The sequence below is a fragment of the Rhinolophus sinicus genome, chromosome 9 (assembly GCF_057876585.1).
Source record: "Rhinolophus sinicus isolate RSI-liver-muscle chromosome 9, RSI-T2T, whole genome shotgun sequence".
In the NCBI taxonomy this organism is placed as follows: domain Eukaryota; kingdom Metazoa; phylum Chordata; class Mammalia; order Chiroptera; family Rhinolophidae; genus Rhinolophus; species Rhinolophus sinicus.
This window is the reverse complement of record NC_142509.1, coordinates 34,519,818-34,580,765: the sequence shown is the minus strand read 5'-3', so window position 1 is coordinate 34,580,765 and position 60,948 is coordinate 34,519,818. Positions and strand designations below refer to the sequence as shown.

The window sequence follows — 60,948 nt, the reverse complement described above, 5'->3', positions numbered from 1 at the left end:
GTGAATGTGTGTCTTTATAGAAGCATGTCTGAGCATGTGTGTACTATTGTATGAATGTGTGTAGGGGAGTCTGTGAGGCTGCAAACCTTTCTTCTGAACTTCTGCAAGGAGAATGTCAAATGTGGACTTGCCTACACTGGGCGTGTTTCCAACACCTGTGTATATGAGTATGTCAGCTATTGCTGCCATAATGCTATGTAACAAACAGGGAAATGGGGAAAGACTGCTAACGCAATGGACATGTGTTTTCCTTTTGGGGTGATGAAAGTGTTCTAAAGCTGATTGTAGAGATTGTTGCACAACGGTGAATATGCTAAAAAACACACAAACCATTGACGTACTATTTAAATGGGTGAATTTTATGGTATGTGAATTATGTCTCAATTCAGCTATGACACAACAACAACACTTATTTTTTTGCTCATTAGTTTCCTGGTGAACTGTGGCTCTTGTGGAATCACCTGGGCTTGGCTCCGGGCTGCAGTTGAGTTCAGGTATGTTCTATATGTTTGTTCAACAGGTCTTTCATACTCTTTGGATCAGCAATTGCTCAGGTATATTCCTTTCATGGTGAATAGCAGAAGTGCAAGGAGGTGAGCAGACACATGTAAAGTTTCTTAACGCCTTGGCTCAGAACTAGCATATCACTTCTGCCCACACTCCATTGGCTGAAAACAATTGCATGGCCAAGTCCAAGTCCAGCATCAATCAACAGGACAGGGTAATACACTTGCTTCACCCTCATGGGTTTCCCTGTCTCGGGGCTCACATGAGCCTGTGTGAGCTATCTTGCTTCTAGTCTGAGTAAAACCCAGATGTGAAGCCCAGTCTCATCCCTAGTTTTGAGACGAAATCCAGTCATACTCAGTATTTAGTGCATTTAGCAACTTTGCTGAAGATTTCAAGGCTTATGGAGAAGGATCACATGGCATATTATACAACCTTCCACTGTATTTATGGCTCCATCACTCTCCCATCTCTGCTTGGGGACTTCAGGGAAGACTTCTGGGAGGAGGTGACATTTGACCAGATCTGGAAGGCTGAGGAGGATTTGGGCACAAGACTATCATAGGAAAGAACATTCCAGGGAGAGGGAATAGCATGGATAAAGTGAGGAAATGTCTGGTATAGTTGAGGAAAAACAAGTATTTGGCACGGCTGGAGTGGAAGGTATGAGCTGGGGAGGGGTGGAGGTGAGGCTAGTGGTCCACAGGCCCATGAAGTGCTTGTACTGTGTCCATCTAGGCAAGAACTTTTCCAGAATTACCTGCCCTGTATGGTCCTGGGTTAGCACTGACTAAGGAGAAATTTGTGTGAGATTTGGAAGGTAGAAGTGAAACTGAAGCCATGCTTTTTATGCTCTGAAGGTTAAGGCAGGGCCCCAGGCAGTGTGGACACAAGTTCCAATTGTCTGTGGATCCAAGTTCATCTTCCCAGGTTCCAATTTGTCCTTGTTCTCATTCATGCCTAGCCTTTCTCCTTGATAGCTGCTCTAAGTGATACAGAGACAAGATCATTGAATAGATTCCTGTGCCAGCTCCCACAATAGTACACAGCCTAACCTTTGTAATCAATCCTTTCTTCTGTGGTGCTCATAGTGGTTCTCTGGTCTGAACCATGACTGATATAGCCGGAATCATAAAGGCCTCTCTGTGCCCCACTGAGGCATTTGGGCTTCATCTTTTAGAATGTTTTTTTCTCAAATTTCCGTCATTTGAGGGGCACTTTGACAGAGGTAATGCTAAATGTTCACCAAACCCCCTTCTTCCTGAACTTATGGCTACATCTCCAGCCTCCCTTGCAGCCAGATGGGACCATGTGATGAAGTTCTAGCTAATGAATGTGGGCTGGAGTGAAGTATGCATGCCTAGGCGCAGTCCCCAAATCCTCCCATGTGACACTGTAGACTTGCTCTCACTTCTCCAGTCTGCCAGCTGAATGCAGAAGGTCCAATGGTGGAGCCCAAGGCCTGGAGGTTTTCAGAGCTACTAGCTGGGAGGAGCCTGGGTCCCTAAATGACTCTGTGGAGCAGAACCCCCACCCCTGTGCCATGCATTGGGCTGTAACATGAGAAACAGAACTTTATTACATGAAGCCAATGAGATTTGGAATTTTTTGTTAGAGCACGTAGTCGACCTTAATGAAAACAACCATCTTCACAGTTTTAGCATAACCTTTTACTATCTGTATTGTTGATTTAATCACTTAAAAGTTCCTGTTTATAACCTTAATTTATTTAAAAAGAGAACTTCTTGTCACTATTCATAAAGAGAAAGGCAGCATCACTCATGGTAGAGAAAAGGTAATAGTAAGAAATAAATGCAGTGACAATCAAGCAATGATATGAAATGCTTGCCATATCCTTTTCCTTCCAAGAGCTCTGGAGCCTGAGACCTGCTCTCATTTTGCTATAAAGAGAAATTAATGAGTGTTTGATAGGTGTTAAAGACAGGTGAGTGCCAAATAAAGACTTTCTCTGTAATGTTCTTGAGCCATCAGTGATAATCACGCAACACTCTGAAATTACCTGAGCAGAAGAAAGCTGAACAATCTTAAAACATTTCTTTTGTGGAAAATTTCAAACATATACACATAATGTAATGAGAATAGTAATATAAGCCCCCACATGTGCGTTACCCAGCTTCAACAGCTATGAACTTTTTTGTCATTCTGGTACATCTACTATCTGTCCCCCCATTTCCTTTTTTGATGGAATATTTTAGAATAAATCCCAGGCATCATATAATTCCACCCACAAATACTTCTAACAATAAGGGCATTTGAAAAAATTCACAATACCATTATTGTGTTAAAAATCAACAATTCCTTATTATCATTTAATACTCAGTCGGTGTTCAGTTTTGTCTAATGACCACAAAAATGAGGTCTTACAGTTGTTTTGCTTAAATCCAGATCTGAACAAGAGCACACATTGCATTTGGTTGATATATACTTGATCTCTTTCAAACTTGTGGTGGATTGATTGCAATAAATGGCCTCTGTATCCACTGCCTCAGCTATGTGACTTTGCAGCTTCTTCTGTTGAGAGGTAGAGTCTGTGTCCCCATCTTGGAATCTAGACTTGATCATGTCACTTGCTTTGGCCAATAGGATGCAGCAGAAGTGATGATTTCTGAGTCTGGGCCTTGAGATGTCTTGCACGATTCCACTGAGCTTGCCCTAGACCAAAAGAACTGCCCATCTGACCACAGATTCATGAGAAATAATTGTTATTTTAAGTTCTAGTGTGGCTTATTACATAGCACTATTGTGGCAAACAGATAACTGATACAAATCGACAAAATTTCCCCTCCTTTTTAAAATGTCATTTACTTGCTAATGACACTAAGTCTTTGGTTCTTTAGCGTCTGACATTTTAGATTTTTGCTAATTACATCCCATGTGTCATTTAATGTTAGTCCCCATATTTCTTGTAAACTGGTAGTAGGCCCACAATGTCTGGTTATCCTGCTCTGAGTATTGTTAAGATTGATCAGTGAGCAGCAAATAATTTTAGATGAGGTTATACCAGGGAGAATTCCTGGGGGAATCAGGCTTGAGTTGGGCCTCTTTCAAGGACAAATAGGATTTAGATAGGCCCAGAGAAGGAGGAAATATTCTAACTGAGGAGAGAAGGTTAGAGAGTGTTCTGAAAATACAGAGCAAAAATTGGTTAATCATCCTCATATCTGCTTCCATTGTTATCCTCTGGTCTGGAGGATAGGGCAAGAACCAGATTGCATCTCAGATTCTAATTCTAATAGGTTGGTAATGGGTGCATGAAGTACTTTGTTGGAATACATTGTGAAATCACATTCCTGCTCAGTGGGAAAGACTTCTGTGATCTACTAGTGATGTCTGTTGTGGGTCTGGGGTGCTGAGCAGTGGTATGACTGCTGTGAATCTGCCTAAAATCAGTGACTCTGCCCCACCTCAGGAACTTTGACATTAGACCCTAGAAGGAAATAAGAACTGAATGGGATACCTGTCATGGACTGTGGCAGACCTTGTTGGCTGCTTACCAACCCCCATTCACCTTTTTGTCTTTGTTAATGGAACTTTAGATGATAGAGATTGATTTAAACATGAACAGTGACCCAGTTCTGGCCAGTGAGAAATAAGGGAAGTCTGCTCCTGGGGCTTCTGCAGAATTTTTTCTTCCTGAATTAAAAGGAATGTGTGAAGAGATGCTTCCCACCCCAACTTCCTGTGGAGATGGTTGTGTAAGGATATGATGCCTGGAGCAGTGGCAGCCATTTTGTGGCTATGAGGAGACGTGGCCAACACGTCAAGGATGGTGGAGAAATAGGGAAAGAACCTGGGTTTTTGAAGTTGTTGAGTTATGAACAAACTCTGGAACCACCAGACCACCAGTTTCTACATCAGTTGTTATGTAAAAAGTAAACCTCTTTTATTTCATCCATGTTTAGCCAGGCATTTTTTCACTTGTAGCCAAAGACAACCCAAAGTACATACAGACCATCTTCTGTGCTTCATGGACATAGTTCAAGCTAGTATTTTCAATCCATGGCTGAGTCACAAAAATAATTTACTGGGTCATGACCAACATAAAAAATAGCATAGATAATAACGAGAATGCACACACATAAAAAGAATAAGTGTTGTTGCAGCACTATTGTTTTAATTATGTGTGTCCCAGGTTAGGTTCTCCAAGGAAGCAGAGCCTGAGACAGAGGTTAGTGTATGGGAATGTCCTTGAGATCAACTCCTGTGGAAGGGCGGGGCAGGAAGCAGGAGTGGGCAGGGGTGAGGTCAACCTAATATGGGGGCTCAGCAATAACCTTGATTAACCCCGCAAGGAATCTAGGACCCAGGAGTTAAATTGGGTCTTCAGAATTGTCTTGTGTTGGGCCAGGATAGCCAGGTCTTTATCCTTCCCTTAATTAGTCACTGGACATGAGCCACCCCAGGAAAGGGTTGTGACCTTGGGCAAGGTGGCTCCCTGAAGGTGAGGCAGGGACTCAGCCCAAGGGGCTGACAGCTGGAGGCTCTCTGCAGGTAGCACTCCCAGAAGCTGGGGCAACAAAGCCTTCCTTGGAGGAGGATGGAGCATTTCAAGCCCATCATTGTGTGTGTGTGTGTGTGTGTGTGTGTGTGTGTGTGTGTGTGAGAGAGAGAGAGAGGGAGAGAGGGAGAGAGAGAGAGAGAGAGAGAGAGAACCAGATTGTGATGCAAATGTATTTCTTTTTGTGGGATCTGGTTAAAGCAGTTTGCAAGCCTCTGGCTAGGCTGTTGCATTTCCACCTGAGTTGTTTTCCTTCTGATTGCCTTTCGGGGTGTAGTCACTTTTTCCAAGGCTCTGCTTTGCTTTCGAGAGGCAGCCCTGTCTTGGCGAGACAGCCCCCTGGCATATTTAAACACTAACGAGGAGCTGAGCTGTTGGTGCCTCCCATACATTAAGAAATGACTGCAGCTGCCAATGTCCCAAATGAAAATGACTAAGGAGGATTAAAGCCAGGTGATGTCATCCTCATCCCTGCGTCCTCTGGTCCTCCCGATGCCCCTTTAGCCTGTCTTGGTGGGCTTCTCTTTACCACAGTTCATTTCTATTTCCCTTCCCCAGCAGATTGTCTTTAGCAATTGTATTTTAAGTCATGTAATTATAAGGGGGTGAGAGGCTCGGAACAAGCTCTGCTCTTGGGAAAAATCTGGAGGAACCTCTTACGCTGTTGGTTTGCAACACCCTCCATTAGTGGCTCCTTGATTGTTGCCTAGAATAGCGGGGGAAGGAGGGTGAAAACCAGAGGAGCTGTGCCTCTGCCCTCTGAATAGGAAAGAAAGCCCCAGGCTTCTGCAGAGCTAGAATTACAGTCAGGCTTCCCTGGCCAGAATCCCCTGGGGAGCTTGCTAAAATGCAGATTCCTGGACGCTTCCAAAGATCCAATGAACTGGGCTCTCTAGGGGATGGGACTCGGGAATCTGCCTTTACAAAAAATCTTTTCGAGCCGGCCTGGTGGCTCAGGCGGTTAGAGCTCCATGCTCCTAACGCCAAAGGCTGCCGGTTCAATTCCCACATGGACTAGTGGGCTCTCAACCACAAGGTTGCCAGTTCGACTCCTGCAAGGGATGGTGGGCTGCGTCCCCTGCAACTAGCAATGGCAACTGGACCTGGAGCTGAACTGGCACCCTCCACAACTAAGATTGAAAGGACAACAACTTGACTTGGAAAAAAGTCCTGGAAGTACACACTGTTCCCCAATAAAGTCCTGTTGCCCTTCCCCAATAATAAAAAAAAATATTTTCACTTTGAAATAATTCCACTCTTGCTGAAACGTTGCAAGAATCGTGCAAAGGACTCATGTATATGATTTATCCTGATTTTTGCCACATTTGCGCCATCATTTCTCTTTCCATATATAAATATGCATATTGTTTGTTTCTGAATCATTTGAGAAGTTGCAAATGTGATGCCTCTTAAGAACAAGGAAATTCTCTTACGTAACTACACCATGCAGTACTATTATCGAAGCCACATTCCATAGCAAATTTCCCTAATTGTCCTCCACCTGCCTTTGTTAATAATCCAGAATCACACAATGCTTTTAGTGGTCATTTCTTTTTTGTCCTTTTTAATCTGAAAGAATTCCTCAGACTTTTTTTTGTTTTGTTTTTGTTTTGTTTTTCGGTCGTTCATGACCTTGACATTTTGAAGCATCTAGACCACTTGTTGGGGAGAATGTCCCTCCGTTTGCATTCATCTGGGGACCCTGTATTTTTAACATCTCCCTTGACCCTGAGCCCTTTGAGAGGGTTAGGCAGCCCTAAGATACAAATACTCAAAACTCTTACCTCTCAGTAATGCCCAAAGGACATTTTTAAAAAATAGCTTTGTGGGGCACCAGATTTAGCTCCTTACAGGGTTTAGAGTTTGGGTTTTTTTTGGGTTTTTTTGGTTGTTTTTTTTTAACATCTGATTTACTCGGGACTCAAATCCCAGAGATTTCTTAAATTGCCTGGGTTGCTAAGCACTGGAGTCTGAAGGGATTCCACTGGGCCTTTAATTTCTCTGACTTTGATCCTCTGGAAGGTGGGAGGGTTCTGGCAAGGTCAGCAAGCAGGTTGCTAATTTGGGGTGGGAGGTGGTCTGGGGGGAAGCAGAAGGGGACAGAGGAGGCAAGACTGGTGGGAAGAAACACAGCAACCATTTCCTCCACAGCGTGACATGTAGGGAGCTCGGAGCTTGGGGGGATTTCCTCACCCAGTCTTCACATCTGTTCCCGGGTAAAACATCATCAGCTCCATTTTGCAGATGGGGTAACAGGCTCAGAAAGGTGATGTCACTTATCCCTCTTCACTTATTTAGGAAGTAGCTGAGCTGGGATTTGAACCTAAGTCTGTCTGACCATGAGGGAACCCCTCTCACCAGGGAACAATGCATGAATGCAAAATTTGTGGTCCCAATGGGAATTCAAGAAAGAGGAGGGCAGGCGTGGGTCACCCCGATCCTGGTCTTGGGACGAGAAGGCGTTGGCAGCACTTTGACTTCCTGGGTGGCAGGATGATGGCGAGATGTTTTGCTCTGACACGATGCCCAGGATCACGTGCTCCAGTCCCTGCTCAGCCACTTCTGAGCCTTGTCACCTTGGCCAGTTGCCTAACCTCTGCCGCGACTTTCCCTTCTGGAAAGTGGGGATAACCACATTACCTACTTCATAGGATTAAATGAGTTAACGTAGTAAAATGCTCTGAACAACATCTGGTAAACAGTGTTTGTTACGTTGACGTTCGCTGTCACCATCATCTCACTATCTGTTGCAAACCCATGGGAGTGTATGGGGCTGAGAAAATGAGCACCTTTGGTGAAGCCACGCCTCCCCCTGCTGCCTGTGTCCGAGCTGGTCTCTGCTGAGTCATTTTACTTCTTTGTCTTCATCTACCAAATGGAGACCTTACCCCAGGCCTTGTCTGGCCTCCAGACCCTCTTAGAAGGGGGCTAATCCTGTCTGGCCTTGAGAGTTCCGAGGCCTTATATCTCCGGATTGAGCTGGGAGCCCTGGTTAAACACCAGCATCTCCTGGAGGCCAGGTGGTATCTAGCTCACCCCCATAGCTGTCCTAACACCCCAAGTCCTCATTCACTCACTCACACGCTCAGCACCTTTATTGAGTACCTACTGTGCGCCGGTTACTGTGCAGGGTGCAAGGAAAATAGAAGACAAGGTCGCCACTGTCATGAAGCTCACGGAGGGGTTGATAGACAGCAGAGACGTAAACAGCAAATGAATGTATAATAGCAGAGAAAAACAATGGCAATGAAAGTAAAAACAAGGCAAAGCAAGGAAAGGGGTGAGAGAGTGACAGGGAGGGGGCAACAGGGCTGGTGCATAAATAGGCTCAAGGAAGTGCCTTTTCGTGGGACACTCAGGGATATTCTGGAATACCTGGGTATTCCTAGGTAAATACCTCTCGGAATTTGTTGCTGACACTGCCATCCACTCTCACCCATCCCCTAGTTACCATCTTCAGACCCTGCCCCGTTTCAAAGGAGGCCAGGCCCCGCTTCACCCAAGCTCCTGAGGACAGGTTGGAGACACAAATGAATGGTGCAAGTTAATGCGAGGGCCACCTTTGGCCTCTTAGAAGCACAGGTTGTTCCTGAGGACTTTGGCTCGCTTGCTGGAGGCGAAGGGAGGTACTCCTTTATCTCTGACTGCTCTCTGGGCGTTAGAGCAGGTTCTGGTGTTCTCTCTGGGCAGCTCCCTGTCATTTACCCAGTCAGTCTACCTGACTGAACCTGGGCACATGCCCTACTTGGCACAGAAAACACTGCTTTTTCTTCCTCCTTATTTGCTGCCAAGGTGTTTTACTAATCTTCATAATAACCACTAGCATTTATTGCCATTTACTCTTTATACCTCAGGAGGCAGAACTAGTGTTACCCCCAAGTCACAGAATAGGAATTTGAAGCTGTGGCAAAGGCTGCTCTGTATCCCCTAGTGTCCATTCTAGAGTCTCCCTCTTTGAAAGTAAAAGAAATCCAATTTTTAGCAGGAAACATGTGAATGTACGACTAAGCATTGAATTGTACCCTTTAAATGGACGAATTGTGTGATATGGAAATAATATGCCAATAAAGCTGTTTAAAAACAGTCAGTAGTGCCGAGGTCGAGAAAGCCTGGACTAGTAGGTAATTAGTTTGACAGAAGAAAATTGGGGGATCAGGTCAGCGGACCATGCAGAGCAGGTTGCGGAGTTTGAACTTGATTACCCCTGATTAGTGGATTCATCCCTGGATATACATCCGTATTTCAAGATTCTTTGAGCATCTGCTTTGTGCTGGGCATTGTCATGTACGTCATCCGTGTAATCCCCATGACGGATCTGTGGTTGGCCTGCATCCCATTGTGCAGATGAGTAAGCTGAGGCTCAGAGAGATTCACTGACATGCTCAAGGCAGCACAGCTGGTAAATTGCACAGCTTGAGTCTGAATGCACTTGGATTTGTCCTTGACCCCAGGGCTTTCCATTGCTATATACTGACCCTCCATGAGCCATCTTCCCTGGCTGTCCCCTGCCACAGCCCTGGTTGTAGCCTGTGGTCCTGGGGACATCCCAGGTGGCCCTCCCCAGAGTGCTGATGCTCATCCCAGGTTGCAGTTGGCATCTGGATGGGGGTTGGTTGCTTAGCAACGTGGATGCAGATTCTGCCCTGAGCCAAGGGAACCATCTCTTCAGAGTCTTGGCTGCAGGAATTTCAAGGAGAACAGCCCCAGGAGGGCCTGAGGGAGCTGGAGCCTGGAATGAGTGGGGAGGGTAGAACAGCTATGTTCCTGTGGGGCTTTCTGGAGATGGGGGCCCTCCTTAAGGGAAGACTAAGCTTTAGGGGACAGTGACAGACAACGAGGAGACATGGGTCAGTCATAATGATGTTATTATAACTACAAATATGTTGCTTGAGCGTCTCTGTGTGCCAGGTACTGTGCTTAGCATTTTATATTCCATAACCCTCCCCAGACCCCATGCAATAAATTACTAGTATTATTTCCCCTTTGCAAACAAGGTACTGGGGCTCATGGAGGTTAATTGACTTGTCATGCCGCGGAAAATGGGGAAGCTGGGATTTGACCCCAGGCCTCTCTGACATCCCAGCTCAGCCCCCATTACAGCCCTGGCTGGGCACTTGGTGGAGAAAATCCACCATGTGGCTCCCAAGGCCTTATGTGGCCTGTCTCGCACTCCCTGTCACTCTGCTTGCTCCAGACGTACCATCCTTGCTTCATTTCCTTAAACACTCCAACCTCTTTCCAGCCACAGGGCCTTTGCACTTGCTGTTCTTTCTGCCTGGGATACTCTTCCATCCACTCTCTTCACTAGGTTTACTCCTACTCATCCTTCTGGTCTCCAGTGGAATATCATTCATTCATCATCCAAACACTGAGTGCCTCCCAATGCCAGGTAAACATTAGTAAATAAAATATAGATGATCCCAGCCCTCTTGCAGCTTACAAGCTAATGAAAGAGACAATAAACAAACAGACAAGCCAATAAAGACAATTACAAACTCCTACTTCCCCTGGGGAATATTCCCTGACTCCCCTGCTCTTTGGCAAGAATAGCTCAGGAACCTTCTTTAGATGGTCTTTCATAGTGTTTAGCCCACTGCTAATCAATTAATTGTATATTTATTTATTTAAACCTGGTCTCCTCTCGTAGGCTATAGGTTCTGTGAGGCCAGGGACTGTGAGCCTGGACTGGGAGGGTTGGTACTGTTATTATCAGAGGAAACTGAGGCCCAGAGAGTTTAAGCAACTTGCCTATGGCCATACAGCTGGTAACAGGTAGAGCTGGGATTCGAACCCATGTTTTCAATCAGTAGGTTATGAGTAGGTTATGAGTAGGAGAGAGAGAGAGACAGAGAGAGAGAGAGAGAGAGAGAGAGAGAGAGAGAGAGAGAAGAAGAAGAGGAGGAAGTGGAGGAGGAGGGAAAAGAAGAAAGAAGAAGAAGGGAGGGAAGGAGAGAAGAAAGGGAAGAAAGAAGGAAGGAAGGAAGGAAGGAAGGAAGGAAGGAAGGAAGGAAGGAAGGAAGGAAGGAAGGAAGGAAGGACTAAAATCCATGCTAGGGTAGCCCATCAGTGTTCATGCCTTCATGGCCAGGTCCCACTGGAAGTTGTCCTGTTTCAGTCAGGCCCAGCCTCCTGGGTCCCCTGTCCTGCAGCTGTGTGGCAGCCCAGAGTTGCACAACAAGCTGGGAGACTCCTTATATAACATGCCACCCACCAGTTTGCTTTGGGCCACAAGGGAGGGAGCGGGAGAAGGCCGCTTTGAATGTCAGAGGGGTCTTTTGAGATCAGCATTTCAACCTCAGCTTCTTAGCTGAGCAAACTGAGGTCTCAAGTGTGTGATCTCACAGCATCTGGATCCAGCCCAGGGTTCTAGAAAGTTCTCGGTTACCTGCTTCAATGTTCCAGAGGGTGCATTCTCACAAGACTGTGAGCCAATAACCTGGGCTTTCTGGGACCTTCTGTGTTCTCATATCAAGGAAGGATTTTGGCCAGAGAGCCCCAGAGGACAGTTTTATGCAAGGCTGGGGCCAGGAAACAGAAGTCTGGCATGATATGCCAAGCGTGTGCTAAGAGTTTCCCATGAATCCACACCTCTACCAGCAGACAGTGAAGGAGATCTTATTGTCTCTGTTTGATATCATTTTGTTCCCTTTCTTACCAGTTGTGTGACCCTGGGCATGTCCCTACATGCTCCTGAGCTTCCATTTCTGTTTGACATGAGAAGTATGAAGGGACTTACCCAAACACATACTAGTAAGAAGGAAAGCCAAATTTGTCCATCCACACATTTCCCGAGTCCTTAATATACGACAACTTACCGCTATTTTGGGGCAGGAGTGGGCAGAGCTGATTAAGAACTCTACTTCTGCTCTCAAGGACATTACAGTCTTGAGAAGGAAAAGCAAATGTGGTTTTTTTCTTGACAGACTGCCTGAATCATTTGGTAATGGCTGCCTGCCTAGAGTGCTGCATCCTGGATCTGGGGAAAGAGTGCCAGGATTGATTGATAATGTCTGCCACAAAATCAGACAGGAGAACTCCTTGCTGGAGTTGGAGACACCAGAGGTCGAGTTTAGAATGGACTTTAAGGTGGCGGGACAGACTGCTAAGGTCATTGGGATGATTGCTGAGTGCTTACTCTTGCCATAATGAATTCTGACAACAAAGACCCAGGGAGGTGCTGGGTCATTGTCAGCGTCACTCGTTTTAGGACTCCAGGGGTAGCATTCACTCAGCAGTTTGTGTAAATGGTACCCTCTGGTGCACATGAATGATGTCTCCTGGAGTTGTGGGACACGGCAGCCTGAATGAAGCAACAGAGGCCCAGAGAGGTTAAGTCACTTGCCCAAATCACACAGCTAGCACATGGCAGAAGTGGGATTTACGCTGAGGTCTATCTGACTCCACAGTCCAAGCCTATAACCACCATGCCCTCCTGCCCACCAATGATTTGCCAAATCTGGAAAATGGTTCATCCCTGACTGAACTTTGGGAGATGGCTTAAGCTGTGTGCCTTCCCCACGTGGGATTCCCTGTAGGGGTTCATGCCTGTGCAATCCCGAGCACAGGGCCTGGTGCACAGTGAAAGCAACTCAGAGTGGTGAGGGAGAGGGTGGCTGGGAGATTGAACCCCAGTCTGAAGCTAAGTGTGAGAAGGGCAGCCCTGAAAGAGAGAGGGTGGCAGCAAGCAGCGTTTGCAGTGAAAAGGAAGCAGGTGAGTCCTTGGGCTCAGGGCAAAAAGGTAAAGGGGGCCGAAAAACAGATTTGGGGGTGAAAGGGGTACTCAGCCCTCGAAGGGGCTGCTGGTGTATCCAACTCCAGGTGTATCAGTCAGTCAGGGTCCTGCACAAGACACAGGGGTGTCTGATGAAGGCACTTGTAACAGAGCTGTGGGCAGGGGAGAGGGAACCAGCAGGGGCTGGTGACACTCCTGGGACTGGCAGAGCAGGGAGCGCCTGTCCTGAGGGAGCAGAGGGGAGAGGCTGTTCTGGAATCTGGCAAGAGCTGTGGCCTTGAAACAGGAATGCAGCTCCCGTGGGCCAGGCCACCTGCATCCACACAGTGTGGGGGCAGCCCCCCAAACCTCACGGACTAAGAGTAGACGAGGGAAACTGGGATGCTGTCTGCAAGGAGGCAGGAAAACTGGACAGACGTTTATCACACAGCCCTGACCAAGATGATTTCAGAACATTCTGGCCACTCTCAAATTCTTTAATGACCATTGACTTGATCAGCTTTTATTTTCTGGGACATTAAATTATGTGGAATATGGTGGAACTTTCAAATGGTGCAAATTCAGGGCAGGGTAGGTAGCTGGGGGCAGGGTAGGAATGGGGATGAGGAGGGAGGAGATGCATGTTCAACTACAGCCCTACGTCAGGCTGCCGCCATGTTCAACTCAGAGATGTCCCCAGAGGGTGCAAAACACAGCATCCCCAAGCTCCCTGCTGTTATTAATCAGCACATGTCTCAGGAGCAGGTGTGCATGAGTGAATTTTGGGGTCACGGCGGGTGATCCGGCCTGGCCAGACTCTCCGCTGATCCTGAGCCATTGGCTGAATCTAAGTCTCTCAGAGGAGAGGACGATTTTCGAGAAAACCTGGGACCAAAGAAATGAAAGTTGGACGTGGTGACCTCAGGCTTGCTCACTGGGGTCATTTAGGAAACTTACCATTGTGTTTGAGACCCCCTGGGATGTGGGGGTGGAAATAGAAACTCAGGTGGGGGGCTGGGGTGAACTGGGGAATTCATGCCCTTCTCAAGGGGGCAGTTACAACCCAGTGTTAGGTGCTTGTCACCAAATGAGCCAGCTGGGCGGGATTTGGCTCCTGACTCTGCCTCTTGCTGTGTGACACTGGGTAAGTTACTTCCTTCCCTGTGCTTCAGTTTCCTCATCTGTAAAACTGGACAATAATAGAACCCATCTCATGGAGATGTTCTGAATGAATGAATGTCTGCAAATGTCTAGAACAGTGCCTGGCCTGTAGCAAAAAGCACTATATGTGAATGTTTGCTAAATAAATAGGTAAGAATGTAGGTCCTTTGTTGCTGGATCTTCCGATCTTTCAAGGAAAGTAAATCTGGAAATCCAAGTTTTAACAAGCATATAAATGGCAAACACTCAGGCAGTTTAGAAACACCTTAAATATGGACAGAACATTCTGAGGTAGATACTGTTATCACTCCCATTTTACAGATGGGGAAACTGAGGTACAGAGACGTCACATAACTTGCCCTAAAGTTGCACACTAGTGAGTGGTGGAACTAGAATATAGGGTGACCAACGGTCCTGGTTTCAGCGCTGGAAGTCCTGTGTCCCAGGAAACTTTCATTCCAGGAAAACCAGCACTGTTGGTCACCCTAGATTCAGAACTGATCATTCTGGCTTCAGCACTCTGCTCTTAACCACTGTACTCTTTATTTTCTCTTGCATGAATATTCCTGATTTTTAAATGTTTTCACTGTGGGCCAACTTGCAATTACTGCACGAATATGATGTTCCATAGCATCAGATTTCCTGCTTGTTATAGAGATGTGCCTCAGTTTTCCCGTCTGTAAAATGGGAAAGAATAATACAGACTTCCTAAGATTATTGTGAGGATTAAATGAAGTCACATATGTAAAGCACTTAGAACTGTGCCTGGCACAAAGCAAGTGCTATGTAAATATTTGCATGTATTGTTGTTAGACATACACACTCTCAAGACCCCCTCAGACTTCCTACATCTGAATTATCTGGATTGAGATCTGGGCATCTGTTATTATTTTTGTTGTTTTTAATACCAGGTTCCCCCTTTTTCAGAGGTTTGGGAGTCGGGAATCCTGGGGGCAAGTATGAGTTCTGCAAGTAATGTACTGTGTGACCTTGAACAAGTTTCTTTGCCTCTCTGTGCCACACTTTCTTCCTCTTGCAAAGTACCAATATTTAGAGGTTTAGAGGCTTCTAGAACCTCTCAGAAAAGGAAAGCATTTGATATAAGGCAGGCAAGGAGGCAAAGAGGTAAGAAGGGAAACCCCACATTATACTTGGAGAGGACTCAGGATTTAGACTTGGGGACTAGACTAGTGGATAGTTAGGACAGACTAGGCTATGCCGAGTAACAAATAGCCCCATACCTCAGCGGTATATAGAAGGTGTTTCTCACTCTCACTCCATATGCCGGTTACTAAGCTGCTGTCGCTCAGCTCCAAAGCTGCCCTTCTATACTTAGCTGGGACTGGGTCCTCACAAGCCACACTCCTGCTTTGTCAGGTGCTCCTGGGAGGCTGTTCCAATAGGGGGCATGTGCTAGAGACTGCAATCTGGAAGAAAGACAAGGGACTTGCTACTTCCTGTTCTTGTCACTGTCACCTAAGAAACACTTCTGCATCCTGTCAGTGGACATTGGTTCCAGTCTGTATTTTTATACACACACCCTGGAACCAAACTTATTGTGTCCCCACAGAAATATTAATTGCCAAACACCCCCCACTCAGAGGTCTGAGTCCCAGTTCTGAGGGGCCTCTCCTCCGAGCCTCTGGGTGGTGACACTCTAACCTGCAGCCTTTTTCAGTTCTCCAATATCCGTTCTAATTCTCTGTGAAAATGATGGCTGTAGTTTCTGTTTTCCTGTTGGCTGCCGTGACTGATACATTCTATGCCCACTAAGGAGCAAAGTGGTCCTGCTCGCTCGGAGACCCAACCTGAGGGAGCAGCTGCTACCTGGAAATTGCCAAGCATTGTGGCAGAGGGGAGAGAGCCTGGCGGACCACATGCTAGCTCTTCAAGCTTCTGTTCATAAGTGACGTGTCACTTCTCTCCATATTTCATTGACCATGTCTAGTTCAACAGGGGATGGGCAGTGAATATTTATGACCACTAGAACAATCTACTGGTGTGTACTTGGGAAGACCCAGAAACTATACTCTGCTCTCCTTCCTGACAGTCGACGCTAATCAAGTCCCTAATTAGATTTTCCTGAATAATAATCAGCAAGTCATTGTACATTTACTATGTGCTAGCCTAAGCACTGATATATATAGGATATATATGTAGGATATATATATATATATATATATATATATATATATATATATATATATGTAGGATATATATGTAGGATATATATATATGTAGGCTATATATGTAGGATATATATATGTAGGATATATTTATGTAGAAAATATATATATATATATATATATATATATATATATATATATATATATATATATATCTGGCAGGAACCCAGGTGGCCTGTAGCCAAGTGGCATGTGCTTGTTAAGAGCTGTATACTCCAAAGCAGTAAGAAACATAATTGGCATACTTATCTACGTAAGAACATTCTTGTCAGGTGATACAGCCTACTCCTTCCAGGGTGAAGCTGTGATCACCGAGAGCAACTTGTTTCTTAAGATTGCGCCGGTCACGTCAAGCACTAGAAACCATTTTGCCTAATACCGTGACATAGGTATCTGTTACCCCTGGTTTTCAGAAGAGAAACTGAGGCTCAGAGAGGGGACATGACTTGTCTAAGGCTACAGAGCTGTAAGAAGCAAAGCCAAGATTTGCACCCCAGTCTGTCAGACTGAAGCCCAAATTCATCAGCTCTGTACTCTGTGGAGTGTCCCTCCTAGCTCTTATTCCAGAAACCTGAGAGTGGAGGAACAAGGAAAACCAGGGATTTAATGGACTCAGCCCCTTTAACTGGCAAATTCTGCTTCTCAAGGTTGCACGTTCTCTGTAAGGGCAGCCCAGTTCTGGAGCGCAGCAATCCAAGATTCTGCCCCATGAACCCACTCCTCCGGCCGTGCCAACTGCTGGCCTTGGTTCTCGGTTCTCTCCTAGCTGCCTCTGCCCTGTACCATGCTCAGCCCAGCCTGTGTCAGAATTCTGCCCCTGGCATGTTCCCAGGAGGGGAGAGGAGGCCCAGGGATCCCATGAGTCTGAGCTCTCCCAGGGCTGCGGTGCCCCTCAATGTACAGAGGACACTGGGTTGTGCTTGGGACAATAGCCATTTGAGTCTTGTCCCAGCAAACATTGATTTTTCCCAATTAGAATATAAGCCCTCGGAGAGATGAACGGTGTCGTTTGTATCTTCCACATCATATTAATGGCAGCTGAGGCGCTCATGCGCCCTGGTGTCAGGTACCATGCTAGGTGCCTGTTTTAAGGGACCCGGGATGTGTTTTAATCAGGTGAGGTAAGACAAACAGACAGGGGGATGCCTGTCATGGAGGAAGAGGTTTATACTCGCAGATCCCTAGAAAGAGGCACAGCACACGGGGAGCGTTTAGGAAAAACTCACTTCTCCTGTGTTTTTCCTTTAGTCTCACATGACTACCACACTCAACACTTCTGACAGCAGGTGTGTGGGTTTTTCCGACACCCAGCAATTCTCTGAGACACCAGCTGGGTGTCCTATAATTTAACTCAATACTGACACTACCTACCTGGAGATAGCATCAGATACCACCAGTTAAGGACTCAGTCCCATGAGACTGTCCCCCAATTCAGATGGCAATCACAAGTAGCAGGTCCCCAGATTATGCACAACTTCTGTCTGACTGGCTACAATTCGAGGTTCCCAGGACCTCCTCCCATTGGGATTCGATTATTTGCTAGAACAGCTCACAGAACTCAGGGAAACACCGACTTATGTTTGCCAGTTTATTATATAATAAAGGCTATATCTCAGGAACAGCCAGATGGAAGGGACGCACGGGGCAAAGTGCAGGGGAGGGGCGAGGAGCTTCCATGTCCTCTCCAAGCGTGTCACTCTCCCAGCACCTCCACCCAGAAGCTCTTCGAACCCCGTACTTTGGGGATTTTAATGGAGGCTTCATCACCTGGGCATGACCCATCATTAACTCCATTTCCAGCCTCTTTTCCTCTCTGGAAAATTCCAAGCTTCGAATCATGGCTTGGGCTGTCTGGTGACCAGCCCCCATCTAGGCGCCCACCAAGAGTCACCTCATTAGGACAAAAGATCCTACTATCACCCAGGAAATTCCAAAGGACTTAGGAGCTGTGTGTCAGGGACCTGGATCAAAGACCAAATAGCAGAACAAAGGATCCTCCCCTGCTCTTATCACTTAGAAAAGTACAAGGGTTTTAGGAATATCCAGAATCTTCTCTTTCCCTCTTTCTCCCTAGCTCATTGTGCTAGCCTCGCCTGTGGGGGTGGGACCATGACAGGGAGAGGAAGACAGCATATATGGGACGCAGGGAGGGCCCAGTTATTTACTTTTTTAAAATGATGGACACATTTGGCCCCACTTCTGGTGCCAAATTGAAATTAATGCTGGCTTCACTCCCAGGCTGGTTCCCCACCCCACCAGAGGGCAGAGCGTCTGCAGCACTGAATCCAGGAAAGTCACTTGCCTGTCTCAGGGGAAGGTGGGAAAGGGCTGTGACAGTCGGGGCCCCAGAAGAAAACTGAATCCAGCTCAGATGGGTCCCAGGACTTTACAGAAGGGACTTCTCTCAGAGTGTGGGCAGGGTTACAGGATCAGAAGGGAGGATGAGGCACTGAGAGATTAGCAACAGAGGGACGCCTTTCCCACAGGATAGGTAGGAAGAGGCAGGGGAAGGCAGGAACAAGTGTGACTTTAGTTCAGTGAGGCAGGAGCTGGGGAGAAGCCCACCTGGACAGGAGCTGTAGAGGTCGAGGTTCGCAGCTACCACCAGAGACGCCATGCCAAAGCAAGGGGGGCGTTGGAAAGAAATGCCCCACCTCTCTCTCCCCTGCCTCCTGATCTCCTGATGGTCTCTCCCATTGGCTAGACCCAACTGGAATCCAGAAGGCAAGGGAGCCCAGGGCTGATGGGGACCATGATCCATTTCTAGGGACACAAGGCAAGCAGAGAAGGATAGAGAAAGAATTGGGGTGGTGTAGGCAGAACAATACAGGCGTACTATTCTCCACAGAGGTGGTTATTTTTATAGCTATTTGCAATACTCCAGAATGTCTCAGTAATAGACATGCCATAGTTTACTTTAAAAATCCTTCTCTGGGCCGGCCCGGTGGCTCAGGCAGTTAGAGCTCCATGCTCCTAACTCCGAAGGCTGCCGGTTCGATTCCCACATGGGCCAGTGGGCTCTCAACCACAAGGTTGCCGGTTCAACTCCTTGAGTCCCACAAGGGATGGTGGGCTCCGCACCCTGCAACTAAGATTGAACATGGCACCTTGAGCTGAGCTGCCTGCCGGATGGCTCGGTTGGTTGGAGTGCATCCTCTCAACCACAAGGTTGCCGGTTTGACTCCCGCAAGGGATGGTGGGCTATGCCCCCTGCAACTAGAAAAACGGCAACTGGACCTGGAACTGAGCTGCACCCTCCACAACTAAGACAGAAAAGACAACAACTTGACTTGGAAAAAAGGCCTGGAAGTACACACTGTTCCCCAATAAAGTCCTGTTCCCCTTCCCCAATAAAATCTTAAAAAAAAAAAAAATCCTTCTCTGGTTCGTCTTTGTACTGTTTTGTTGAAGTACCATATACATATATAAAGGTGACATAGCAGAAGTGCAGTGTGATAAATTTTCACAGGTGAGCTTCTCTATGTAACAAGGTCAAGAACCGGAACTTGCTCTGCCCTCAGAAGCCCCCTGACTCCCCTTCGAGTTCCCTGTGCTCCAGCTCCCCTCCCTCAGGTCACCTGTACTCTGACGGCCAATAGCACAGGTTTACTCTCCACACCTTTGTATTTTCATAAACAACATCCTTCAGTAAAAGCGATTCGGTGTCTGGCTTCTTTCACTCCACATGTTTATCTTGTTGATCTTGACTTATTTCCACTTGCCCTGTAGAAATAAGGTTGCAGTGGCATCTTTGCGTCTATGGACTTTTTTTTTTTTTAACTTATTTTCTTAGGATGATTCTCCAGATTTAGGTTTCCCGGGCTGAAGGATGTAAACATTTTTCTTGCTGTTGCTATTTGGGGCCACATTACCTTCTGATGGATGTGTAGATTCCTTCTCACTCCTTATCTCAAAAGTCTGCCACTGCGATTATAACCGGTGATTCTGGCTTCAATGGAAGGGAAGTGGAGAGGGGGGCAGGTCTGGATCCCACTGGGGAGGAGTCTGAAACTCTAAATGCTGATAACTCCTGCTATCTTGATATATGATGGCTGTAAATGACAGAATCCTCTCGAACTGATATAGGCAGCCATGGAGTTTATTAAAGGCCGGTAGGCAGCCCACAGCTGCTCTGGTGGGCTTGTGCCTCTGCGGCAGGAACAGAATTCCAATCCCCTGCCCCTGGGCCCAGGCACTTCAGCTCATGGGCTCTGTTCTGTGCACTGGATGTTCTGCCAGCACCTCTGTCCCAAAATTCCCCAGGGAACTTCCCCCACATCTCATCGGCCACACCAAGATCTCGGGTGGGTGCAGTTTCTATACGATTCAGTGTTTTCCACCCAATTCTGGAACACAGATCAGGATTTTCTTAACAAGGAAGATGTGAGGGAAGGGCTTTGTGTGTGGCCAACCTTTGAGCAGTGTATATACTGGGGAAAAATGGCTGCCCCAGCCCTGGAGTCTCTTGGCTCCAGCACCAATACCTGTTAGTCAGTCTTCTGTTTCTCAGGGAATTTTGTGTCCAAATTCCATTTCCTGGGAAAGAAGCTCTGATTAGTCTAAGCTAAGGTGTTGTCTTCTGTCCAATGAGTCATCGCAGAAGGGAGGACTGGAGGCATGACGTGCCACCAACATGGAGATCAGGCCACTCCGTAGGATTAAAGATGGAGTGGGGCTTGCACATGGGTGGCCTCCTTTGCTGAATTACCCAAAGCCAAACTAAACTAGTACCAAGGACACCAGTGAAGTAGGGATACCCAAAAGTTTTTTATTTTTTTCAAAAAATAATTTGTTTCATTTTTAAAAGCCATCCTGGCAGAAATTAGAATCCTGTCAGACTGCCTGACCCTTATCTGTGGATTGGTACTGTTCTTATCTTGAATGCCATAGGTGGGGTGAAATATTTTACGATCTTTTCAGGCTTTAAAATTCTTAATTTGGCCCTGACAGTCTGAAGAAATGAAGGCTCACAGAGGTCAACTGACTTTTCTAAGAGCACACAGCAAACCAGTGGCAGAGCGTGGTTTGGACCAGAACCTGCATCTCTTAACACCTTGTCCAGTGTTCTTTTCATGATACCACTGTGCCCTCCCTGCCTGTGACCCGCTTTTTGAGAATTATTTTCAGAGTCTCTGAAGAGGGGCTGTTGTGCTAACTGATCATGGCCCCCTCGTCCATGTGATTGGGCCAACAGTGGACATCAAATCTAGACTGGGTGAGTTGGATTCTTTCCTGGGAAGTTGAAATTAGGACACTGAGTTTTTAAAACTGGGCTTCAAAATGGGAACTTGTGAGAAGCAAAATGATTGGAAGAGGTGAGAGCAGAGAAAATAGTCTTTAAAAATAAGAGGCCAGGTTGAGAAACCAGGTGGTTCCAGAGAGAGAGAGAGAGAGAGAGCTGGAGAGAGGAGCTGCCTTGGTTTCTGACAGCTTTCTGGGTCTTGGTGCTTGGGATCTGTCTCCAACTTACACATAACAACTCTATATTCATATAATTTAGCATGCTTTGGGCTGCATGTAATAGAAATTGCAATCCAGATTGGTTTAAACAATAAGAAAACTGTTTATTCCTTTAATAAGAAGTGCAAAGCCAAGGTAGATTTCAGGCATGGTGTGATCAGAGTTCCAGCTACATTGTTCTGTAATTCTCTCTAGACTCTTCCTTCCATAATGTGTTGGCCTTGATCTCACACTGGCTTCCCTCATGGTTACAGGAGGGCTGCTAGCAACAACAGGGGCAACATACTTCCTTGTTCCCATCCACGGAGCTAGAAAAATCATCTCCCTGCAACCCTGGACTACACGTCTCTCCTTTCTGTGTGATTAGCCCACCGTCAGTTATGTGTCTATTCCTAGACCAATTGCCATTTCCAGGAGAATGCTATGCACAGATTGGCTTAAACTTAGGTCCTGGGTCCACTCATTGGCAAGGAAGATGGGATGGCTGTGATTGGCCAAGAGTAATCTAGAGCCATCGATTCGTAATTATAAGGAAGTGTGTGTGAAAATCAACTTTTCCTGGTCACATAGGCTGAATTGGGAGAGGGATGCTTACCTGAATAAATTGGGGTCTGCTAGGAAGTGAGGAAGGGGGAACAGATGCTGGAGAGGCAAAAAAAAAATTCATTTTGAATTATTTCAAGTGGGTTTCTGATCCTTTTAGTTACAGAGTCACTTGAACAATCAACTTCCTGGTCTGTGGCCAAATGCCTTTGCCCAGGCCCTCTGCAGCTTGATTCTAATTTCCTCCTCCATTCTGTAGATTCTGCTACTGCCAACATTTCTCACCACTGGCTCATCGTTTTGGCAAGCTGGCGTCTTACTCTGCTCCAAGCCCTGCTGATGGAGCTAACGATCCCTTCAGCAGAATTGATTCTGGCATGTTCTAATTTTAAAATCCCTGCACTTCTCTGCATGGGGCATGCTGCGATCTGTGCCCATAAAGGCAGAGAGAATAAATTCTTCTGAGGAAAACCTATTTTTAACAAGTCCTGAACCTAATTGAACTTAGTCATTTTTCAGTTGTTGACACTTGAAATGTGTGAGTCAATGGGCTATGTAGGGAGCTGAGGGCCAGAGTGGCCCTTTAAATATCAGAGACATGGCAGATATCAGATTATGGAAGAACTGCTCAGGTTTGGAGCTGTGGTTTCACCCAGGGTTGTGGTAAAGCATCCGGCTCTAGAGACAGACAGCCCTGGCTTCAAATCTTGGCTCTGCCACTTACTACAGAAGTCACTCTGTTTCTCCAAGCTTCAGTTTCCTCCTCTGTAAAATGAAAATGGTTACACTTGTGCCAAAACACTTTGTGAACCTTGAGAAGGAATATATCTGTCGAGAAGGACTCCTGTGGTTAACTGGGCACAAATTCATAACCAGAGTCTAGCAGCCATTGCTGACAGAGGCCTCCCATGCACTCTGCATTTCAGGGAAAAGCCATAGACTGAGCTCTCAGCCTCCTCCTGCACTAGTATGTTCGTGTTGGCTGAGTCAATCCTTGTAATGGAACTCCTGGCATCATCTTTCGACCAATAGGCTGAGACCTGCAATGTATATACTTATTTGCATATACACTGACCAATCAGAGCTGCTCCATAACGACCAATTAGAATGCACGTTTCTGACCAGTCAGGACAGTGCTATTTGGACCAAACAGACTATGAAAATTTGGATCCCTCATCTGTATAAAAATGGACAAATTGGGAAACAGGGCAGGAACTTTATAAAAGGCGGGCTCCTCCTTGTCTCAGGAGAGCATATTTCTGGCTTCCGCTGGAGGTTGTATTTCCCTGGGTTTGCAAATTGTTCACCTGAATTAACCTGAACTTTTGTTGGCAACTTTGTGAGTCATCAAGGCCTGATATGAGGTTGCTCGTAATTTTTATTTATTATACTTGGCATTAATATTTACATGTTTCTTTGCAGAAATGTTAATGTGTTTGATTTTGATCTGTTGCCCAAACCCCACAGGTAATAAATATACGGTCTCACTAACTTCCTTCATGGAGACAACATGGCTACCATCAGCGTTGGGGCCAACATTCTTCCTCGTGTACCATAGTACCTTCTTGAAATAAAAAACGTGGTACTTACCCTAAAATACATCTTATCCCAAGAGTTTAGGGATAAGAGAATGGAGATCTTAGTATGACTGGGCTACAGTTCACTCAAGGGGCAAGGAAATAGGTAGAAATCACATAAAATTAAAATTACCCTAGAAAACCAGTACCCCCAATCATTTCCTTCAGCAGTGTCGCTGCTTCTTGAGTTTAGCCCCAGAGGAAGTGGTCAGCTTGTATTTCAGGGCCATTTGTATTTAAAAATGTATATCTTTGAGCTAGCAGGCTCAGTTAGGCTAGTGAAAAATGTTTGCCAGGAGTCACAGGTGACCTAGGTCAGACTGGGGTTCCCCTTGTTATGGTCACAGACGGTGCTGGTGGGTGCCCCTTAAGAAAACTCATGGGCAAATTCCCCTGCACTGGCAAAGTTGTCTCTTCAATTATTATTATTTTTTTTTTTTCAGAACAAGAAGAATCGGGTTCCTTTGTGTTAGTGCATGTAAAGCTCATACTTAGCAGGTAAATACATGTGAGTGTGAGAGCGGGAGAAGGGGTCAGGGTAAGATAATGGTGAGTGGAGATGGGAATGAAGGAGAGACGAGACGGAGTGGCAGTGAATGGCGGTGTGAGTGCCCGAGTCAGGGAAGGCGAGCATTGAGTCAAGAGTCACTCATGAGGGTCCTGCTAGTCTAGTAAGGGGTCGCTGAGGAGTTTCTCGCCCTTCGCCCGCCCACCCCAAGCTTCTCTTTCACCAGCTGCTCCGACCCCTACCTAAGGGCCCTGCGCCCTCCCAGCGCGTTCCAGGGCAGAACACCCGGGTCTGTGCGGGTCACAAAGCCGCCTGTTCCGGGAGTCTGAGAGCACCCTGATGTGGAACTCGGGGTTGGCACAGCGTGACCGTGCAGCCAGCAGCCCTCCCGGCGCTGTGGGACACACACCGCAGGTGCCTTGGGACATCGGTTGCAGCGCTCCCGCAGGCGGCGCCTGGTAAGTTTCCCCGCTGCGCGGCTGCACCTGCTGCTCCTCCGCGTTCCCTGCTGGGGCAAAGCAAAGCCGTGGCCGGCCGCAGCCCATCCAAACTCGGGGCTGCCCTAAACCTGGAAAACATCATGGCCCTCCTCAATTAAGCATAAATAAATTACAGTGTGTAAAATAACTCCAAGAAAGTCTAACAAACTTCCATTTCACTCCATAATGATCCCCCAGTTTTTAAAAACCTTTGTGGGTGTTACTGCATCCCTGCTTGGCTAGTGTCCCAAGCTTATGTTTAACATTCCACCGGGTTATGCGGCCCCAGCTCTGTTTTCACAGCTCTCCTCTCTCAGAGCTGGCATTTATAATATGCATAGTAGCCTCTCCCAGGGGCCCTGTAGAGTCCTTCATGGGTCAGGCTTTTTTTCTTTTCTTTTTTTTTTTTTAAGGCAGTTTGTTAAAATTCAACAGCAGAAGAGGAGCTGGTCTCCCCTACCCCAGTTCATTAAATATTAGACAGTAAAAATGGTATCTGCCTGGCAGCAGATTTCATTCATTCAAACGGTATTTGCTACCAGCTTATCATGTGCCCAAAACTACAGATACTGTAGTGGCTAGACTGAGGCCCAGGGAGTGAGAAGCACTTGCGTGATGCCCCCTGAACTGGACTGCTGGATTTCTCAGCACTTAATGTCGCACACACTGGTCCTCAGAAGTGGGCAACTTGGAGATTCTTCCCAAGAACTGCAAACTCAAATTCCTGCTGGCTCCAGGCAGTTACAGGAAATGTGGGAATTGGCGGGGAGGAGGATTAGGCCGTAGGGAGGAGTGGAGCCTGCAGCCAGGAGAGAGCGTGCATGACCCACGTTCACATTTTAAAACACTGCCTGCTGAGCAGAACTGAAGGAAGGTTGAATTTGCTCTGTGGGCCTTGAGTTTGAGACCCCTGAATGAGAGGGTGGTGTGTCTGAGGCCAGCATACCTGTGGGGCTCTCTGAAGGCCCAGCTGTGAGAATGGGGGTAGATCTATTCTCAGGGAACACGCTCAGCAACCTGTTGAAGTGCCCAGCCCAGAGGGCACAGAAAGGGAAAGGCCTGTGCGGGCATCTGGAAGCTGGAGAGAAGCCAGTGTCCTGGGGTAGCCTGGTTCTGTGTGTGTATGTTAATTCCAGGTCTTAGGAAAAAACATACACCACAACAAATTAACTCAAGGGCAAGATAAATGGATACTTGAAAATCCTGATTCCCAAACAAGCTACATTCATTAAACACTCGTTATGTGCTAGACACTGCTCTAAGAGCTTTGTGCACATTATTTTCTGCTGAGGGTGGGTGTGGGTATCTCCATTCTACGGATGAGGAAACTGAGGCTCAGAGACGTAGAATTACACTGTCAATGAATGTCAGGTATACGTGAGTCATGCTTTTAGAAAGGTGCATTACAGATTCACTTAGAACCAAAACCACTCTTGAATATAGAAAAGCCCCTGAATGGGATGAAATTGGAAATGCATAAAGTTCCAGAGTTGAAAGAGGTCCCAAAGCGAGCATCCTTTGCCCAGACCTTATCAGTCAGGTAAATCCTGTTACAGCCTCTACCCCCACCTTGAAGGCTCTTCCACAAATAATCAAGCTGTGGAACCCGCCTGTGGGAATTTTCCAACGTTAGATATTTTCCTTCAAATACAATTTCCAAAAATTCAGTTAGTTCCCAAAACCTCTAGACACTATCTAGAACATATCGGGGAAAAGCCAGAGGTTGCTATACTGTCAGCCACTATTGTCCTATCAGCCAGCAGCGTGAGACTCATTATCAAGGTAGTGGATCATGTAAGATAGGAATGCTCTCAGCTGCAGTGAACAAAATGCTTGATAAGAAAGCCTTAAACAATAATGACACATGATTTCATTTAACAAGAAGGTAGGCAGTTCCAAGGATGGGGCAGTGGCAAACTGTCAATAAGGACCTAAATTTCCCCCCATCTTTCTTCTTTGTTCTCCTCAGTGTGACAGTGATAGTTCTCCTCATGGTCACAGGATGACTGCTGCAGTACCAGCCATCATGCCTTCACAATAATTCCAAAAGTGAAAGAAAGAAGAACATGGACTAGTTCTTTTTGTCACAAAAGAATAGGACTAGACTTCTCCTTCTGTCTCATTGGCCAGATCTGGGTCACATGCCCATCCTTAGACCAATCACTGACAAAGGGAAGTGAGGTTCCTATGGTTAGTGGGAACCAATCACAATTCATCCTCTGTGACTGGGCACCTTGAGGAGGGACAAAGTCAGAGTCCTGTTAGAAAGGAAGAAGTTAGCATATTCTTAGAGTCAGGCTAGCTGCTGTAACAAATATATCCCCACATTTCATTGGCTTAATACAACAGAAATTAATTTATTTTTGTAAAGGTCCAATGAGCATGTTCCTAGTTGGTAGGTGACTTCTTCTACCAGTTGACTTGGGACGTGTGTCTTGTGGCGCCACCCATCTATGGCTCCTTCCCCCATATGGGGGAAGAGAAGATGGAAACGTCACATCCACTTCTTAAAAGTCATGGTCTGAAAGTGACATACTTCCCCTCTGTTCACATCCTGTTGGTGGGACTTCATCACATGGCCTCACCGGGGTTTACGAGGAGCTGGGAAGTGTAACCCCTGTCCACATAAGCTACTTCAAGGGACAACTCTACATCAAGGGGAAGTGGCTGTTGGGGAGGCAATTAACTGATCTTTTAAAGAGTTGATCTTATTCCATCATTGCTTTCAAAGAACATCCAGGCCTTTCCGGATCTTTTTGCCAGTCACTTCTCAGTGGGTGCTGCCATCTACACTAGTCCACATAGCACTCTCTGAACACTCCTTTGATTCACTTGCTTGCCTCTCAACCTTTGCCCGTGGTCTACACTTTGCCAGAATTCCTTCTCCACTTTTCTTCTCTGCTTGGTGGACTTCCTATTCATGTTTCAAAGCCCAAATTAAAAGTTGCCCCCTTTGTGGAGCCTTTTCCACTATTTTATCCTGGGCAGGATTTATAGCACCTGGAAGGCTGACTTATCACTGAATTCCTTGCAATGCTTAGCACACAGTAGGGCCTTAGTTCGTGTGCTAACTGCACCTCAGTACTTTAGGCATGAGAACTCATTTGGTAGCAAGTGATAGAAGACTCATCTCAAATGGCCTTAAGAGAATACATTGATTTATGTGTTGGACATGACCTAGAGGTATCTTCAGGCTTGGCTGTGTCCAGGGGCTCAGCTGAAATCCCCAAGGTTCAATCTCTCTTTATTTTGTCTTTTCCATGTTAACTTTATATCTCAGGTTCCTTGCAGAGTCAAGATAGCTGCCAGCCACTCCCAACTTGATTCACCTAAATTCAAGTGCAGCGGGAAACAGTCTCTTTTACTGAGTGTGCAATCTTAAATTCCACTATTCACTCTGCTTGGACTAGCCAGGGTCATGTGCCTATATCCCTGATCTGATTCCTTAGGCTAGATGGCTGGGATTATGTAGATTGGCCAGGGATCTGGCCCTCTGATTGGCCCATCCAGAATCATATGTTCTAATCCGGAAGGTGATGGGGTGGGGTCATCCCCAGAGGGACTAAAAATGATGGAGGGGCGTGGCTTCCCACAGAAAATCCCAGGTATTGTTACCAGGAGATAGAGGAACACTAGATGTCCCTCATACCCTCATAAACACTCATTGCACTGGACCTTCACCACAGGAAACAACGCAAATCATACCAGCCGCTGTTTACTGAGCACTCACTATGTGCCAGGCTCAGTGTCTAACACGCTCAGCAACCTGTTGAAGTGACTTCTAGAATTTCTGTTTTCCAGAGAAGGAAACTTGAGGCCTACAGAACGAAGTGACTTGCCCTGAGAAGTAATTTTTGCTGAGATCTGATGAGTGACACAGCCAATGCTTTAAACCACTGTACTTCAGGACCTCAGTGGGTGGCAAAGCTAGAAGTTTCTGCCTTAGGAATCTAGTCCATGAAGTCTGGGAGTTGGGGTGTAGTGGGTCTCACAGCCCTGTACGGCTTATAGGGTTAACACTCCCCTTCTCTGAATACCTATGGGCCAGATGAGGTTCAAGTTGTGACATGAAAAAAATGCCTCTCAGTACCACTGGCTCCTGCTTTAAAACGCAAGGGGTGTGCGTGTGCCCCACAGCTGAGGCTCAGTGAGTCTCGCTTTAACCCCATCAGGGGACACACTGCCCTGATGCCATTTGTTCCCTCTCCTTTCGGGACTCAGGGAGCAGAAGGGTAACCGACACATAGGAACCATCTGCCTGGCTCCTAATAATAAATCGTAAGAGGAACAGGTTTCAGGCAAACATTGCTTTAAAAAACAAGAAACCTCTTCTCATCCCTGGGCAGCCATCTGCCGTGTCTTCCTTATGTGCCAAGTGGTGGGAAGAGGAAGGGACTGGCGTGGGGAATGGCGGCAGGGAGAGGGTACTGCAGGGTCCTGCACGGCCAGAAGGGGAGGCTCACAAGTTCGCTTCCTTTTTTCATCGTGGACAGGGCACTGCAGAGAGAGAAAGGAGCACCTGTTTGTTGGCTTTGACCTCCATGGTTCCGGTGTCTGATCAGAGGGAAAGCAGGATTCCTTCAAGATGCCGATGGTAAGTAATGAGAGCTCCTGTGTACAGAGAGCTAACTGTGAGTCACACATTGTGTTGTCCACCATGCACATATCAGCTCATCTACTCCTGACAACAAATCTATAGGTGCCCATTTTGTAGATGAGAGACTGGAGGCTCAGAGACATTAAGTGACTCACCCAAGGTCACACAGCGAGGCAACCTCTGCATTATGCAATAATGAGGACTAGCCTTCTCTCCATTCTGGCAACCCAGGGGTGTGGGTTTCCATGTAACAGATAAGCAGTTGACATCATCCAAGGGTAGTCTTCCACCTCCAGCCTTCCCCAGGCACCCCCTGCTGCTCTCTGCCCTTGAGCTGAAATGTGGGCTTCTCTAGTCACCTCATCTGTTGTTCATGCCCACCCCTGTCTCACCCAATCGAAGAAGCACAGGAGAAAAGACTCTGAAGATCCCCAGGAACCTTCAGAGAAGGTCAAAGAGCAGCTGGCTGAGGTGGAACTTCGGAAGCTGAAGCAGCAGTTCCGGAAGATGGTGGCAAGTCGGAAGTCCTTTAACTTCCACTCCCAGCAGAAGATCATGAACCAGCTGTAAGTGATGGTTGGAGTTTGTACTGAGTGAAGTGAGAAAAACTTTTGGGTTTAATTCCATGGGGCTGGCCTTCACATGTGACCTTGGAGCAGGGACCTACTTCTGAATCCCATCTGGGGACCACTTGGGGTAGCTTTAGCGGGTGTAGAATCCGGGATAGAATCCGGGTGTCTCAGGGACTCCAAGGGGAGCAGCGTACCTGTGTCCCAGGTAAGGACCCAGATGAGAAACCATTGCTGGGTCCTGTTTCTTTCTACACATGGATTTTGTTCTTCTCTCTCTGAATCTCAGCTCTGGCTGGTGGGAGATGGCTACCCCTAACTCTTAACCTACCAAGAGACTCACAGAGAGACTGCTGTAAATCAATTCTAATACCCAGTTCTCAGGAGAGGGAGAATCTGATTGGCTCAGTTTGGGTCAGGTGTCTACTCCAGGTCCTATCAGCTGTGGCTGGAGGCTGGGGCATAGACACAAAATGTCAATGGGTATCATTACTATGGTTCTAGCACTGCAGGTGGGGAGTGTCCAGAGAAGGGGAAATCAGTCTGTGGACACCCCAAAGGATGTTTCCTGCGTGCATGTCCTTATGGGATCTGCAATATAGAGTGCTTGAAATTGGGTTGCCCTAGAATTATGGTGTGTGTAGTTTCTTTGGGCAATAGGAAAGTGTTCGTGGGGGTGGAATAAACATTAAACAGGCATCCTTAGATTCCCTCCAAGGGAATGTAATTCCTTAGCTGTATCCATAATGTTTGTACAGGCAGAAACTGCCCGTTATTAGATAGAAAATCTTACTGTTAGATGATGCATGAGGTTTAGAGGATAGGGAAAAGGGATTCTATAGATTTTCCATGGATTTGACTCACTCAGAGCCACTGCTAGTCCATATGGGATCTTCCTGTGAGTTAGAAAAAGGGACCCTTTCTCAAGATACTTTACTGCCATCTGTTGGAAACATTGTCATCGTGTAGGGATTTGGTTAGAATAAGACAAAGTGCCTTGCAGAAAAGTGTAATAAATCAACAAATCGATGATATTTTTTCAAGCAGACGATGCTGCTTTGGGCTGTGTAGTCCACAGCCTGCACATCTGTGCCTGCGGCCCTGGTTCACAGTCTGCCCCTGGTGGGCATCAGGAGGGCCTCCTTCCTGGCGCGTCTCTGACAGTTTGTCTTGCATCATCATTCTGCAGCGCACTGTCCCTGCCCCAACCCATTTGATCTGGCTTCAGTGTGATGGAACTGAAAGGGAAGGGAGTGGAGATTTTCAGTGCTTCCGAGTGAAACCCCTAAACATAGGGCCTGAGCTTGGGTGAGGTCCCTAGGGTGCCATATGAGTATTTAAGGAGGTGCTTTTACCCAGTGCCGACCCTACCCCGCTCCACCCTGAAAGTGAAGACCTCCTTATATTTTGGGGACACCTCGCTCCCCTCATCGCAATTGCAGCCCTGCCTGCAAGACAGACAGACCTTCCTTTGGCTTTGACCCCTCTGAAAGCCTAATTCTGATGGACTCTTGTGCTCTGCCTCTCTTTTCTCTCCACCTTAATAAAGATCCCCCCACTTCGAAGAGGGGCTTAAATGGGGGCGAAAAGTCCCAGCTGCCAGGTTTAGAAGACTAGATGCACTAGAACTGGGTCCACTCTCTGGTTCCTAGCCACACGTGGCTGTTTACATTTGCAGTTAGTTAAATACAATTAAAAAATTCGGTTCTTCAGTTGTATGAGCCACATTTCATGTGCTCAGGAGCCATTTGTGCCTGGCGGATGCTATTGGACAGCGCAGCTAGAGACCATTTCCGTCCCTGCAGAATGTTCCGTGATGGTGCTGGATGGATGGTGCTGCTTTAGGACAGTGGTTGGCAAAGGACGGCCCATGGGCGGAGTCTGGCTGGCTGGCTGTTTTTGTAAAAACAAAGTTTTGTTGGAGCACAGGCACAACCATTCGTTTGTGTGTTGTCTGTGGTTACTTAGTCAAGTAGTTGCAACAGAGACATCTGGTCCACAAAGCCTAAAATAGTTACTCTTTGGCCATTTTTGCAGACCCAGGCCCTAGAACATTCTTTGCTGTTCTAGTGTGGTGCTTCGAAAACTCTAATGGGCATCTGAGACGCTTGAGGATCTTGTTACAAAGCAGATTCTGATTCAATAGTTCCTGATTGAGGCCTGAGCTTTTGCATTTCTTTAAGTTTCGGAAGGACATGGAGGCAGCTGGTCTGCAAACCGCACTGAGCAGCGGGTGGAGGGTCCCCAGAGTTTGTCAGAAACTCAGCCTCTGTACCACTTCCTGTTGTTCAGTCACTTGAGCCTTCTTTTCTCTTTTCAAAATCCCCATTTGCCCATACCTCATACCCCCTCCCATCTGCAGAGTAGACAGAGGGAGAGAAGGGAGGAAACTCATGTCAGCCAATTTAACAAATCATTAGCACCCTGAGTAGAGAACCTGGTGGAGGTTAGAGGTTACTGTGTCTCCCTGTGTTGGGCAAAACTGAAAAATTCTGTCTCATGGGTTTGCCTCTCTTCGGAGATAATTGGCTATAAAGTCTGGAAAGGAAGTCTGCAAAATCAGACAGATGCCAGTGAGCTGGGGACAAAAGAGAACGTGGGGGCTCCCACCATGTATGGGTAATGGATTTTGACAGGCACAGCTGCACATGGTTCCTTAGGGGGAAAATGTCCCTCAGAAAGACGGAGCAGTAGAAGTTGCAGTGAACTGGGTCGCAGGCAATCTGAGTTCTAGACCTGGAGCCCAGACTTGGGCAAGTCCCTTCCGCTGCTCATGTAGGATGTACCTCTCTTGAGTCTCCTTTCACAGTAAAGGAGTCTGGAGTATCTGATCAAAGTAAACTCGGGGATTTAGGGATCCTCGTGTGCTGCTCTCCCTACAGGAAGGAAATCAAGACCCTGCAAGAGGAGCAAGAGGAGATCACCCTGCTTTTGAGTCTCATCAAGTCTTCCAAGAACTTGGATCTGGATGAGAAAAACTACATGGAGCTGCATTTCCTGATGCAAACCAAGGAGGACTATGAGGCCTTGATTAAATCGCTGAAAATGCTCTTGGCTGAGCTGGATGAGAAGGTATGGTCTTTCTCTTAAAGGGTAAACCAGGACACAGAGAAAGGGGAAGTGGTGGGGGAAATACCCATGATGCCTTAGGCCAGATTTGACACCCCGCCCCCTCTTCCCCTATCCACCTAAACTTTTCTAAATGTGACTGTGGTCACTACCTCTACCACCTGTAACCTCTGATCTCCCAGTTCTATCGACCTATTTCTCCACTGTGATCTCCAGTGCCTCCCCACAAGACTTAGAATCCGTTCCCAAATCCTTACTGTACCTGTATCAATCAGGAGTTGTTAGGTTATATTGCAGTAACAAACATCCCCCCCTCCACTCAGTGGTTTAAAATACAGGTTGCTGCAAAAGTAATTGCGGTTTAAAAGGTTAAAGATAATTGCAAAAACCACAATTACTTTCACACCAACCTAATAATAAAGGTTTTTTCCTCATTCATCCTTCATGTCTATCAGGGATTCTCTCGAGGCTCCTGTGTCTTCTTATCCCGGGACCAGGCTGATAGGCTCGTGACCAACTTGAACATTACCAGGTGTTGTGGTAGAGAAAAAGAGAGGTCTGGAGAGTCTCACATTGGCAACTGAATGCTTCGGTGATGTGTCACTTATGCGCCTGACTCATTGGCTCAAAATAGTCTACCAAACCCATAAATACCACACATACCTATACCCAAAGTAGTCAGCTCTCCTCATCCTCAGACGGGCCCAGGAAGTGTAGCCCTCCCATGACTCTGACATTTGCTGTATGTCCCTTACTATGGCTTGAAAGGCCTTCATGATCTAGATCCTGCCGACCCCTCTGGGTTTATCCCACACCATTCCCTCCTTAACTCATCTCACCCCAGCTGTAAAAGACTTATTTTCAAATATGCTCAGTCTTTTTTCACCTCAGGGCCTTTGCACACGCCCCCGACCCCCGGCTGCTTATCCTTTAGGTCTTAACTTAAATGTGACTTTCTCAGGGAAGCCTTTTCTGGCCCTCTCTCTAGTTTAAAGTAACCCCCCTTTTATTAGTCAGGTCCCTGGCCAGGAACAAATAACGTGCTCAGTAGGGCGCTTTGAGAAGAGTTTCATGAAGGGGCGATTTACAAGGGTGTGAGCACGGAGTGGGGATGCTGCAGCACTGTAGGGTGAGGGACAGTGGGCAGGAAGCTGGAGACACGGAGGGGTCAGGGGGATAAATACCCCAGCCTCTCTCTCCTAACCCTCAATCCCCAGTGCAAAGGAGCCACTGTGGACGCCTTCCAGGTCAGTTTCCCCGGGGACAGAGCAAGGTGTGTGGAGCAGGGTGGAGAGTGGATCTCAGGGGGCAAACAGAAGATCCCAGCACACCCCCTTTCCCTCTTTCGCGGGGGCAAACAGAAGATCCCAGCACACCCCCTTTCCCTCTTTCACGGCACCTCCTTCATAGCACTTCTCACTATGGTACTTATGCCTCAATACGGGTGTCATCTAATGTCTCCCTCACCTGTACGTCCATGAGGGCAAGGACCATGTTGGTCTGTTTCCCATCATACCCCCTATGCCTGTTCCATGCCCAGTACATACTAGGTCCTCAGTAAATATTTACTGACTGGATGAATCTGGAAATCTCATTCTATCTTTCCTCTGCTTCAAACGTCAGTAATTTCTGTTGTTCTTGCGATCAAGGCCGACTGCTGGTGGGGTTTGCCAGCTGTGCAGCATCGCGCCCTCCTGCCTCTTCCACCCTCTCTCCTGCCCCCTCCTCCTCCATGTCCCATCCACACCTGTCTCTCGCTTCCAGCCCTTGGCACATGCTGTCCCCTCTTCCCTGGAGGGCCCTTCCTGGTCCCTTCTGCTTGGAGAACTCCTATTCATCCTTCAGGTCTCAGCTGAACTGCTGTTCCTGCAGGATAGTCGTCCTGTCATCTTTCCCTGTGAGGTGTCCCTGCTCTGCGTGTCCACAGGACCTTGTAGCCCTCTCTCCTAACGCTCATTATGCTTCATGGCTTGTTTCCAGTCCTGGACTGTAACTTCCCTGCGGGCAGGGACCTCTCTGTCTGGATTACCATGAGACCTCTGTCGTCTGGCCCAGAGGAAGTCTTTAATAAACATTGATGAATGAGTGCATGCATGCATGAGAAAGGAGGCAATAAAAGTCAAGAAAAAGGAAAACTGAAGAAAAAATGGGGACACGGGTCCTCAGAAACATCAGGAAAAGGCAAGCTAGTTTGGGATCCTCAAAAGAACATGGTGCTCACTGCCCAATGCAAACACCTTTTTTGCCCAATTGGATCCCAGGGTGGGCAGGTCCCAGAATCCCCTCCTGCTGTGCCCACCACCCAATGCCCAAAGCTTGGTCTTTGCAAAGGGTTGCTGGAGGCAGGGGCCCTGGCTGGCCTCACAAAACCATTAATCAGCCTGCGCCTTCATCTGGGGAAGAGCGTCTTTGTAGGCATTCCGTTTCCGGCAGTGCAGCCTTGCATAATGTCTCCCATTGGGCCAAGGCCAAATTACTCTCAACATCACAAAAAGCAGCATCTGACATAAAGGCACCAAAGGGAATGGGATGCTGAATTTCATCACAAGTGTCACGAGGAAATGCTGACACCCCAGCTTCCTTTGACAAGGAGTTGGAGCCCGAGGACTTGGGTCACTTGGGCAGGGGCAGGCATCCCTTTAGAGCTGGCAGGGCCGCAGTCTGCAGACGCTACCCTCCCATTCGTTAAAATGAGTCCTTTGTTTTATTTCATAGGTGAGTTGGTGGGGGTTTGTGTTAGGATACTGCCTGTGCATAGAACAGGTGAGGAGAACAAAGTAGAACAGGGAACCGGACTTGACATGAACCTGACTGTGTCAAGTCCGATGAAGCTCTCTGTTCTTGCTCTGAGGGAATTTGGCAGGGAATGTGTGTGTGTCCCAGGTAAAGTCCAAAATCTGGCTAATGTCAGTCGTAAACACCATTCATTTGTGTCATCAGTGTGAGACCCAATGATTCTCTTGATGTCTAGTCATCTAAGCCCCCATCTTGCTATTGATGTTCCTATGAGAATGTGTTGGGCTGCAAGTAATAGACTTCTTGACTGGAAGCAGTTGGGAGAACAGAGGTTTGTTTTTTTCACATAATAAGATGTTTGTCTAGAAATAGGCCATGCCAGGATGGTTGTATAGCTCCTCAGTGATGGGTTACTCTTTTTCTGTCTCATCTTCTTGGTTGGCCCTCCCCTCATGGTCAGAAGGTGGCTGCCAAAGCTTAGCTGGTACACAGCTTCTCATATAATCACATTGAAAGGTATGAAGAAGGGATGGGAAGTGTTCTTACATGATAGTCTCTTCTTATTAAGGAGAGAATATTGCACAAAATTTCACATAAGGATTTTGCTGGAAAATCCTTCCAGCAAATTTCCCCTCAGTAGCCAGGGCTGGGGTATATGTCCATTTCTAGGCCAATCACTAGGGAAATGGAATTTCCATAGTTGGTTCCGGGTAGACCAGGGGTGACAAACTACAGTCATGCCACCTGCCTGGCCATAGTTTGCAACCTCTAGGATAGATTTTTCTCTCGCTGTCCCATGGTGATGGCTGAAACTGTGCCATATAGACTTTCCGGAAGGCTTTGGGGATACTTGAAGGGGATTAAAACTCAGGGACACTAACAGGATCCCAATTGCAACTGCTCCCAGAATTTATCAACCCAAGCTCTGCACTCCCAGGAGGCACTGGGGTTCCTTATTCCCAGACAGAGGCCAGCCTCCATGGGCCTACGACTTTAACTTTTACTGAGGACATTTACTTTTTACTGAGCAAGTAGGACATAGGTGCCCTCAGCTTTGCTTCACCTGCTTTAAAATGTTACAGCAGCCACACCTTCCCCGGCACCTTGACCCTGAAACCTCCATCCCAACCCGTCTGCCTGTGGGCCTCAGAGGAAGGGGTGCCTGTTGCCCTTCTGCAAGGCCAGGCCTCTCCCTCCACGAAGACCTGGCTTCATCAGTGACCGTCCTCATTTTTCTCTTCACCCTCTCTTTCCTTGTCTCTTTTATCTAAAACAAACAAACAAACCCTAAAAACTAAGCACAAAAAAACAAAATAAAACGCAACATTCCTAGAATTCCAAATTAGTGTCAGCTTTTCCCCTTTCTAGAAGTGTCTAGAAGTTGTCCACATTCAGTTTGCCTTTCTAGGGTAGGCATTGTCCCCAGTACCTCTCCCAGTGGTGAAAGCAACGTCCCCTGTGCTAAAACTGCTGTCTCCAGGGTCACCAAGGACCTTGGCCTCCAAACCCAGTACCTTTGCCTCAGTTTCCAGACAGAGACTTTGGATCTGTGAATACCACACTCTCCAGCAGGAAGGGACCCGCCAAATACACAGCCTTTTGTGGATCCCTTTAGGACAGTGGTTCTTAAATCTATCATTCCTAGCACCCATTTCTTTTCCTTCCTCCTTAGGGAAACTTCCTCTCTTCTTCCTCCTTCCCCCTGAATTATTAATTATACAGTCAAGTGCACACATCTTCAGGGTACAGCTTGATGAATTTTTACATATTTATACTCCTGTGTAACTATCACCAAGATCAAGATATAGAACATTCCAGCACCCAGAAGGTTCCCTTGGGCCCCTTCCACTAACCCCCCACCAAGGAACCCCTATTGTGACCCCTAGAATCACAGATTCCTTTTGCCTGCATGTAAATGGCCTTTTCTAAGACGTGTTCTTCGTGTCTGACTTATTCCACTCAGCGTTATGTCTGCCAACACCCCTTTGTGACAGCAAATATTTTGCGATACCTCCTTCATAATCCTGAACTGAAATTCATAGATGATATAATCCTTCACCCTTACTTACTCTTTTAAATCAATATGATGCCCTAATGGTAATATAAAGGAAAAATGAAAGAAAGTTATTTATACTGAAATTTTTCATTTGAATAAATGTAAAATTATGTATTTTGATATGTGAGTATTATAGTTCTGGCCTGACTTGTCTAGAACAGGGCCAGCAAACTGTGCAGAGCGACAGCTAGTAAATATTTTGCGGGCCACAATGCACCTACTCTACTCGGGAAGACAGCCATAGACAATAAAGAATGGGTGTGACTGTGTGCTAATAAAACTTTATTTACACAAACAAGCAGTGGGCTGCATTTGGCCAAGGGGCCGTAGTTTGCAGACCCCTGGTCTGAAAAATGCAGTCAGAGGAGTGTTACTGACACGCAGAATCACTGAGGGTTCCACCCTGTAGGCGAATTTGGGCTCAAAGAACATGATCGAGGTTGTGCTGGTGACACGATTTCCAAAATGACCAACTCTTGGTGAAGTTCCAAACAAATTAAAGAGCATTCTCTTGATTTATACAGTGACTACATTCCTGGATGATTCAGTAGCTTTCAGAACTGAATGAAAAATACTGTGTGTTTCTATATAGAAGACAGTTTGATTCTAGGTACAGAAAATCATAGAGAGGTTTTCCACCTGCGTAACATCCAGAGGGGCACTGGACAGTCACAACGGATGGGGGACAATTTTTAGATGTTTGGTGCTGTCTCACATGTTGCAGGATGTGTGACATCTCATGACCCACCCATTAAGTGCCACTAGTGTCCCATCATTGCAAGAGCCAAAACACACTCCACAAGGTTACAGAAGGCTCTTTATGGGGGACAATGCCACTACTGCTGGACACCATGTCTTTAGGGTAAGGTGGAATTTACACCCACAAGTGAGTGAAATTTATGTGCACGGATGAGAGTAAAAACTCTAAACTGCCTCATTTTACCCCAAACTGTCTAAGACTAAGTTGAACTGAGCATGCACCCGAGAGAGAAATAAAAATTCCATTTATAGGAAAAGAAAGAACATCACAGTTTTTGTTTCAGCACACTTGAGTTGGTGAACTGTTGAATTTGTATCCATACAGATGTTAACACAGCTGGGTTTTCCGTCTGTCTCTTTTTTCAGATTGTTCAGATGGAGAAAAAAATTATAGACCAAAAACAGATCTTCACAAAAATACGAGAGGCCAATAACCTCCAGAAACTGCAAAAACAGATCCACGTGTTGGAAACCCGTTTAAATCTCGTATGTAAAGTGTTTTCTGCGGCTCTGCTTCCCTTTGCTCCGATAAAGAATGATGTCTGGAGCCACTAGCAGAAATACACGTTTCGTGGCTGACTCAGGAGGTGGTGAACTAGTGCCGGGCAACCTGTTAGGATTTACCATCCACCCACTGTGTTCTTCCCACTCGGTTACATCCTCTCTTATTGGCCCATTGGTACCCAAGGTGCCCTTCTCCTTGCTCTCAGCATCTTAGCATGTGCTGTTGTTCCCCCACCCTGTACCCCAAGCCCCAACCCATGTGGGATGGCTACTCTTAGTTCCCTGCTTCAAAATCTCCTGCTTGTTTTCAAGAAGCAGCTCAAATATTACGCGTCACCAGGCAGAATTAGTTAGCTTTTCTTTCCCCATGCCACTCTGTTCATGCCTCTATTTGGGCTCGTGCCTTTTGGGGTCTCTAAGAAATATTAGGCATACACATGCAGCACTTGATAAAGAGAAAAGTGGTGTTTCCTGATCACCTTCAATCTACGGTGACTTTGCCATTAAGCAGGATTCTCTAAATCGCAAATTGGGTGAAGCATAAAAGGTAATGTACTGGTCATAGAGCTGAAAAATTCTTGGGGAGAAGTGGTATCTTTAGGCATAGGTGGATCCAAACCTATCTTTAGGACACTTGTCTGTCCATCTCTCCTCTGGGTGGACTTCATTCTTGGGTGGCCCCCAATGTGAAGAACACGGGCAGAAAGGGAGCATAGAGTTCAATCACAAGTCCCAGGGTTCCCATTGGGGCAGCTTGGGTCACGTGCCCATCTCTCAGCCAATCACTGTGATCCAAAGAATGGAATACATGGACTTGAGTCACCTGACTACCCTTGGACTGTCCCACCCCCAATTTGGGGAGGGCAGCCCTAACTATGTGGTCTGCGAGTCATGGAACAGTGATTCCCCTAGAAGAGCAAAAAGAAAGGGAGAACGAATGCTGGGGAGGTACAAACACACTCCAGTCTGGCTTGTGAAATTGCAGCGCCCAGGATGTGAGCCAGCTGAGAAGGAAAGTGAATTGATTTGGAGGGAAGCCTACCACTACACAAAAGCTCTTAGCTTTGCCAAAACTCTGACCACCAGGCTTTAACCAGGCGTTACGAATTTGGCTGAAACGAATTTGATCTGATCTCTGTCTGCCTCCTCCAGTCGCCTGGAAGCTGCCTGAGGGCAGGGCAGTGTCTGTCTAATATCCCTGTATCGTGATTTGCAGCCATGCCTCAGAATGGCTAGGATGCATGTTCCTGGGTCCCCTCCACCATCATTGAATCAGAACCTCTCGGGCTTGGACAGGCATCTGCACTATTATTAACAACCCCCGTGAGGCTGAAGATCCCCTCAGTTAAGAATCGTTCATGCTTGGCACAGTGGGAAGCTCAGAGTAGGTGTTCGGGGAGCCTCTGTTGATTAAATGAAGGAATCAATACATGCACGCATGATTTAATGATGACGTGCCTGTAGAGGTTGGCCTTTTTGTTAGAGGTCTATTCAGATTTTCTATTTCTTCCTGAATCAATTCATTAGTTCCTTGCTTCTTTAACACTCTACAAAGTACAGGACAGTCCCCATCACAGAGAATCATCCACCCCAAAACGTCAGCAGTGCTGGGTGTGAGAAGCCCTGCTCTAAAACAGACCCGTCGCAACTTTTTTTGTGTCGTCAACTTGTTGAAGAGGCCAGGTCAGTTGTCCTGTAGAAAGTTCTCCTTTGTGGATTTGGCTGATTCTTCCTCGTAGTGTCATTTAGCTTATTCCCTCTCCCCTGTAGTTAATGAAAACCAGAAGTAGGTATAAACGTAGCTGAGAAATTTGAAATCCAGAAAAAGTAACTTGCCAAAGGCCACGGAGCCAGTTGGTAGCCAACTCAAACCTCTCACCCAGCACTCAAAACCCCTGTTCTGTGGGCTTGGGGTGGGATGGCTGCCTTCTGGAAGCTTATCTCATGCCCCAGGAATGAGACCTGTCTTGAAGCACAGCCCTCCCCACAGGTCACCGTACAGTTTCACAAGTTGCTGACCACGAATGCTAAACTCCGGAAGGAGATTGAGGACCTCCGGTACCAGAAGGCTGCTTATGACCACGTCTCCCAGCAGCTCCATCGGCGCCTGTCAGTGCAGAAGAAAATCATGAATGTGGCCATTGAACAGTCTTCTCAGGCCTATGAGCAGAGGTGCGCTGAGGGAGAGACCCTGGGGCAAAAGTGTCCCCTAAGTCCCTGCTGAGCACCTAACTTCCTGGTCTGGGCCACCACCGCTCCCTGTGCTTATGTGTTGAGGAAGCTTAAATCATCACCATAGTAACCCTGAGCACTGAGTGTTTGCCAAGCACAATGCTAGGTGCTCTGGGTAGTATTTCAACCTTCACAACTACCCGAGGAGTTATAGCCCCATTTTATAGACCCGGAAGTGGAGGCTTGGCGATGCCAACATACTTACCTGAGATCCAGGTAAATTGAGCTGAGATTCAAGTCTCTATGCTGTACCGTCTCCTCCAGGGGCCCCTGCCTGTAGTCCTAGGGGTGTCTCTCAGTCCGGCCTATCCCCCGGCTTCACACAGGGACAAGAGGCATACAGTTTAGCTGTGAAGGGCACAGGTTTTGGAGTCAGTGAGATCTGGGTTTAAATCCTGGCTCTATCACTACCACATTATTGTAGGACCTCTTTGGGTGGCAGTGAGGATTAAATAATATATGTGTATAAGGGAGTGGCTGGGACATAGTAATCGACAGACAAGTGGCGATGATAGTGATGGTGATGATGATGATAGAAAAATAATTTCCTAGGGGTGGTCTAGAGCTGGTAGCTCGTGTCATTCAGGTAAGGAGCGTTGTTCCTCCACTCCCAGAAAACCTCCATGATTAAAAGAAGTGATGGTCATTGGCATAAAGTCCCTGTGGACTGGTAGGGGAGCGGGGAGGAGAAGGGAGGCTCCTCGGGACACTCAGGCTCTCTGTCCCCTTCACCCAGACTGGAAGCCGCGGCTCGAATGGCTGCCATGAAGGACCGCCAGAAGAAGGATATCTCCCAGTACAATACGGAGATCAGGGAGCTGGAGCGTGTCTACGCCCACGAGACCAAGCTCAAATCCTTCCTGCTCTTCAAGCTGAACGATCGTCAAGAGCTCGAGGAGCAGGCTACGAAGGAAGAAGGTACACACTCCCGGGGTAGAGGGGACCGTGCTGACAAGCTTTAGCTTCAGCCCGAGGACACTGAGGAGCCACCCATGTAAGGGGGTCGTGTGGTCAGATGTGCCTAGAAAGAGCCTTCTGATTGCCACGTGGGCGCCAAATGAGAGAGAGAAGACTGAGTTCAGGAGAGTTGGGGCTATTGCAGCTATGCAGGCTGGAGACAGTGGGGCTTGGAGAACTTTCGTGGTTCTAATTCCACGAATTTGCCAAGTTCGGGGTCTGTCTAAGGCCCTCTGTCCCCAGAGCTTCCTTGACCTTTATCCTGCTCAAATGTCACCACCTTTGAGAGGACTTCCCTGGCCACCTAGCTCCCCCATCACAGCACCCGATGGGTCTCCTCCAAGGCCAAGGCCACAATGATAATTAATGGATTTCTTTTTCTGTTTACTTGGATATCTCTTTTTTCTTTTTGTCTTATTCCTACACTGAAATCTCCATGGGGTAGAGATTTTGTATCCACAGAGCCCAGCACAGTGTCTGGCACATAGTAGGTGCTCAATTAGATATTTGTGAAGCAGCTAAGGAGTGAAGCTCCGGCCCTATCTCCTGGGAAAGTCTAGCCTTCTCCCCAAAGCATGATAATAAAAACCCAGAGCACAGCTCTCTAACTAGCCCTGCTCTGAGCGGCTTCCTTTTCAGACTCGCTGGTTTTCCTTTCTAGCTCTCAAGGCAAAGAAGCCCAAGGCGAAGAGCATGGGGGAGAGTTTTGAGAGCTACGAGGTGGCCCACCTCCGGCTGCTGAAGCTGGCAGAGAACGGGGACCTAAATAAGCTCATCGAGGACTTTCTGGCCAGGGAGGAGAAGAACTTTGCTCGGTTCACCTACGTCACGGAGCTCAGCAACGACGTGGAGATGATGCACAAGAGGACCCAGGAAATCCAGGTCAGGCCCGGGACCCTCCCGCCCCCACAGCTTCCCCAAAGCGGGCTCCTTGGAACACTCCTCTGCAGCAGAAAACGGTCTCAAGAACAAGTCAGTTTGGGAAACACTGTATGTCCCCCACTGTGCCCCCCGACAGTTGAACCTTTCTGAAATTGGTATTTGTCTTTCAATTGATACACACACTTAATGCGGTCATGTCCCCTCACCTTTAGAGACATGTATAATCTATGGCATGTTTTATAATCCAGGGTTCAGTAAACTATATATGGCTAAATGTGGCCCATTTTTGTACAGCCCATGGGTAAAGAACGGTTTTTTATATTTTTAAAGGGTTGTAAGAAAAATAAAAAAGAGGACTAGGCAAGGCAGACCATATGTGGCCTGCAAAACCTAAATTCTCTGGCCCTCTTGCTGACCTCTGTTAATCAACGGCTTCACAGAACTGAGAAGAGATAGTCAATTCATCTTGGAGGGCCCTGATGTACGCGGGCACAGGAAAGGCTCTGACAAGTCCTGTGGTACAGAAACCTGTTGGCCTTTGTTGAAACCCATAGTTTCCCAAACCTAATTGGCAACCTGGGCTGCTTACTCCCCAGAGTAACATAAACAGCCTTTGGAACTGTCTGCACAGGATAGAGTCTCAACTCCTTAGCGTGACACTCCAGTGTCTTTAAAATTTGGCTTTCGCCTGTCTCTGCAGACTCAGCTGCCATCATGACCCCCAAGGCAGCCTCTGCGGCTGAAAGGACCAGCCATCCCCTGCATTTCCCTCTTCTGATGCTTTCCTCGTGCTGTTTCCTCCCCTCTGTTTTCACCCCTCTGCTTTTCTTCTGATGAAATGCTACTCATTAGTCCTGTCCTTGCCCAAATGTCACCTCCTGTGGGAATTCATTACTCCTCCCTCGGAGGTCCCTGCGCTCTGTATATATGACACGAGGAGCCACTTCCTTTTGCAATGTCACTGTTTCCTGAACATGGGGCATGGATGCTGGCTGTGTGCAAGTAGAAAGTAGCTAGATTTTGGTAAAAACATTTTAATTTACCAGTGATGAATTAATTTTGATGAGGATTAGGAAAAATATAGCCTGCAGAGCAAACTTGTGACTGATATTATGACTTGGTGTGACAAGTAATATAAACAGTAAATAACGAATGATAAACATAATAAAATTTGGTTGGTTTAAAGAAGACTATTACTGGATAATAATAGATAGTGATTGATAAGAATAGTACAAGTGGCATGTGAAAATGGCAGAAATAGAGGCCGTTGTATCAATTAAGGTTGTCACAGGAAACAGATGGCATGCCCAAGATTGGTAAATTGAGGTGAGTTTTTTAAAAGGGACTATTTACAAAGTTGAAGGAAATTAAGAAGGGAGAGTGAAGGACCACCCAGAGAGAGGGCTACAGGATCGGTGAGGGAAGGGAGCAGTTTCTGGAATCAGGAGAGAGCTGTGTGGAGAAGGCTGTCTGTGTCCTTCCTGGAGGGATGTGGCCACACAAGTGATCTGCCCAGGGGTGGGCAAGTGCCCCTCAGCCTCACTCTCCTTCTACCCTCAAGCTGGTGTTTCTCCTCTGCTGGGCCCAACCTGAGCCAGAAGGCAAGGAAACCCCTAGCCTGGGGCAGAGGGGGGCAGGGCAGGAGGCGGGAGGTGGACAGGTTCTGAGAGAACTTCCAGTTCAGTGTGGGTGGTAGGCGTGGGGGTGGGGGAGATGAGTTTGAATTGCCCTCCATCTCCTTTCTGGAAGGTGATATTCCAGAGGTCCTCAGACAGTGTGTTCCCTCTGTATTCCTGATGCCCAGGAAGGCTGTGCACACAGCGGGAGGCACCAGGAAATGGGTCCCAGACAGTAATTGACCTTGACCTTCCCATTCACCTTGAGGGTCCTCTCCCTCCTTGAGCTACACAGACATTAGGACACATCTGACATTAGGACAAGTGTGTCTGATGAAAGATGGCCAAAATCCTGCCTTCCTGGGCCTCAGTCTCCCTGTCTGTAGAGTGACATACTTAGACTAGAGCAGTAGTTTCCAAACTTTTATTTAAAAAAATCTATAGAACATTTTTGTTTAAATCCAGGTTAGGAGGAAACATCAGTATATAAAACAGATAAAATGGAATAGTCCTGGATGAAAGGGGTGGAGGTGGCATAGGGGATTGAACGGGGTGCTTGGGACCTTACCATTTTGCCTTCTTGTGGCACCTCTGCTCAAACTAGGGTTCAGATTTTTTTTAAAGTTAAAAACAGTTAGGATTCTAACATCTGACTTCACCCCTACTTGGAGGGCTGGCGCCAAAGGTCATAAATTGGATGAATGCAGCTTTCATTTTTCTTTTGCTTGGTCGCCATGACCACCAATTTTAAATTTATTAGTTGCCAACATTTAAAAATCGGGATATTCAACATGAAAATCTGGATTTCTGGTTCCTCTTGGAAAACCAGAAAATCACATTCCCCTGGGAAGCTGAGTGCCTCTGCCCCTGTAAACCGATCTAGCTGTCTGGCCCTCCTTCGCCCAGAGGAGCTGGGTTTGAGTTTGCAACCTCCGGTTTAGGCGCTTCGCCACTGCCCTCTGGTGGTCATCTGTAGTATTGCAGGGAAGATCTTTGAAGGCAGAGAGCTCTGAAGAAAAAGATGGTCTGGGAGTTGGCGGGACCCTGAGTCATTTTCCAGGAGGAAGCACCTTACTAGTCCCAGTGGGGTGACAGAGACAGTCCATAGAGAGGGATGTGAGGACTCCAGTAGGAAACTGACCTATGCAGGAAATGTTTCCCTAACAGAATCGACCTAGATCTTTCCCATTTACCATGATGGTTCCTTCTCTCTTACCCACACACCCTGTCTCTGGTGTTAGGACGGTGTGTCTGATGAAGGAGGGGGAAGTCCCTGCCCTCTCGTGGCTTCAGTTTCTCACCTGTAGAATGATGTTTGGACCACAAGAGCTTCTGAGCTCCTTTTGAAGTTACAGAAGTGTGCCTTTTGGGGGCTTAAATAAAGCTGTAAATGCCTGTTGAATAAGTCCTGGAAATACTTTTTTCCAGTGTGAAGGTTTAATATTTTAAAAATCTTAGAAGAGAAAGATACACTTTTTATAGAAATTTTGGAAACTACCTAAGGATAGAAAGAATTTTAAAAATTACCCATTATCCCATTGCCTAGAGAAAATCGTTAATATTTTGATCTATTTCCTTCTGACTTTTTTGGGGGGTGGGTGGGTGATGCTTTTAAAACTTAGTATAGTGATTATCATGTAGTACATATATTATAATGGAAAAAAATATATAAGGTTATATATTCTAATGGAAACAATGTTCTTTTGGTTATTTGTTCTCCCAGTAAGTATTTATTGAGCACCTACTATGTGCCAGACACTGGTCTGGACACTGGTAATGTGGTAGTGAACAAAATGACAAAAAGCCCTGCCTTCATAGAGCTTCTATTCTGGCAGGGAGAAACAGGCAATAAACAGCAAGCCCAATACATGCATAAGTTGTGGAGTATATTAGGAAGTGAGAAGTGGCATGGCTATAAAGATGAAATAGGGCAGGTTAAGAGGGGTTCTGGAGCCAGGTGAAGGCACGGGCAGTTGAGACGGTAAGATTTGATCAGACTTGTAGGTGAGAGAATAAGCTGTGCAGATCTTTGGGGGATGAATATTCCAGGCAGATGAAATAGCCGTGCAAAGGTCCTGAGGCAGGAAAGTGCAAGTAGGCTCGAGTGCCTGCAAGGGGGGGAGGGAGAGAGAGAAAGAGAAGAGAGAGAGAGAGAGAGATGAAGCCCGAGAGGGGAGGGACGTCGTAGAGTTGGGGGAGACATTTCCAGAAGAGTTTTTGGTAGTTACTCTGAGTGACAGGAGCCATGGGAGAGTTTGGGACAGAGAAGGAACACCTCTCAGTCAACTTATCAATCAACCCCATATGGAACAAAACTGAAAGAGTACAAATAGAAATCCCAAAGCAAGAAGAATTGCATCACCTGGGCATAACATTGATTCATCATTTTGGTAGTTCCTTCTGGGATTGTTTTTCCTTTAAAGATTGGAAGGCCTCAGTTCTTTTTTTTTTAAATTTTCTTTTCTTTTCTTTTTTTTCGTTTTCTTTTTTTTCTCTTTTTCTTTTTTTTTTCTTCTCAGTTCTTTTAAATATTTTTTTCCAAAATGAAATAATTATTTTTCTGATTGGAAAGGTAATATATATAGGTCTGTGCAAAAATGTAATTCAGAAAAATACAAAGAAAAAATACAAATCACCAAAACATCACCACTCAGAGTTAATGTCCATTAATATTTTGGTGACATTGCTTTATGAAAGCAGTGTGCCCTCAAGCCTGTAACTGCACACACACACACACACACACACACACATCACATCACATCACACACACACACACAGACCTCATGGACATACATAGATACGCATACACACCTGTACACACCTATGCAGACAGACAAACAGACACACACATGCACCCATGCAGAACCCCACAGACATAACAGACATACACACACACACACACACACACGCACACACTTATAGTGCTGGGATCATACTGGACAGTTCAGGCTGTTTTGTAAACTTTTTTCCCAGCGATTCATGATAGATACCTCCCAACATCATCTGTGTTCTTTTTAATGGCTTCTGGGGACCCTGGATGCTCTGTAGTAGAATCATAGGTTGCTTCTTAAAAAATGCAGATTCCTCGGGCCCTACCCCATACCTACAAACCTAGATTATCTTTGAACGGGCCAGGAGTCTGCATTTTTTTTTTTTTTAATTAAACCTATTGGGGTGACAATTGTCAGTAAAATTACATAGATTTAAGGTGTACAATTCTGTATTACATCATCTATAAATCCCATTGAGTGTTCATCACCCAGAGTCAGTTCTCCTTCCATCACCATATATTCGATCCCCCTTACCCTCATCTCCCACCCCCCACCCCCCACCCCCCTTACCTGCATTTTAACAATCTTTGTATTTGAGACCATTTCCCCCCATGATATGAATGTACCATCATTGATTGAACCGACCCCCTATCAGTAGACGTTAGGTTGTCCCTAACAGGGGCTATTACAAATAATAACATGATGGGCAGCCTTGAGCTGCCACTTTTGCCCACTTCCTGTTATTTCCATGGGACAGTTTCCTCGAAATGGACTTGCTCAGTCAAAAGGTGCGTGCCTTTTATATCTGGACACATTGGCTAGCCCAGGGGTTCTCAAATCTGGTCACTGGACCAGCAGCAGCAGGTGCAGCATCTCCTGGGAACTTTCTAGAAATGCATAATCTCAGGCCCCACCCAGACCTATTGTATCAGAACCTCTTAGAGTGGGGCCCAGCACTCTGTGTTGTCACAAGCTTCCAGCTGATGCTAATTCACGCTATAGGATGAGAACCCCTGTTCTGGGGCTGCCAGTTCATTGCAGTAGCTGCTAGCCACCTGTGGTGATTTAAGTTTAAATTAATTTAAACTATATAAACATTTTAAACTAGCTCTTCAGTGGTACTGGCCACATTTCCATACCCATGTGGCTAGTGGCTGTGGTGCTGGACGTTACAGACAGAGGATGTTGCCACCATCGCAGAAAATTCTATGGACCACACTATTCTGGATATTTCTCCAGAAGAAATTAATTTTCCACCCTTCCAATGCCCTCACTGTTCTTTCAATTAGGAAACATCAGACAAAACCTCCGGGGGCATAAGAGGAGCTCCGGGGTGCTGGGGCCCCTTTGATCAGATCATTTTAAATCCCCAGCAGCTCCCCGAAGCACAGGCTGGTTTTCAGGTGTGGCCAGAGAGGAGCGTTCAGTTTTCCTCACAGTCTCGTTCTCCCCTGAGCAGAATGAGATCATCCACTTGCAATCCCAGCAGAAATTGTCCCATGATGACAACAGCTCTGTCCTGAGACAGCTGGAGGTAAGACCAGAGTGGGGAGGGAGCAGGGAGGGCCACGGGAGTTTCCGCGTCTGTCTGTCTGTCTGTCAGGCAGCCTGTCAGCGGGGTCTCAGGAGGAGTAAGAAATCTGCCCCATGACACTACAGCCTGAGTCACATCTTGACAGGTCCTGACCCTTTGTCACAGGCAGCCTCTGCTGCAGGTATTGCTGCAGAATTTTGTCCCAACTGCCCTTTCGTCTATTTTAAAGACTCCCGCACTTCAGGGGGTCTAGCCCAAGCTCGTGCGCATATACATTCATCCCAGACTGGCAAATTCCAGACAGATCTCTGCCTTCGTCTTTTCTTCTTGCTCTCCCTTGTCCTGGCTGTGGCCTGTTCCCAATCAATAATAGTTACGACAAACCTTTCTTGAGCAATTAGCATATACTAGGCTCTAGGTTAAATGCTCTGCTTGCACTAGCTCATTTAATGCTCACAACAGGTCGGTGCTATGATCTTTCCATTTTGCAGATAAGGAAACTGAGGTTCAGAGAGGGAAAGCCACTTGACCAACATCATGGAGCTGGGATACTGGATTGTATTTAACTGCTAATAACAGGGACCCCAAATAACAGTGGCCTAAGCAAGATAGAAGTTTATTTAGTTTGTAAAGAAATAAGTCTGGAGATAGGCACCTCGGGGTTGGTCATGATGTCATCAGCGACCCAGACTCCTCCTTTCTGTTTTGCCATCCTTGGTATGTGGCTTACGTTCCCACGGATGCCTCATTGTTGCAGTATGGCTGCCAGTGGTCCAGCCAGGTAGGGAGAAAGTGGGGGAGGAAAAAAGGCCTTGCTAGCTGAGTCAGCAGCTTAAAAGTTCTTTCCCTGAAGACTTAGCCAATGACTTCTGTGTTTATACCTCATTGGCCATCCCTATTGCCAGGGGGGTTGGAAATATAACTGTTAGCTGGGGACATTGCCACCCCAAATACAGTCAAGGGCTTGTTATTCAGGTATAAAGGGAGAATGGATAGCACAGTTCTGGCAAAGATATGAACTCAGAGAGTTGATTGCAAAGTCCCGTTTTAATCCAGTAGTTCCCGCCTCAGGAACGGTGCTCCTGGGTCACTTACTTTTCCTTCTCTGTGGCTTGTTTGTGTTCTGGGTATGCACCTGATGAACAATGGTGGTGCCATTCTCGGCTGGGCCACTGGGGGGCGGCAAAGCACATGCTGCCCACTGAGCCTCTGCAGCTCAGAGAGGCCTCCCTGGAATTAGACGTTCCAGGCAGGGCCAATTCCAAGGAGACCCTCCGCACCTGGGCACATTCCTGGGGTCCCACATCCTCGGCATAGGGCCACCCAGCGTCCAGATGCTTCCTTGGGCTTGGGACTGGAGCTGCTCTGCATCTTGGGGTTTTGAAAGCCTAAAAGGAGGCAGCTTGCGGAAGCTGACCAGGTAACCCCCAAGCATCTTCCCACCTCTGCCCGAAGTCCTTCCATCAGCTTTTTATTCCTTGGGCTTTAACATGACTTCTGGAGGCTTCTTTCCAAATGCAAATACTCGAAGCAGGAGAACTTGTCTTAATAGCAGAGGGCTCACAAGGTACTTTCTTAGCTGCTGCTGAAGATCTCTTCCGTCTGCTCTATTCTTGGAACCTTTCACACACCTTCCATTTCATCACCTCCTGTCCCTCTGGGACAAGTGGTGGGACCAGTCCCTTAACGGGAGGGTTTGTCATGGGAGTTACACAACCAGGCCCTGGGTATGACTCAGAAAAGCCACTTCCTAGCTGTGTGACTTTGAGAAAGTGATTAAATCTCCCTGAGCCTCAGTTTTCTCACCTGTCAAATTGGGATAATGATCGTTCTCATGTCATAGGGCTGTTACTTCTGCCTTGTTACTAATAATTGCCCAAGTAAAGGGATGGGGTGGGAATTGGGCTGTGCCACCAGGAGAAACTAAAGAAGACCACAGAGGAGGCAGACATGTATGAGAACAGCTACAAGGAGGTGAACAGCACCTTGCAGCAGCTCAAGAGCTGGGTGGAGAATCTGTTGCAGAAGATAAATTGTGACACCACCAAGATCCTGGTGCAGTTAGGGGAGACAGGGAAAATCACCGAGGCCAACCTCCCACAGTACTTCGGTGAGTCCAACGGGGGCCCATTGGAACCATTTCCAGAGCTTTCTGTGATCAGGCAAGGGGCCTGTTGTTTTGGTGGTAGTGAGCCTTGCGATGAAGCATGTGGGTACTAATAACCGCCTGCCTGGGTTCAAATCCTGGTTCTACTCTTACTAGTTGTGTGACTTTGGGCAGCTTTCTGAACCTCTCTGTGCTTTAGTTTTTTTTCATCTAAAAAAAAAAAAAGAGAGATGTAAACCCAATATCTATCTTACGAAGTTCTTAGAAGAAAACTATATGATCATCTCAATAGATGCAGAAGCATTTGACAAAATTCAACATTCATGATCATGATAAAAACTCTCAACAAACTAGAATGAAACTTTCTTAACCTGTTAAAGGGCATCTACAAAAACACCTACAACGAATCTCATACTTAATGGTGCAAAACTGAATGTTTTTCTTCTAAGATCAGGAATAAGGAAGGGATGTCTGCTCTTGTTCAGTACTGTAGTCATTGTCCTAACCAATGCAACAAGGCAAGAAAAAGAAATGAAAGGCATACAGATTGGAAAGGAAGAAATCCAAGTGCTCAGAGTGGCACCTGGCATGTAGCTAATGCCTGTTAACTAGAACACACATTTCTGGTCAGAGGCCCTGAGCTCAGACTAGAGAGGGAGGGATACACCTGCACAAATCATGACAATTCGGAATGAATGGCTTTCACTGCTCTTAGAATAAAACCTCAGGTTTCATTGTATTTAATAATATCATCTGTGTTTGGGAGTTTCCCAAGACAGCCCTCCCACCACGTTCAGTGGGTCACACAGGATGTGCTTCATTCCTCCAGCAATGAGTTGTGACAGCATGTGTGAAATGTTGTCAACCAGGGGAGCGCATCAGAGTCTCCATGCCCAGGGTTTTGATTGGGGGCTGATTACTGAGTCAGGCACCTGCAGCCTGGTACATACCCACATTCAGACTCCCAGGAAGGACAGCAGGTATGTAGCATAAACCACATTTTTTTGTACACAGTTTAGGCACAGTGAGTCACTCTTATCAGTTAATGGAAGGTAGGAGTCTTCTTGAAATCCAAGTTCCCTACTGCTGGTCTAGGGCTCAGCTGGTAAACAGGCCTGTCGTAGGATAACAGTCAGGCCTGCTGCATTAACTTTTTCCTGCCCATAGCCCGTCGGCTTCTGCAGAGCCTGGCCCCGGCTTATACTTCTCACCTCCTTTCAATTTGTTCTCCCTCCTTGCTCACTACCTCCAGTCACTCTGTTCTCCTCTTTATACTTCCAACCCTCCCCTCAGCTCACTCCCACCTCAGGGCCTTTGCACAAGCTGTTCCTAGAATACTCGTCGTATGCTCTGAGGCTGCTCATTCTCAGATCTCAGTTTAAATGTCCCCTCTCCACCCCGCCGCTGCCCCCTCTGAAACTGGTTCCTTGCCCCACTATTATTCCCTCTCATGGCACTTCTCTTATTTCACATTCACTAATTTGTCTCTGTGTACGGGAAGTGATCACGATCTGAATCTGTGAGGTTCTTGAGATCTGAGAGCAAGTTCCAGATGCAAATATTTTTGGTCTCTGATTTACGGAGAGACTAGCAACAGTACGGGGAGTGTGAGGTTTATTTACTTTTTAAATTATCCAAATCTAGTAGTTGCTGAATTCAGATAATGAGCATCTGGACTGTGAGGGGCACATGTATTTATTAGTTGAATTTGTCTTTCTCTCCATCTCCCCATATACACTGAAGTCCTTGCATCCTTGTTATTGTTTTATTTTTCTTCCATGTACCCATAGCCTCTAGCACAGTGCCTGGCATGGTAGGCATCCAATCATCATTTGCAGAATGAATGAATGAATGAATGAATGAATGAATGAATGAATGAATGAATGACTCCAGTGACTGCATGGGGCTATGACTCACAGAACGAAGGGCAGCTCCCCCAAACTCGGCAGGTCAGGGAAACATTCCTGCAGGTGGCAAGGCATGACTAGAATCTTAAAACAGTTCTGGGGGTTATTCAAGGAAGGGTGTAGGGAAAGGCATTTTAATCAGAAGGAACAGTATGAGCAAAGCTCTGGAAGCCTGAGACAGAGAGAGCACACAGGAAAAATCCATAGTTTAAGGCAGGGCTGCCCATGCCTCTCAATTTTTAGTGTTTCTCAACCTTCTTTTCATTATCACCCCCTACAGAGCCTTTTAGACATTGTTTTCTCAATTGCCCTCTCCTCGTGAAATTTTAATACAGTTGATATACTGTATAGCTGTTTATGTCCTGTATGTCTGTCTGTGCTTTATACCTTGTAGAGTCAGTTTTTCTTGCCTCTCAAGAATCAAATTTTGCCCTCGTGGGCGTGATACTGTCCCCTCAAGAATGCATGATGTAACCCAGGAGAAAGCCTTGTTCTTATAGTAGCTCATGATCCCCACTTCCTGTCCCTTCCCTTCCTCTCCAGCGGGGGGCACCACCCTGAGACACCACCCCCACCCTCCGCCACCCCATACACACAACCAGGTCTCTTAGCAGCCATTTGGGTTCTGCTTGTTTTTTTCCAGCCATCATTGAAAAGAAGACCAACGACCTACTGCTGTTAGAATCCTACAAGCGGATCCTGGAGGTGGAAGGGGCAGAGACCGAGACCTTGCCACCCTTCATCAACCCTTTCTGGGGTGGCTCTTTCCTCAAGAGTGCAGAACCCATCAAGGTCTACGCCCCAGTGTTGGGGACTGAATCCTTCAGTGAAAAGTTGGATGAAGGTTAGTTCTCTTTCTCCCAGATCTGCGTGGGTCTGTGGGTTGGGGTTCCTAAACCTGTGCCCATGAGGGTCTGCAGTGTTGAGCCTCAGTTTCCCTCTCTTTATGAGCCTCAGGGGTATGCTCTTGGCTGTGGCCACGTGACGTGGTTCGCTCAGGGATGCTTCTCCCTGCAGGCACAATGATGAATCTTAAAATATCCAAAATTTCTAAATTGGCAAGTTACGGGCTCACGAGATTCTCTGATCCCATCTCTTACCCTCACTGAATGCTCTTGAGTCCCACTCCACCCGTGACCTCCCTGTTCTCCCAATCCCATGATTGAAGCACCTGAGGCATAGTTGGTGCCAGAAACCTTAACTGTGGCCCTTCTGGCACTGGCCCGTTGATCTTCCTAACTGGGAGGCAGAAGCTCGAGACACTCCCCCTCACAGGGGGAACCAGCCCTGCTCCCTGAAGGTGGGGATAAAATCGGTCCCTCCGGGGTTTTGGGAGGGCAGTTTGAACACCTATGGAAAGCCTGAGAAGTGGACACCCATTAAACCTGTAAGTTTGCCTGTGGAAATTGGTCCTTCAAGAAAAACTTATTCAAGGGTCTAAGATGAAGGTAGGAGGATGGTCACTGCAGCACGAAACTGGAAACAGCTGAAATGCCCACCCATTAAGAGATTGCTTAAGTAAGTTATGGTTCCCCCATCCATACAATGGAATACAATGCAGCCACTCCAAAGAATGCAATGGTATATAATATATATGACCGTGTGTGTGTGTGTGTGTGTGTGTGTGTGTGTGTGTGTATGAAATATATATTCAGTGGTTCGCAACCAGAGGTGATTTACCTCTCAGGGGACTTTTAGCAATGTCTGGAGATATTTTTGGTTGTTACAATTAGAAGGAGGGGGTTGCTACTGGCATCTAGTGGCCGGGGATGCTGCTAAAATCCTACAATGTACAGAACAGGCCTTCACAACACTGACATATAATAGGGAGAGAGACAGCTATGATGAGAGAGAGAAAGAGAGAGAGAGAGAGAGAGAGAGAGAGAGAGAGAGAGAGAGAGACAGAGAAGGAAAGAGGAGGAAGAGGAGGAGGGGAGGAGGAGGAAGAGAGGGAGGGAAGTTGAGAAGCAGGGAGGTATCTTAGAGGATGTGCGGGTTGACTTACGTGGATATTCCTGAGTGTTTTGTAGAAAACTATGCATTTTTAAGTTAAACGATTCCATGTTGTTTAAATTTTTTCTTTTATAATGACCTTGCATCACTTTAGTAAATAGAGATTTTTTAAAAAGCTGCCCCACGTCTTGCCCAAGGTGGAGGGAGGGGATGCCAGCATGTGCGCACGTCTTCTGCTTGATTTCGCTGAGGCCACTGAAACCTAGCAGGAGTGAAAGCTAGGTCTGCTGTAGCCAGCTTTGCTCAGCTTCCCTTGGTCTTTCGAGTTCCTAAAAGAGGAGGGTGGTGGGGCACAGAGGCTGGTAACACTGTCCTCACAAGGTCGAGAACTTACAGATGATGTCATCACTTCTGTTCAGGGGAATGTTGATAAACACTGGGTTCTCTTGGCTCACTAGCCTCTGTGCTCCGTATGTGTAAATTAGAAGAGGCACCCCCTCTGGACAGGGTAATTAGGAAAAGGTGCCCCTTCTTGGAAGACATGGCTTGGCAATCAGGTGGGAGCTGGATTTCAGCCCATCCACTCATCTGTCCCATAGGGTATCTCTGTGTCATCTGCATCCCGAACATCTGTAGGTGGCGGCCCTGTCTCCTTTAGATTAAACCAAACTCACCAAGGAGAAGAAACAGTTATTGTCTGGCACCCCTGCAGTACATCTCTGCCTGTTCGCCCCTTCCCTGAACCTCGGGAATGTTCATACTTCAACCCCCGGCATTGTGGGGGAACCCCAAACAGGCATCCTTGCCTTGGGTACCCGTGAACGGGGCAGGGTCACTGCCCGGGGAAGGGAGTGTGCTGGGTCTGATTTCAGCTCCTCACTGCATCCTGTCTTTGGTGTAGAGGACCAGCCCCTGGACTACAGCAGCCTGCGGCAGATGGTACTCACCCACTACACCAACAGAGTGTCTCGCATGAGGGCCTCACACTTGGACAGCACCTCTGAAAAGGGGGACGATCTGAAGTCCAAAAAGAAGTAGCAATCTGAAGTGATTGGGGCCACATTTATACCATAAGCAGAGAGAATAAATGCTTTGTTCCATAAGCCTGGTGCCTCTTCACTACTGTGAAATTAGGGTGCTGGGAGCCACCCCAGGACAGGTTAGAGAAGCAAGAGGGGTTGAGTTCCAAAACTGGCTCAGGAGGCAAAAGTTGTATGAGGTCACATGGCCCTCGAGAACCTCAGATGGTGACCAGCATAGGTCAGCTGTCACTGTGGGCCAGCAGAGGATGCAGGGGCGAGCGAAGCCTAGGGGCCAGGGGGAAGCAGAGGTCCGTGGGGAGTGGCAGCTGCTCACAGGCCGGAAGTGGGAGCCACGGAGCCCGTGTGTGTGTGTGTGTGTGTGTGTGTGTGTGTCTGTAGCTCTGTGTATTTGTGTATCTGTGTGTCTCTGTTTCTCTGTGTGTGTCTCGTGGATGAGCGTGTCACTGCAGAGCTGTGGCCAAGGTGTCTTGCCCTGAACCACACACTGCACTTGAATGAACTGAGCCAGGCCTCCGCAGGCCCTGGCCACAGCTCTGCAGGAGCCCCAGAGAGCAGGGTCTGGGCATGGTGGACATAGATCATTGCAGTGTGTGGAACATGGGGGTTCATCATGGTGTGGGGCATCCCTGGGTCCCTGGCTGCCCAGCTCGCTCATTGTTGGCCTTGAAAGGCATCCCGTTTCCCCGCAGCCGGGGGTGATGTCAACTGCTGATGGAGCTGACCCTGAGCTCTTTCTGCAGGGCTCTGTTGTTACTCGAGCTCTGAAGACGCGCTCCAGTTCTGGCTCCTCCAACTGCCTGGACCCATCATCCCTCCTAGGTGACCCCAGCTGTCACTGCCACCCCCACTTTCAGCTCTTTGCTCTCATCCATCATGCACTTTGGCTGAGTCCTGAGTTCTTGGGATTCTCTTGAAAACTTAGAGTACCTGATATCCACTCCCCCTGCTTCCTGAAAGGCACCTGGCTTTTCCTTTGGGGAACCGCCATGTGGTTCAGGAAGGGCCTGATTTGAGCCTCAGGATGAGGGTTAACTACGTGACCCGGGCTGCCAGTCAGAGCCCTGCACCTGTTTCAGGGTTGGTTAGGTTACCCCATAGTACATGTTCTGCGACTTGTGTGGAGCTGGGAGAAGGAGAGCTGCCCTCTTTCCAGTAGGATCGCTGAGGAGACACCTTTTGCCACCACAGAGCAGAGCAGCATGAAAGAAAGCAGAGCTGGGGAGAGGCCTTTACGGCTTCTTACAGCACCGGGTGAGCTCCTGGATGCTGCTATGCCTGAAGCCCTTGGACTTCTTAGTTAGGTGAACCTGTTTGTTTCCTACATTGGGATTCTTGCAGCCAAAATAGACCTGAATGCTTAACAATGACTTCGGTCACTCAAAATTGAGAGTTAGTTCATGCCCCAGTTCCTGGACCTCAGACAGGGTCAGAAATCAGTACCTCTTCCCCAGTTTGCCAGGAGACAAGTCCAGACAAGTTCCTCTTTACCTAAAATGAGAAATTAACCTCTTACAATTAATGGATGTGATTTTTCTTTTTCCAAATGAGCCATATGCTTAGCATGCGTGTGAGGCCTCTTCCTCTTACGTGATGCTGGGGCCTAAGCACATCTGTGGGGGAAACATTCCAATGGCAACCTAAAGGAAAGGGTGTCGTGGAAGCTAGGCGCTACGAATGCTGGAGCTCTTTGGAAGAAAGGGCTGTGGTCCTCTGGTTAACATTCTGATGAAACGTGGCCCTTGACAGACATAGTCCTGAGTGTCTGCGAAAGTCTACTTTAAATAAAGAGTCACTAAGATTCAATAATAATCACAGCAGGGCCATCACTAGCTCACACCCTGCCTTCACAGGAACTAGCAAAGGGCCTTCCTACCTCAGAGCACTTCTGTCAGCGACACACTATGAACAAAGACACCACCTCCTATTTATTTGAACATAATCTGGATGGATTTCCACATGCAGGATGTGTGGCCACGTGGTATTTATAAGCCACCCAGGCTGCAAAGAAGATGGAAGTAGATCAGTGAGGCAGCCAGCCAGCTAACAGGCCGGGGCAGGGACGGTGTTCCTGGGCGAAGTGAGAGGAGAGCAGGACCGCCCTCCGCCGCCAAGCCCAGCCCGGGCCGGGCAGGGAGCCCTCCTCAGTCCTTCTCTTCTCCGTGGGTGATGATGTGCACCAGGTTCTTATAGTCCAGGTTGCCAGTCACATCAGGGGGGAAGGCGGCAAACATCTGGTCAATCTGCGGAGAAGCAGCAGTGAGACATGCTGAGGACGCTGGGAAGGGAAGTGGGAGGCAGGGGAAGTGGGAGGCAGGGGAAGTGGGAGGCAGGGGGAGTGGGAGGGAGGGCTGTGTTCGGGGCAGGCCTGAGTGGAGAGGCAGTGGGGGTCAGGGGGCCAGGGGGTCGTATCGGGGTGTGGAGGGTAATAGATGTGGAGACACATCACTTAGATCCCTTCCAGAAAGGACTTGTCACCCAGCTGCCGCAGAGAGCGGCAGGATCCAAGGTCACACCCATTCCTGGGGCAGCTCGCTGCCCACTGACCCGTGTGGGGCCCCACTTAGGACCTCTCAGAAGGGCTCTTCTAGCCTCGGGGGCCTTGACCAAGACACTCTGGGCTTAAATCCTGGTCAACATCTCCCTCCGTGCCCTCCTGCTTCCTTGTCCTTCCTTCCACGGGTGCTGAGCCCAAGGGCCACCCTGCAGGGATGTTTCTGGGAAACCAGCCTGCCGTGGGTAAAGCAGGGATGACAAACGCAAGTGTGCAAGGGGCTAGGCAGGTTATGTAAGGGAGCCTGGTGGGGATGGTGGCTTAATGGAGACACACAGCCCATTTGCAGAGGTGGCAGCTGCTCAGGGCCAGCTGGATGTGGCCACGTGGGCAAGGAGGTCAGACTCTGAGGGAATCTGATTTTTTTAGGGGGGAAACTAGAAATCTAGATTTTTTTTAATGCTATTTCCACATTTTAAAAGTATTGGCTAGTTATTTAAAAAAACCAACCACTGGCTATTAAAGCTAGCACTTACAGAGCCCATGTTAGCATTTTACATGTATGAATTCATTTAATCCTCACCGTATACTATAAGGTAGGTTCTAGTATTGTCCCCACTTTACAGATGAGGAGATTGAGGCACAGTGAGGTTAGAGCTTGTCCAAAGTCACAAAGCTGGTAGGAGGTGAAGGCAGGCTCTTTTAACTGCTTGAATTTTGGAGGAAAAATATCTAAATAAAAATTTTAATAAAATGTAGAAGTTGATAGGCTCAAGCCTGGGAAGGGGATATTTTAAATAGACTTATTAAAGTTCATTAATAATATTGACAGAACTGTTGCTTGTTCATATGGGACCTTTGGTTAATTAGCTTATGGGCCCCTTCCTTCAGGCACATTACTGCCACCTGCCAAAAAAAGTCATATGTGTATTCTGATTTTTAAAAAATTGTGACAAGACACTTTACTGCCATCTGCTAAAAAACTATTGCAACAAATACATATTCTAGGATCCATATTGTGAGAATGGCATCCAGGAGAATTGTGCAGTGCACAACCTATGCCACAGTACATGGTACCCTGAACACCACCGTTACAACATCAGGAAATTGATACTCTAACCAGGGCTCCATGCATTGTGACGAAGATAGACCTGAAATCAGACTGACCTGGGTTTGAATCCAGGCCCTGGCATTGACCATTAGTGTTGTCCTTTTAGGCAAACGACTTCACTGGGCCTCAGTCTCCCCATCTACAAAGTGACAATAATACTCTACCTCATAGAGTGATTGAGAGAATGAAATGAGTTAAGGACTCAGGAAACAGGAGCAGGTTCTCAGTGTGGGGTCAGCGATGTTTTGAAAAAAGAGGGAGATGGAGTCTCTGGAAGGGTGATGACAAAACTGGAGTAAAGAGAATGTCCAAAGGGTCTTGTTACCTCCTCCTTGGAAAATCTCTCCGCCTGCGTGGTCAGCATCTCCTTAATGCTGCAGAGAGAGAAAAGCAGTTCTTGGTACTGGGTGTGTATGTGGCGGGCAGGGAGCCCCGCCCCCTCCCCCACAGACCCACTCACTAATCAGCTTTGAGCACTCCTTTGCCTTCAGGGTCAAACACTTTGAATGCATTGAGAATGGTCTCCTCGGGGTCTGCCCCTGAAACAGAAAATGGGGTGTGGCTGGGATCCTGTGGTACCCCAGGAGGCAGGGCCCAGCCCTCCCCAAGCTGGGGGTGAGGCCAGAGCAAGGCCAGTTGACTTGGAGGAAAGACCCTGCTTTCCTTCTAGCATTGAGCCTTGACATTTTGAAAGACTGCTCTGAGAATCCAGTTATTTCTGAGCAAACCCCAGGTCAAACATGGATCTAGATTTAGGAAGACTGGGATTCGAATGTGACTCCAGCACTTGTTAGCTGTGTGGCCACGGGCGAGTGGCCTCTGTCTCTGAGCCTCAGTTCCCCATCTGTAGACTGGGATAAGAATAGAACCCACCTCCTAGATGCTGTTAAATGAAGAATGCACATAAAATGCTTAGCATGAATTATGGCGCCAGATATACCTTGGAGCAATGTGTTAAAGCAATGTGCTGTTTTTATTTTTTTCCTCCCAATGTTACTCTGCCTCCGTGTTCTGCCAATCCCTGTCTGTTCTCCTAGTGCTTTAATTCATACTCGAAGATGAAGACACATAAAGACAGACAGACACACAGGCAGATGCACATGAGCTTACCCTTAAGTTTCTCCCCAAACATTGTTAGGAACACGGTAAAGTTAATCGGACCTGGGGCTTCCTTGATCATGTCATCGATTTCCTCATTTTTCACATTCACACGCCCTAGAGAAGGAAACACACACTCAGGGCCTCCAAGCTGGGACAGAAACAGCTATGAGGACATGGGCATTTGCCCTTGTAATTCCACTTCAGGGAATCTAGTCTAGGAATAATCAGAGATGGAGTGGATGGGCCAAAGATTCATGTGAGAAGATGTTCTTGACAGTGTTATTTATAATAGCCAGACAACT

General features: G+C 47.2%; 2 protein-coding genes across 2 annotated transcripts in view; one reads left to right on the top strand and one right to left on the bottom strand.

Annotated features, from left to right (window-relative positions):
- The first annotated feature begins 427 nt into the window (after positions 1 to 427).
- Positions 428 to 56,003, top strand: CCDC63 (coiled-coil domain containing 63). Its single transcript, XM_019733894.3, has 14 exons — positions 428 to 494; positions 24,108 to 24,162; positions 24,399 to 24,630; positions 29,145 to 29,245; positions 29,651 to 29,814; positions 32,700 to 32,889; positions 38,804 to 38,923; positions 40,932 to 41,113; positions 41,910 to 42,091; positions 42,792 to 43,012; positions 48,859 to 48,933; positions 50,851 to 51,043; positions 53,591 to 53,791; positions 55,802 to 56,003. The coding sequence occupies exons 4-14, from the start codon at positions 29,237 to 29,239 to the stop codon at positions 55,936 to 55,938; spliced, it is 1,674 nt and encodes a 557-aa protein (XP_019589453.3). The 5' UTR covers positions 428 to 494; positions 24,108 to 24,162; positions 24,399 to 24,630; positions 29,145 to 29,236; the 3' UTR covers positions 55,939 to 56,003.
- Positions 56,004 to 57,845: 1,842 nt separating this feature from the next.
- The window catches only part of MYL2 (myosin light chain 2), a 7,220-nt gene continuing 4,117 nt past the window's right edge, over positions 57,846 to 60,948 (bottom strand). Inside the window, exons 4-7 of the mRNA XM_019734135.3 lie at positions 60,656 to 60,760; positions 60,006 to 60,084; positions 59,871 to 59,919; positions 57,846 to 58,183 (exon numbers count right to left, since the gene is read on the bottom strand). Coding sequence (XP_019589694.1) covers positions 58,085 to 58,183; positions 59,871 to 59,919; positions 60,006 to 60,084; positions 60,656 to 60,760 — 332 coding nt within the window. The 3' untranslated portion in view covers positions 57,846 to 58,084. The remainder of the gene's footprint in view (positions 58,184 to 59,870; positions 59,920 to 60,005; positions 60,085 to 60,655; positions 60,761 to 60,948) is intronic.

Coding starts and splice junctions, on each gene's coding strand:
- CCDC63 (XM_019733894.3), top strand. Junction 29,815..32,699: donor CAGAAGATCATGAACCAGCT/GTAAGTGATGGT, acceptor CTCTCCCTACAG/GAAGGAAATCAAGACCCTGC. Junction 48,934..50,850: donor CTGTCCTGAGACAGCTGGAG/GTAAGACCAGAG, acceptor CTGTGCCACCAG/GAGAAACTAAAGAAGACCAC.